At 44.7% G+C, this 70,745-nt stretch overlaps 3 protein-coding genes across 16 annotated transcripts in view; 1 reads left to right on the forward strand and 2 right to left on the reverse strand.

Moving 5' to 3' along the window:
- The first annotated feature begins 13,592 nt into the window (after nucleotides 1-13,592).
- H1-10 (H1.10 linker histone) lies at nucleotides 13,593-14,914 on the forward strand. Its single transcript, XM_081078932.1, has one exon. The coding sequence runs from the start codon at nucleotides 13,904-13,906 to the stop codon at nucleotides 14,534-14,536; it is 633 nt and encodes a 210-aa protein (XP_080935058.1). The 5' UTR covers nucleotides 13,593-13,903; the 3' UTR covers nucleotides 14,537-14,914.
- A 4,250-nt stretch (nucleotides 14,915-19,164) lies between these two features.
- HMCES (5-hydroxymethylcytosine binding, ES cell specific) lies at nucleotides 19,165-49,327 on the reverse strand. 12 transcript variants are annotated; one of them, XM_081078920.1, is made up of 8 exons: nucleotides 49,230-49,319; nucleotides 48,709-48,765; nucleotides 48,009-48,214; nucleotides 40,995-41,138; nucleotides 39,992-40,117; nucleotides 30,707-30,888; nucleotides 24,674-24,866; nucleotides 19,165-23,220 (listed from the first exon to the last, which is right to left on the reverse strand). In XM_081078920.1, exons 3-8 carry the CDS (start codon nucleotides 48,189-48,191, stop codon nucleotides 22,984-22,986), a joined length of 1,065 nt encoding a protein of 354 aa, XP_080935046.1. In that variant the 5' UTR covers nucleotides 48,192-48,214; nucleotides 48,709-48,765; nucleotides 49,230-49,319; the 3' UTR covers nucleotides 19,165-22,983. The 12 variants fall into 12 exon arrangements, with proteins under 12 accessions (XP_080935046.1, XP_080935048.1, XP_080935052.1 ...); XM_081078922.1 differs by lacking the exon at nucleotides 48,709-48,765 and adding an exon at nucleotides 41,657-41,782 and having other exon boundaries at nucleotides 49,230-49,278; XM_081078926.1 differs by having other exon boundaries at nucleotides 49,160-49,254.
- A 1,492-nt stretch (nucleotides 49,328-50,819) lies between these two features.
- Nucleotides 50,820-70,745, reverse strand: part of COPG1 (COPI coat complex subunit gamma 1) — a 23,230-nt gene continuing 3,304 nt past the window's right edge. The window contains exons 6-24 of one of the 3 annotated variants that reach the window (XM_081078917.1): nucleotides 70,492-70,567; nucleotides 70,136-70,228; nucleotides 69,618-69,704; nucleotides 68,157-68,314; nucleotides 67,915-68,048; nucleotides 65,886-65,953; nucleotides 65,434-65,622; nucleotides 63,937-64,032; nucleotides 63,070-63,313; nucleotides 61,824-61,899; nucleotides 60,501-60,604; nucleotides 59,906-60,031; nucleotides 59,538-59,606; nucleotides 56,496-56,638; nucleotides 56,001-56,172; nucleotides 55,231-55,328; nucleotides 53,333-53,471; nucleotides 53,035-53,133; nucleotides 50,820-51,306 (exon numbers count right to left, since the gene is read on the reverse strand). In XM_081078917.1, coding sequence (XP_080935043.1) covers nucleotides 51,176-51,306; nucleotides 53,035-53,133; nucleotides 53,333-53,471; nucleotides 55,231-55,328; nucleotides 56,001-56,172; nucleotides 56,496-56,638; nucleotides 59,538-59,606; nucleotides 59,906-60,031; nucleotides 60,501-60,604; nucleotides 61,824-61,899; nucleotides 63,070-63,313; nucleotides 63,937-64,032; nucleotides 65,434-65,622; nucleotides 65,886-65,953; nucleotides 67,915-68,048; nucleotides 68,157-68,314; nucleotides 69,618-69,704; nucleotides 70,136-70,228; nucleotides 70,492-70,567 — 2,302 coding nt within the window. In that variant the 3' untranslated portion in view covers nucleotides 50,820-51,175. Of the gene's footprint in view, nucleotides 51,307-52,536; nucleotides 52,714-53,034; nucleotides 53,134-53,332; nucleotides 53,472-55,230; nucleotides 55,329-56,000; nucleotides 56,173-56,495; nucleotides 56,639-59,537; nucleotides 59,607-59,905; nucleotides 60,032-60,500; nucleotides 60,605-61,823; nucleotides 61,900-63,069; nucleotides 63,314-63,936; nucleotides 64,033-65,433; nucleotides 65,623-65,885; nucleotides 65,954-67,914; nucleotides 68,049-68,156; nucleotides 68,315-69,617; nucleotides 69,705-70,135; nucleotides 70,229-70,491; nucleotides 70,568-70,745 lie in introns of those variants that run through there. The other 2 variants (XM_081078918.1, XM_081078919.1) reach the window with 2 other exon arrangements.

A 70,745-nucleotide genomic window follows, 5' to 3' on the forward strand; every position in this document is an offset into this window, starting at 1 on the left:
TCACAATAGCTAGAGTGGAAACAATCCAAGATTCAACAGATGAATGGATAAACAAAATGTGGTCTATATATACAATGGAATGCTCCTATTCAGCTACAAAAAGGAATGAAATTCTGAATCATGCTATGATAGGGATGAAACTTGAAGACATTATTTTCAGTAAAATAAGTCTGACATAGAAGGATAAATATATGATTCCACTTACCATGAAAGCACCTAGAATAGGAAAAATCATAAGAGATTAATAACAGAACAGAAGTTGGCTGCAAGGGGAATGGATTGTTAGTATTTAGTTGTTAAAGAGTTTCTGTTTGGGATGATGGAAAAAGTTCCGGAAATAAATAGTGATGGTTGCACAACATTGTGAATATACTTACTGCCACTGAATTGTACACTTAAAAATTGTTAAAATGGTAAAATTTATGTTACGTCCATTTTATTTTTTAAAAAAGGAAACTGCTGATCTAAAAAGGTCAAAGGCAATTAGTTCCTAAAGTCCATGAACCTGAAAATAGGGCTTAGCTGCACAATAAAACCCCAGCTTCCTCTGCAACTGCTCTCAAACTTCCTCCATACTCTGTATTTTTTCCCAGAATGGACACCTTTTCAGCGTCAGCTCAAAATCACACAGCATACAAGACTAAGGGATATACAATAATACCTCGGTTTTCGAATGTCTTCTTTGACGAACATTTTGGTTTATGAACATTGTAAAACCTGAAGTAAATGCTTCGGTTTTCGAACATGCCTCGGAAGTCAAACATGTCATGTGGCTTCCGCTGAGTGCAAGATCTTGAGGCCTGGCTGTCGGCTGTTTTCAAATATTTCAGAACTCAAACGGTCTTCCGGAACGGATTACGTTCGAAAACCGAGATACCACTGTAGATCCTTCTGTTAGCAGCGCAGAGGTCCTTGCCCCTGTCAGGATAGAAATCAAGAGAGTGGACAAAACAGGTTTGCAAAGATAAATGCTCATTAAAGTGAAAGCTTGATGCACCAAGGAAGAGCACACTCCAAAACAGAACGGTGTGTTGCTCAGAGCCCTACAGGCCCCATGGATTTTATAGGCTCTTGGGGTTTGGGCCACCACTTCCTCTTTTTATTCCCTTCCCCAAAGTATGTTGAGTTGGGTCCTGCACTGAGCCTCCTCAGCGTACCTACTTCATGTATCACATGTCTCATTGGCATCTTAAATCCTGCCTAGGGCAGTGTTTATAATAATAAGGAGAGAGTTAACTATAGGACAGCTCTCCCCTCCTGCCCGACCCTCCCACCCCCAAACACACACACAGCTCTTTTAACTAGTGTGCCTGCAGGACTTTAGAAACTTTCCCTGGTCCCGTTTATCTCTCCTGCCCATTGGTTCTGTCTGCCCATTGTTGCTTATTGGCCAGGGGATGTGGCTCCAGGTTTTTCTCCCCAGCTGCAGGCTTCCATCTACCTGACCACCAACTACACTCTCAACCCGGGTAGAGAGAGATTCTGAGTTCTGACTGCTTTGCCTTCCACTGCAGCTCCCCTGTGTGAATAGACAGTGTGAGGTATTTTCAATGTTTGGGGAGAGAAGTAAGAAGGGATTGACTTCTTTGGCTATTGCTTTAAGATAGCCTGTGGGCAAGACTACCAGCTTTGTTTCTGGAAGGAGCTGGGAGCAGAGGGGTAAAGAGAATGACACTCAGGCACCCTTCCCTCCCTGTGAAATGGTCTAGGAAAGTGTGGTGCTCCCACCTTCCCTTTTCTCCCAGCCTCACTACCATTGGAATGGCTCGCACTATCATGGGCATTCTGGAAACTGAGATGCTGGGAAGCTTGCCCCTTGGACCACTGGGAGCCCCTGGAGCTCATTTCCTCCACACAGCAGAGCCTAAGCTACCAAAACTACATTTCCACATGTCCTAAGGCAGTCGTTCTCCACTCTGGAGATGCCTTGGATGCCTAGAGAGCTAGAATTTTAAAACATCCTCATGCCAGGGCCCTGTCTTCAGTGTTTTGGATTTAATTGGCCTAGGAGAAGGCAGTGGTATTTTTAAAGCTTCCCCAGTGATTTGAGTGTGTAGCCCGGGTTGAGAATCAAGCTTATGAATAGTGGTGAATATGCAGAAGCTTTGGGTTCATGGCTCCTTACAGAACTAGGAAAGGAGCTGGGGTCACTGTATTCCAGCATCTATGGCCCTGTCAGATGACAGGTTGGCAAGAGACAACTATAAGTGAGCACAGAGCTTTATTTCTATTCCTGCTTTGTGTATTTCTGTGTAGAAAAAGAGAAATCCCTTCTCCTTTCTTAATCAAGGTGGGAAGCCTGCAGAACTTCTCTTCACATGCCCCTTACTGTGTGCATACGAATATGGTGACTGGAGGAAATTGTGGCTGTCACATCCCTTTGGGAAGCCACATCTGGATCTGGAGGAGGCAAGGGCTCTCTCGAACAATGTGGTCTCTTAGCTGACCACTGGTGCACTTGAGTAGGGTGCTGGATGATGAACAAAGGCAGGTTGCTACTTAGCACGTATGCCAATCAAAAAGGGGTCCAAGAACTAGTTGCAGCTTTTTGGCACTGGGTTTGGGAGTGTCAGAGCTAGCTGTGATCCAGACGTGTGGAAGTTGCCAGGAGCATCACTGCAAGACAGACTGCTACACTACTGCTTTCTCCCCTGACCTCTAGGTTCGGAAGTGCAAGAAGAGCCTTGGAGAAAGTTTGCTTCCAAGTCTGAGGCAGAAAGTTAAAGGGAGAAGAGAGCACCCTGGTGGTCAGCCTGGCAATGCTGGCAATCTGTGAAGGGGGTCTTGTGAAATGACGGCAGGCTTAGATATGGCCTTAGATATGGCCTAGCCTGAGGTGGGAGGGACCACAGGTGGGTGCTACAATGTTCTTTCAGACTCCCAGCAGAGATCAAAGACAATGGTCAGCTTTGTAGAACTTCTGTGATGGCCTGGCCAGGATTTAAGGGAGTTAGGGGGAGCAGTCCTCAAAGCAGGACTGCTTCTCTGGGACTTCTATCCTTGTCACTGCAGCCCCATGGTGGGGCAAGTTATCAGGAGCATCTGTGCCCAGGGGACAGAGCCCTGAGGTTTGGCTTTGGGCCTCCCACCAGGGAAAGCTCTAATGCACGTCCTGGATCACTAGTCGCAATGCCCACGGATCCCCAATCTCTAGGCTTTGGATCAGGTCTTTACCAACCCTGGCCAATCATCAATCATAAGAATAAGAATCACCTTGTTAAAATAGAGAATCCCACGCCCCTCCCTGGACCTATTGACTCCTTAGAGAAGGGAGTCTGCATGTTAATAAGGGACTCCGGTGGTTTTAGGATTTGTCAAGTCTTGGAGATGCCAGCCCACTAAGCTGGCAGGCGTTCCAGGAGCCGTGAAAGTCGACCGGTGCTGGGCGCGCAGCTCCGGGGCACAGAGCCTCGGACACTGTCATTGAGAGGTGGGCGCCGGAGAGCGTGCGGGTCTCAGTGGAGGCGATGGGCGGGGCCAGGCAGCGGTGCGGTGACGTTTGGGAGGAGGTGCGCGCCCAACGCCTAACGGCCGGCCGTGCGGAGCCCAACAACCTGGGTGGTGGTCTTGCCACTGCCGGAGCAGCCAGCGCCAGCTCTGCGGCCTCGCTGGGCAAAGGCCAGAAAGGGCCGCGCCTCCCGCGTGCCCCAGAGCACCGAATTGAAAACTGTGTGGGCATACCCTTGAAACTACAGGGGCTATTTGGGAGAAAGTCCTCCCACTCTGGTGAGGCTCTGGCAGCTAAAAATGGCGATAGCTGGGAACCTACTACCGTCTCCTCCTGAAATAGAGAATAAGTGGCACCATCCTTTCAGAGGTCCAGAATCTCCCAAGTCAGCACTAAACATCTTCCAGATGTATACCAGAGATCTTTTTCATTATGTCCCCAAAGGCCTCCAAAACGATTGACTCTGGCCTTGGTTGTTACTTACCCGAACTATGCAACATGCTCATGGGTCGTTTTTAACTCTAGGGTTGAAGATCTTGTCCATCCGGAGAACCATTCCAGCTCCCCAGATGCAAAGCTGTTCATAAGACCACACTTGGCGTGCATATACTATCAACATCCACACCAAGCCACCCTTCACATGGGCACTAGGCAGAAGACATGGGCCCAGCATAGACTGCCTGTGTCTCTGCAGGAATGCTTACAGTGGGGATGGGAAGATAGACCAATACAAGTCATCTCCACCTTTGTAAACCCTCAGTCCTCAACTAGGGTGAGCTGCTCACCCACAGTCCTAAGATGTCAGATGGGAGGACGAGGGAAGATGCTGTCTTGTTCCTCACTGCCAGGCTCTCCAGACACCCAGTTCAATACTTTGGGCAGAAAAGAACAGGCCAAATCTTTGTACTCCATGAGGGCTCTTCATATTTCATTTATTCAAACATGTTTATTGAGCATCTACTGTGTGCCAGGTACAGAGGATTTAGTGGTACATAAAACAGAGGAGCTGAGCTTCATGTAGGATGGAGAGACTGGGATAAATGCAAAAACCCCAAGTAGCTATAATGCTATGAAGAAAAACATGGAAAAATGATGGTGAAAGATGGGAGGGGGGTAACCCTACTTCAGATGGGGTGTTTAGGGAGGGCTTCCCTGAACAGGTGATAGTAACTTGATTGGCAACAAGGGATGGGACCTGTGAACATCTGAGAAGAGAGGGAACAGCCATGCAAAGGAAGCACAGTGGGGTTGGGCTCAGCTGTCCACCACCTGGACAGAAAGGCAGGCCATGAAGGGGCATGGGGAAGGAATGGGAGCAAAGTTGGCAAGGCCCAAACCTTGTTAGGCCTTCAGAATTGTGCGAAGATGTTTGGATTTTATTCTAAGTGTGATGGGAAGCTTCCTGAGTGTTTTAAGCGGTAGCAGACCGGATCCGATGAGTGCTTTGAAACCTTGGCCTCTGTGAAGATCTGGCAACAAGAAGACCCACTTTGAAGCTTTCTCAATCTTCTGGGGACAGATGGTACAAAATGGGCAGGTCCAGAAGGCAGTTTAGATGTCAGAAGAGTGCTCAGACATGCCTCACATTCTTCTTTAGGCTAAATAGCTCTCTGAGATATTCCCAGTGAAGTGTGGTTCTGGGGCCTGGCCTGGATGGACAGCCTTCCGATGCTTGTCTTCTACACCCAGAGAAGGGAGTCCCTCAGCTGAATGCCTGTTCCCATCCTGTGGCTTCTCTTTGGCCTTGCTTTCCCCTCCACAGGGTCCAGCTAAATGGACAGATGAGGAAGTCAGGTGGGGCAAGAGCACTGGACTGGGAACTAGACTTGGAGTATAATCCAAATGTACTGGCTGGGGCCTGCCTCTTCTCTGGACCTCAACTGCTTCATGTGAAACATGGAGGGTGGGCAGATGGGACAGAAAGACAGGCCTGAAGACCCTTACCATTTAATTCCTCAATGGTCCCAAAGCGTTCCTCAAGGGCCACCTTGTTCAAAATTATCACCTGGTTAGAGAGGAATAAAGGAACACATTTTGAGTCAGGCTCAAGATTAGGTGTTGGTTTGGTTGTTTTTTTTCCCCCCTACCACAAATACAATTCTGAGTCCTGACTCAGGCCAAGAGTTAGATTAATTTCTAGATTCTCATCATTTGATGTTACACAAGACAGACAAAGTCTTGGGAGTAGGGGGACAGATATTAAGCAAGTAAATAAAAGATAATTCAGTTAGAGAAAACTTATGAGAAATTAGGATAACAGGATTGAAGGAGCTTGTGGAGATCAAGAGTTGGAGAAATGGAGGAAGATTCAGGTAGGCAGGACAGCTGGTGCCATGGCACAGGGAACATGGTGTCAGTTAAGGATGAACCTGACAGTGAAAGAAGGCTGTGGGGTGGGTAGGAGTACAGGGAGATAAAGTCGAAGAGGTCAGCAGGGCCCGGATGCTGCAGGGCCTGGTGGGGGAGCTGTTGAAGGGTATTGAACAGGAGAGCAACAAGCTCTGGTTCACTTTTTTTTTTTCTTTTAAGGAGGGCACAGTTCACATGGCCCATGCGGGTATTGAACCGGCAACCTTGGTGTTATTAGCACCACGCTCCAACCAACTGAGCTAACCAGCCGCCCTCTGGTTCACTTTTTAAAAGGCTACCTTGGCTGCCTCTAAGTGGAGAAAGGCTGGATTGAGCTGAGGGCAGGGCAGAGGAAGCAGGGATACCAGACAGATGATGATGGCAGATTGGGCCAGGTGGCCAGAGGCCTCCTGAAGTGGCAAGTCCATTTGCTACTCCCTACCCCATGGAGCCACAGCATCCCCATTCCTCCAGCCCCACTCAGATGACGGCAGGGAACACAGTCTGGTTTGAGGTTGTGCAATTCATTTCAGGAGGAAACTCTAAGGGCAGCTGATCACCTATTCTTGACTAGTAGAGAATTTCATGATTCCCCAAGATTAGACAAGCGAATAACTGAAATAAAATTGTAAGCTTTGCAAAGGTCACAGCAGGCTTTCTTCTAGGGTTTTCAAAAGTGTCACTCCTTGTGGGGCCTCTGCTCTACCAGGTGGCCTAGTGAGCCTAGCACAGACAATTTGAGTTGGGACCTGTGTAAGTAGTTAGTGCTATGACAGGAAGCACAAATGCACCAAGCCTTAGCTGGGTTTGAATCCCATCTCATTCATTCAACAAATATTTATTGTCTACTGTGTGCCAGACACTGAGTAGCAGTGAGTTAGGGTCCCTGCTCTAGTGGGGTGACAGGCATGAAATAGGATAACTTCAGAAAGTGATAAATGGTATAAAAGTACTAGTACTTAAGCAAGGAGGCTGACTTCTTGTGGGAATGAAGAATCTTTCTTAAGCCTGTTTCCTCCTCAGGACAGTGGAGAAAGAAATACCCCCACCATGAGAATGTGCAATTCCTGGCAAGTGGGCCATGCTGCGTGGTGTCCCCGACTCTGCTGAGCATTGGGCTTCAGGCTACGCACACACTCTTTGTGGCTTTCAGTTCTTCCCCAGGAAGACAGTCTCCACAAACTCAGGCTGCTTGTAAGAGAGATAAAGCCAAGATTCCCTTGCCTGCACCTCAGCCAAGAGGGATTGTGCTGCAACAGTGGCCAGAGCAGGCTGCCCGGGGATGACTGCACAGGAAGACACTGGAAGATTGTTTCTCTGTCAAGTTTTGTCCTGGTAGCCTGGAACCCCCGGTCAGAATGGTCTCTTGATCCTGTCCTGGCTCCCCGGGCCTCAAACCTTGGGGGTTCTGGAGAAGAGATGTCAAGCTCTACCACAGATCTGAGGCTAGAAGACATTCCTGGTTCAACAGTGGCAGCCATGCCTGAGGGGAGGCTCCTTCCCAGAAGCGAGGCTGCTACCAACAGGCTGTGTGGGTCCATGAGATTTCCTGGGCCAGTGTTCTCTCTGAGCCTTTAAACTGGCATTCGGGCAGGGGAAGGTTCGGGATTGCACCTAGGAGACCTTGGCCCCCAAATTAAAGGAAATCCCTTCAAAGCAGACACAGTGGGGGCTTCCCTCTCCTCCAGAGGCCTTTTACTCCATAAATGCTTCCTAAATGACTGAGCTACTCTGAACTTCTCTTTCCACTGTTCCCACCCAAGGGTGAACCTGAGCAGGAGCCTGGGCAGTTGTTTAAGGGTGGGCCCTGGAGAAGCCATTTTCTAGTTTCCTCCTCTCATTTCCTCATTCACCCCTCACCCCTGGTCCAAGCTTTTTGAGCTCCAGCGCCAGGCCCTGTGCAGCCCACAGGCCAGAGAACTGGGCAAAAGCCCCAGGACAACTAGGGCAGGGGAGGCTTCTGGGTCAAGTCTCTGGTGAGACACAGAGTGAAAGGTAGTCAGGCTGGGTTCCTCAGCGTTGCTACAGAAGGCAAGGAGGCTGACTTCTTGTGGGAATGAAGAATGGGAGATGAAGTTAGAAAATCAGGCAGAAGTCAGATTGCCAAAGGGGCATGAAATCACATGCTGTCAAGCCCCCCCAAAAAGGCTGGTGGCTGAGACTGTGCCTGGCCCAGAAGAGATGGCAGTGGGGGCGAGGGGAGGGGATGAAGAGGAAGGCCCTGAGAAGAAAGAGGCCGGATCACTGAGGGTTTGGCAGTGATAGCAGCGCCTGAAATGGGGGCCCAGGGAAGGATGCAGGCAAACCAAGCTGGTTGGTCACAAAATGCGAAAGGGATGAAAAACAAATCCTGAGGTCTCACACCAAGGTGGCATGATCTGTGGCAACAGGCCTCAGATGGGGACGCAGTCATGGGTAGGAGGAAAAGGGGGTGCATGCTCTGAGGGTAACCTGGTCACAGGTCATCAAGAATTAACATTTCACTTTGAAAGAGAAACCCATTGGTAAGGATAAAACCTGTAGATATTTCAGGGCGTCAAGGATAGTAGTTGCACCATTATACAAGCACTGCATGACTCTCAAGAAGACTGGTTAAAACTGAGTTTATTTAACGTAACCAGCTGTGGGACTCTGCAACTATTCACAAGAACAAGCTACACGCAGATGCAGTGACGGAGATGCCCAGAGTAAACAAAGGCAGGATGCAGAAGCGCATGTGTAGCTCTCAGTTGCAAGTGGCACAAAAGCGCCATTCTCAGATGTCTGCATACGGATAGGATCAGCTTGTAAGCCCAACATGAGCTGTGGCCATTATCAAGGCATGGGACTGGACAGAGACTTTGTTTTCACTTCATATCCTCGTACACCACTTGGGTTTCATACCATGAATAACTAAGAAAAAACGAACTGGCTTTCAAAGGAGTAAAAAGAAAACAATGCCTGGGGAAAGGCAGTGTAATTTATAGCAGAACTGGGCCCAAGGCAGTCTGGGGCCCCTACCTCCCTTTTCTTCTGTGCCACCAAACTGCCCAGTCCAGTCACCTGTACAGTTCTTGGAGAACCAAGAAGAGGAGGAGGTGGTTAAATTGTTTCTGGAGATGAATAACTGTTCATGTTCAAGGTGACAGGTTCAAATCTTCAATCATCCACAACTCTTACAGCAATCAGGCCCTATCTCTAGGTTGGGGATTCTTACTTGGCACCCATAGTCCCTGGGATGAAGCCCTCCCTTAAGGCTAAATAATGCAGACTTGTGCAGGTGGTTCTGCAGTAAACGGAGACTGGGACACACGCCTTCTCAGTGTGATTCCAAGTAAAGATAGCACTGATGCTGTGTGAAGTCCTGCAAGGTCTGGTTTCTTCATGAGTACTACTAAGTCCATTCTTTAAAACAAAACAAAAAAAGCCTATTATATGAGAACCCTTTGGAGGGCCCTACTTTGCTGGTGCCCTAAGCTTGGGCAGTTGGAAACCAGCAGGTACGAGAAGGGGAGGTGGATGGAGCACTCAGTTCCCAGCCCCTTTCTCAGTACCCTGAAGAGGTGGGGCCCAGCACTTCTTTAACCCTTAACCCCACTCAGACAAGAGGCGCCATCAGGCTCCCTCCAAGCCTGATCTCCAAGAACTCTGTTTTATGCCAGTCCCATTTCGCATCCTCTCAGCCTGAGCAACAACGCGTCCGACCCTTTGATCTCTCGCCAGTCCGCTCCATTTAGTCAGACCTGCAGGCCCCTTGAAGCTCACCACCCAGGCCACAGGGGGTGAGCGGCCAGGGTCCCTAACAATGTCCCCATTTAGGGTTTCACGATATACAGTTGCATCTTAAAGGCAACCTTCCCCATACTCTTGTCTGGTTATTTCCTTTTGTCTCCCCTTAAACTCTGAAAAGTATTAAATGCCTATTCACATTTTAAATCCCAAACTGGGCCCTGCTACCCTACCTCCCATCCTGGACACTGGCTAGAGCCAACCTCTCAATTTAAAACACATTTTGGGGAGACATACTCTGGCCCTCATCTGTTATTCTCAGCAGCCTGGTCCAAGCCTACTGCGTCTTCCCTGGACAGGGGCTGTCAGGTGGCAGGGCCTCTGAACCCCGTCCCCAGGGCTGGTGACTCCTGCAGCATCTCTCTGCCTCCTGCGCCCTCCCACCCCAGGGTTCCTGCCCACGCTTTCAGAAACCCTTGCAGGTGAAGGTGACTCTGTGAGCTCTTACGCATATAACCCTTTCACAGATGACAACACTGAGGCCCACAGAGATACAGGAGCCTGCCCAGAGCCTAGTTTTGTAATTCCAATCCTGGGCTTTCCACTAGGCCGTGCCGACTTACTCCCCTGACACCTGGGCCGCTGGTTTGTGTCCTGTCCTCCAGCGAGGCTGTATTCCATGGGTCCTCATCTCTCGAGGCCATATATTTCAATTTAGAAGTCCAGAATCAAAGTGTCAAAGCTGAGTTATTCAAACTCTACACATCCAACACAAACGGGAAAACACAAACGGGAACAGAGGCTGGGCAGTGTGGGGGGAGTTGTGGCTGACACGTGGAGTTTTTGGGAGAGCCGAGGTCCAAGCCAAACCAGGGGCTCCTGACACCCAGTCCGCCTTCCTGTTGCTGCTGCTCGGTCAAACCTGTGTCTTCAGGCATAGACAAGAGTGAGCAGGTGCTGCATCAGGCAGGCAGGGTATGCCTAGGATTGGGGTCCAGCAGGGAGCAAGGCAGATCCAGCTTTGCTCTTTAGGGAACTCCCAATATTCAATAGGCAAAATAGGGTTAGATGGTAAGTGCTATGAAGAAAATAAAAGATGATGATAGGAATTCTAGGGAGGTATTTCACACAGCTGCCTGAGGAGGCTGCTCTAAAGAGGTATTTAAGGATTGATATCTGAATGAAAGGAGCCACACAGCAAGTGCAAAGGCCCTGAAGTGAGAGCCCCTGGGTATGAGGATTAGAGGCCAGTGTGGCTGAGTGCAGATTTATCCTAAGTCTGATAAGAATTGGAGGCCTTTTAGCAGAAGCAGGATGAACAGGGTTGGCCTTCTGTCAGCTTCTCCCTCTGCTGCTGTGGACTTCAGAGGCCAGAGAGGAAGGGTGGAGAGCACAGTGGCTTGGGGAGAAGTGGACGAATGTGGGACTCGACCTGACAATGGGTTGGGTGAGAGGGTAGAAGAAAAAAGAAATCAGAGGGGTGTCTTGCTTTCTGGCTATAACAGTTTGTGAAAGTTTGGGGAAGCAGGTTTGCAAGAGAAAATCAGTTGTTTTAGTCAAGACACAGATGTGGAGACAGCAGCAAGCAGCTGGATGCCGGAGTCTGTTGGTCAGGAGACATACAGAAGTCAGTGCTGGGGACAGAAACAGGGTGTCATCAATATATGGTGGTGTTTAGAGCCCCAGGACTGGATGAGCTCACCTAGGGAGAGAGGACCTATTCCCTGAGCGCCCTCCAGACTGGCCAGGCCCTGGGGAAGGGGTGTCTGCTAGGCCCTGCCATTTCCAGGTGTTCATTTTCTCATATTTTGTAATTTTTCATTGGCCACTTCAGGCTTTCCGCCCATGATTTCCTTAAAGGTGGCAAGGGAGTTACCTACCTGGGAATGTGGAGTTTGAGAGGCATTCCTGAAGGCTGGCAGCACCCCAAGCCCTAGCCACTAACTAACCCTTCCTCTGGGCCTGTTTCCTCATCTGTATAATGAGGCCAGTGGGATGAAACCACTTGGTTCCTGCCAGCTCCGAAAGCCTAGAATTAGCCTTCCTGCACCCCGGTCACAAGGTAGCCCCCCTCTTGGCAAAAGCACCCCCTTCAGTGGCAGGCCAAGGAACTCATCCAGGCTAGCATGGACTATGAACCATGTCTTGTGTATCCTCTCCCTCATGGCCTGGGCTATACAGCCTGCCTGCTGTGCCCCCCTCCACTTATTTCTCTCCTCCAATCATGGCCAGGCCTCCCCCAGGGCTCAAGAACATTCCCTCTACTCAGAGACTCAAGCTCGTGCCCCTCTTAGGTAGTCACTGTCCACCTCCCCTCCATCTCAGGCCAGCTGCTCTGTTCTGTTCCCATCCCATCTCCAGGTACTCTGGTCCACCTCAAGAGGGCCCTCACGCACTCCAGCTCCTGGGCAGACACTTGTCCCTGGGCCACGGCAACCCCATCTTGCAGCTACTTTCTCATCCTCCACGAAGCTGGGGCCCCAAACCCCAACCCCTACACAACTTGAATTTTCAGAACTCGGTCTTTGCTTAAGCAGTGCAGTCTCTGCAAGACCCTGCCCACTCCACCTCCAGCTCAGTGGCACTTTCAGAAACCGCAGCAGACAGTCCACTCAGGGGGTTCTCCTTCCTGGGAGAGGGTTTTGTGGACTTCTTTGCAGGGACCTGGTATACAATCTATATTCTCTCTCCTATGGAGTGTATTCACTGTCCTGGGTACAGAAGCCCTTTCTTAGCTCCATGCTCCTGAACCTTCCCTCAAGAAAAACCCCACCTTTCCGAGCCTCAATTTCTCTTCTGGGGCTTATTCATTTCACTAGCTTTTCCGAGGGCAAATGGGGCTGTGCAAACACTGTGAATGGGGTTAGCTCCGACGAGAGGAGAGGACCACCACACCTGATCAAAGGAGTCTACTGGAACATAAGTCCCCAAAACACCCTTCACATTTTACGGACCTCACAGCCTCCACCTCTCCCCACCCTGGACCCTTAATTATCTAGCCTCCCGTCCTACCCACCCATCCTCCATACGCGGGCCTCAGGGGACTGTTTCTTGTTTGCACCCATGTCACTGGCCCCCACGGTCGTGGAGCTAATCACTTACTCCAAAGGGATCAGCTCTCCTCCCTGAGTGTCTTCCCACAGTCTCAGCTTCCTCAAAGCGGAGGCTTCTTTGGCTTGGAGACTGTCCCGCGTCTCCTCTGTACCCCCAACACTGGGTCCAGCAGAGCTCACAGCCACCATCCTCGGCGCGGAGGGCTTCTTCTGGTACCCGGGATCGGCGGGGGGGGGGGGGGAGGGTTGCCAGAAGAGCTCTCTCTCAATTTCCCACCCCAAGCGAGAAGGGGAGGGGTGTGGCCGGGAAAAGCCTCCACATTTGGCTTTGGGGGGGGAACGGTGGCGGGTATTTGAGCACCAGAAAATGGGGTACTTGGAGCATCAACAGTGGGAGGTGAAAGGGGCAAGGAACTCTCCCTAGAGACGTACTGCAGTCTTCCCCTGCTTCCTCCCGTGTTGCACCCGGGCCCCGAGAGGCATAACAAGACCGCCGGGTGCGCGGCTGGAAGGCGGAGGCCCCCCTAGATGGCCTACCTCGCGTCACACTGCCCCAGCCGACCACGTGAGGGCGTGCCCTGTGTTAGTTCGGACAAATTAAAGCTGGTCCTGTGGGCAAGCCTGGGGCTCCCGGGACGCGGCCATGGCTTAGGTGCCCGTGAAGCACTCTTGGCTGCCGGCCGCGAAGCTCGGGGCCTTGGGGCCTCCCCCGGAACCCGCGCTATTCGCCCCCAAAACCTGATGCCCCCCTCCACTAGCGCTCCAGCAGCCTAGGGTTCACTCCTCCGTTCCCTAATGCCGGGCCCTTCTCGGGCGCAGGACGCCTCTTCGCGGCGCCTCGGGCTCGGGGCCTGCCTGGGTCGCAAAGGCGGATCGCAGCAGTGCCGGGGAGGGGCGGTCCAGGAACCCAGCAGCCGGGGAAGGGGCTCCGAAAAGCACAAGTCAGGGCTGGCTCGGACCAGGCTGTTGTTGTTCTCAACGTGGTCCGCCGCGGAGCTATAAAAGAGGAGAGGGGCGCCCTCCTCGCCAGAGCGCAGCGCGCACGCCCAGCGGTTTCTGGCAGCCGTGGCGGCAACCCTCCTAGACAGTTTTCCGGCTCCGACCCGACTACCCCAACGCTTTCCTCCGCTCCCGCCCAGGCCCAGCCCGGGACGCCCGCTCCGGCCGGCCGGGTCCCCACCCCACGCCAGCCCTGCCGCCCGGCCCTAGGCCCGGCCGCGGCCGCTCCCGCCTGGAGCCGCCGCGCGCCCCCAGCCCCCCGGCACCCCCTCGGCCCCTCGCCTTCCTTTTTCCCGCGCGGCCCCCGGGCTTCCGCGCTCCGCCCGCCACCAACCCGCTCGCCACCATGTCTGTGGAGCTCGAGGAGGCCCTGCCGCTGACTACAGCCGAAGGGACGGCGAAAAAGGCAGCTAAAGCTGGTGGTTCGGCGGCGCTGTCTCCGTCCAAGAAGAAGAAAAACAAGAAGAAGAATCAGCCGGGCAAATACAGCCAGCTGGTGGTGGAGACCATCCGCAGGCTGGGCGAGCGCAACGGCTCGTCGTTGGCCAAAATCTATACGGAAGCCAAGAAGGTGGCGTGGTTCGACCAGCAGAACGGGCGCACCTACCTCAAGTACTCCATCAAGGCCTTGGTGCAAAACGACACGCTTCTGCAGGTGAAGGGGACCGGCGCCAATGGCTCCTTTAAGCTCAACCGCAAGAAGCTGGATGGCAGCGGTGAGCGGCGCGGGGTCCCGGCGGCCGCCACTGTTCCCGCGGCCGCGGTGCACAAGGCTAAGAAGGCGGCCCCAGGCGCAGCCGGCACCCGATGCTCAGACCAGAATGCTGCCAAGGGCCAGAAGCCTGAGAAGCGCTCGCACAAGAAGGGCGTCGCCTCGAAGGACAAAGGCGGCAAGGCTAAGGCGGCGGCGGCTGCGGGCAAGAAGGTGAAGAAGGCGGCCAAGCCCAGCGTCCCTAAAGTGCCGAAGGGCCGCAAGTGAGCGCGCGGGCCTGCAGGGTCGGTTTCGTGTTTGATTTTTGTACCCCAAGTGTATGTAGTTTTGTACGGTTACCCCGGTCCGGGCCGCTTGTCCGCAGCAAAGGGCCTGGGGTCGCTCCTTCCCTCCCATCCCCCGCCCGCCGTGGTAGCATTTTTTTTGTTTGCTTTTAGATTTTTGAAACGGCCCTGGCGACGCCTTCATTGGCTCTTCGCCGGTGGCAACGGCTGTCGCTATGGTTACCGGCCTCTAGGCGCCCTTTCCGGCTCCCCATTCTCTCCCCCTTTGGGTGTGCGACAAACAATCGCGCGGGCCTACGCGGCGCTTCCCTTCATCCTGTTAGCCTTTTGGGGGGCACAATAAATTGTTTAAACCTCTGAACCGCTCTTGTTTTCTTGCGTGATCGGAGCGCATTTTGGATGGGATGATGGACTTCCAGGAGTTTTCCACAGGCCTCATCCGTTAGGGAGGTAGGCCTGGAGCTCGGAGTCCCCTGCGGGGGGGGGGGGGGGAGGGGACAGCTGATTGACTCGAAGGGATCCTCAGGAGACAGATCTGGGAGTACAGTTGGAAAGATGCTGGAGATAAGCTAGCCCGGTCCCGACAAGGATCCTCCCTCCCCACCATTGGGTGGGGGAAACGGAGCTCTTTCAGGGTTAACTGATTAGGGCCCCTCAGCTTTTACAAGGGCACACCAGGGCGGGCTGTCTCACAGACTAGTTATTCAGAGTTCTGTGTGACTTTATGTTGATGTGGCAGAGATAGTGGGGATGAGTCCCTGGGTTCCGGCTCACTGACCACAATCTGAGGTGTGGCCTGAAAGGCACTGATCCTCTCTGTTGGCTAATCTGGAGTGTTGGCTAACCCTAGGACTGGAGGGTTACTGGGAAAATTGGGAAGAATGACCCTCAGCCATGGAATAGTTTGTCCAGTTGGGCAGCAGGCTGAGGCCTATTCTGATATGTTCCTATGAAAAGAACCTTGCAAAACAGGTTTTAGACAATCCTAAAACCTGGGGAATGTTCTAAAACAGTGGGTAGTACATATTAAGCTGGGCAGGCTTGGGTTGAGGTTAGGTGAGAAATGCAGAAGATCTTTTGGTCCCTGTGTAGGAGACTACAGGTGGTGGGTGGAGGAAGGGCAATAGGTTGGGAGGAGAAGGAGCACCACTGGGGAAGAGCCCCTGGCCTGCTGGTAACTCTGAGCCAAGCATGGCAGCCACTACCCTTCCTTGGCAGACAAAGTGGGGTCATCACAGGGCAGATTGCAACCACTTACCACCTTTCAGACCCTACATGGGGCAAGTGGCCACTCCACTCTCTTTAAGTCTCTTAATGTTCTGTGTCTGGGCTCCTCCCACTGCTTCCTGCCTCAGGGAACTGCAGGGTCAGGTGCTAGTGTTGAGTCTTACCTGTCTCCTGTGTTGTGCCCAAAGGACACAGCAGTGGGTAAAACAAGCAAAAGTGCCTGCCCTGATTGACCTTCCGGTCACAGACACACTGCTTAAAACATAACATTATTCTCTAGGCAGAAGTTCAGAGAGAAGATGGGGTTCTGACCTGGGTGTGGAGACTTGTAACTCATGGTAGCAGAAAGCACTGTTATTAGGGCAGAGGAGGAAATGTAATGTTAGACTTAGCTGTGGCTCTTTTGATTCTGGGGAACTGGGCATCCAGGAAACAGGTAGGCCTCAGTTTAGAGACTGGGACAGTAGTGGGCCAGGGCTGCCAGCCCATGTCCTGGCCACTTGCTGATTAGTAACAGCTTCATCTACTTTGCAGCTTTGACGGGATGGGGAGAGCAATGTGCCCGGTGCCAAGCTGCAAAGCCATTGTGTCAGCCCAGGTCCTGTCCCATACTGCCTGCAGGGCCAGCCAGCAGGCTGCCAATAGCTAGAGACCATGAAAGGCCTACCCAGGATTCTGTGGCATGGTGCTCCTGATCAGTTAAATGTGATTCCTCAGAATTCACCCTCCTTCCTTAAACCAGAAACCCAGCCCAGATGCCACCTGGGCTCACTCCAGTTGTCCAAGTCGGAATCTGGGGCTGAGGCCTGGGACTTGGCTTTCTGATCAGCTTCCAGATGGCTCTGAGATTCAGAGAGGGTTGGGAAGGGCTACTGCAGGGGACCTTGGCATTTGCACACTGCTCCATCCTGCTCAATAATTCACACTGAGCTTCATCCCATTCTTGGAGCCCTCCCTATCCAAAACCACTCACCCTGATGACTATTTGTCCTTTCAGGATATCCGGTGAGCTCCAGGACTCCCCCAAATACCTTTCCAGGTCATCCTTATTCCACATTGCCTTTCCATATTTCCCACCAAAGTCCTCCCTTTACTGCTCATACCTCCTGGCTCTCCCAGTGGCCTGCTTTGATGCTGCTGCACCCCTATCTCCTGTCACCCCTCTCAGTTCCTTGATGACTTGGGCCCCTAGCTTGCAGTCTATACCACCCTAAGGTCTACCTCCTCCAGGAGCACTGGAGTACCCAGTGCACCAGCCCTTGGGGCAGGCCTCCCACTCTTCTCATAATAAAGAACAATTTAATTTTCCTCTGGGGATACTACCCACCCTACTCTCAGGCCACATGTCTCTGGGAGTCTGACCTCTTCAGTCCCAGGGATGGTTGCGTGACCCAAAGACATAGCCAGCCTTAGCAACTCACCCAGTCAACTCCCACGGACCAATCTAGCTGAACCTGTCCCTCTGCCAGGGCAGGGCTTAGCACTGAAGCACAAGACCTGTTGGGGAGGTCTGAGCACTCAACACAAGGGTACTGAAATCTCTGTGTCCCAGGTATCAGACTAGGTGATGTGACCAGAGGCAGCTCTGTAAGTCATAAGGCATCAACTGCTATTGGGGCCACTTGCACTTGCAAAAGGGGCAGTGACACTTGCAGAGGTATTGGGAGAACCGATTGCAGTCTCATATCAAGGGCCTAGTCCACAGCTGTTCATTCAGCATATACTGGCCGAGCAGAGGCAGGGATGGAGACCTATTAGAACTGCTCCCTGTTCTGGAGGAGCTCAGCCACATGCAGGACAGATAAACCAGCTTCCAGGTAAAGACATTCCAGGCTGAAGCAGCACAAGCATAGGCCCCCAGGTATGGAAAAAGCTCCTGAGTTTGGAGAATGGTGAAAGCAGTGAGTCTACTGAGAGATCATGAGGCAGGAACCGTCAGTGTCTTTAGTTTCCCATATCAGAGTTCAATGGAGAAGCAGAACCAAAAGGGATATAGGCACACACCTGTCTATTTGATTTGCTAAAGGGAACTAGCCTGCACACTTCACACTTGTGGGACTGATTAAGCAGTTTCTGTAAGTCTGGATCTCTGATGCTGGAGCTTGAGGTACCCAGACAGGAGGTACAGATCACGAGCAGGCTGAAATCCAATAGCAAAAGCTGTAACCCCAGGATGGACTAACACGTGTCCATTCTTGTTGCCTCTGGTGATGAGGGTTTCCTTCAGAAAAACTAAAGGAGAATCCATGGAAAAATCGAGTAATTTCAGACCTAGTTGCTACTCTACACCAAGGAGGTACATCAGCAGATCAGCAACCAAAATGGTTGCTTCCTTCCAAATCTGGCAAGTATCTGCCCTGTGACCCACTCTCACAGAAAACATACATGTAAGGGAGTTCTGGGAAATGTAGTTCAGTCTAGACAAGCTGACCCATTACGAAGCCATCATAGTTTCCCATTATAAAATGGGTCTGTGTGTGATGAGGATGAGGGGAGACCAGACCAGGGTCTCAAACACAGAGGTACACAGGAACCCGGCCAGACAGGGCAGTTTGGCCAACTGGAGGACACAGACTCCAGCTAAATTGGGGTAGTGACTACCCAGTCCTGATGATTGTTGCTAGGTATTAGGTTGGTGCAAAAGTAACTGCGGTTTTTGCAATTATTTTTAACCTTTTAAACCGCAATAACTTTTGCACCAACTTAACAGCATAGTGGCTCAGTGTGGGCAGAGCTTCCCATTTTTTCAGAAAGCACCTCATGAAATGTTTCTAAGTACTCCCTCTAGAGGCAGAGGGAGTGTCCTGGGCCATTCAGGTGTGTGGGAGGGTGCATCAGCCTGGCCGTGGTCTCACGAGGCTTGGTCATCTGAGGCAAGGCACCTCTCAAGAAATTTTTATGTGGAAACTACAAACTTTAATTTTTTTGTGAAACCTCCCATTTTTAAGATGTGGGCACAAGAAATATTCTATCTCACTCCTATTAGGATAGCTACTATAAAAAAAAAAAAAACAAGTGTCGGTGAGGATGTGGAACAACTGGAACCCTTGTCCATTATTGTGGGAATGTAGGATGGTGGAGCTGCTGTGGAAAACAGTATGGAAGTTTTTCAAAAAAATTAAACAGAATTACTATGACCCAGAAATTCCACTTCTGGGTATACACCCAAAATAACTGAAATAGAATTATTCACAGTAGCCGAGAGGTAGAAGCACCCCAAGTGTCCAACAGATAGATAAACAAGATGTGGTCAGTGGAATATTGACCACAATGGAATATTATTCAGCCTTAAAAGGGAAGGGAATTATGACACGTGCTACAACATGGGATGAAGCTTGCAGACATTATGCTAAGTGAAATAAGCCAGACACAAAAAGACAAATACTGTATAACTCCACTTATATGAAGTATCTGGAAAAGGCAAATTCATAGAGATAGAAAGAAGGGTGGTTGTCAGGGGCTGGGGAGAGGAAGAAATAAAGAGTTGGTGTTTAATGGGTACAGGGTTTCAGTTTTGCAAGATGAAAAAGTTCTGGAGATTGGTTGCACTACAATGTGAATATACTTAACATTATTGAACTGTAAACTTAAAAATGGTTAAGACAGTCAAGTTTATGTTATGTGTATCTTACCCCAATTAAAAATAAATACTGTATGGGCCAAAGAAAATCATGTGTGAGCTCAGTGTGGCCTGCAGTCTCCCCTTTATCACTCGATCTTCTATGAGGGTCTTTCTGGCTGCTTCACAAGATAAGCCTTGGATGGTGGTGTCCTGAAAAAGACTGAGACAAAGGAAGCCTTAAGTGGTGAAAGCCAGACACCCAACCTTCCGGTCTTGAGGGTCTGCACCAGAGGTAACAACCTCTCCATACAGAGATTAGGATTCCAGAGTGTTGTGCAATGCACCCTACAGCTATGTGCTTCCAGAGGCCCACCTTTTCTCGCCCACCTTCTGTTGCCTTCCTCCCAGCTCCTATCTTTCTTGTGGCTGCCTCCATTAGGGGCTAAGGAGTATGGTAATGGGGCCCTGCCCCAGCCTGGCTGCCCTTTAAAATTTGTCCTGTTCAGCTTGATTGTCCAACCCCTTTCAATGATACCTCCAGTTTTCCCAACTAATCCTCTAACTTCTGGCGCCCACTGAAAATTTTGCTTGCAGAGCCTGCAGCATGCCTCCCCTCCCTGAAGATCTGGGATGCAAAGTTGGGGGGTAGGAGGTCCTCATCTATCTCCACATGAGGTTTACCAGCCCAAATGCAGGTTCTGTGTTGCCACCAACCAGCATCTATTGCTCTGGGTCTTCGATTGGGAGTTCGATTGTGAGCACCCACTCTCATGATTCAAAGATGGCAAACCAAGTCTCAGAGGGAACAAAGGACTTGGTCAGTTTTTCATGTATTGGGAACCCTCCCATACAACCTAAGCCAAAGCTCCTTTCCCCAAGGAATGAGGTTTCACCCTTTCAATCACTTGCTCCTTGCTCTGGTTAAGGGGAAGAGTGTACAGGCCCAGGCGAGGATCTAGGGGTCTGAAGACACCCATTACTCTCTGTGGTTCCCACCAACCTGCCCTCTGAGCTTTCCAGGCAGCAAGCAGGATCTTGTGCAAACTCCAAGCTTAGATACCCCTTCCAAACCAGGAGCCTCTTGGATTCGTCCTCAACTTACCTATGCCAAACTGTGTACCCTTGGACAAGCCCCTCCCTTGCCTCTGTACATAGCAGGTGTGGGCTTTAGGCACACGAACTTAGCACCAGGAGCTGGATGTAGAGGGACTGAAGACAGGAGTAGAGGGTGGACATCTGCCTATTAGGACCTGGAGTGCTGGAGACCTTCCGCCTCCTCTAAGGTTACAGAGCAGGAAACAATCCCCTAAATTAGGCCTGGAATCAAGCTTGGTCACTATGCTGGCTGCGGAGTTAGGAACAGCTGCCATCTGGGAGCCCAGCCCAGAGACCAGACAGCCATATCCCAGGGCTGTCCCACCTGCCCCAGAGGAAAGCTGGGGTCCTGGCCTGACTTGGCTACACCCAGACAGGCGGAGAAGGCTACTCTTTATGTCCCTGAGATTTGTTCTTTACAAAGGACAGGACTGATGCTCCATTGCTCTAGTAAGCAAGATTGAGTATCAGCAAAAAGTGGTAAAAAGGGGGATTCATATGCTTAAGAAATAGGTGAAAATTTGAAGAGCAATTTGGCAATACCAGGTAAAGCTCATGATCCAGATCGAAAAAAAAATGCAGAATGAAATATCCAAGATAGTATCATTTATGTAAAACTGAAATCACAAGATACGTTCTCAGATATAACAATGTGCTTTTAACACGACATTTAGGTGAAAGTATAAAAACCTAAATGAAAAGAACACATTCTTGAGGACATTCTATTCTTTCACATTAAAATGAAAAGATCCTACCAAACTGATTTACAACCCTGACAATGGAGTGATAGTAATGAAAAATGAAGGGTATTTCATTTTTGTCACTATTAAGCCTGAAGTAAATATGATAAAAGTCCTAATAGTCAACCTTCTGGCAAGTTACATGTATTTTTAAAATCTCTTGTAAAATAACCAACACCCCATGCAAATCAGCCCAAACAAAACTGGAAGCAGTGGTGAAAGCGCCCCTGGCCTTCAGTGCAGTGCCTGAATACTAACCACCACCACCAGCCAACGTTGCCTCCTCAGCTGGAAGGGTGAACCCAGGAGGAATTTAGAGACAAGGAAGGCTGGGCGGGTCACCCCAGGGATCAGTGCCAGAGACCATTGCCCCACCCAGGACCTGCTGTGAGGTGCCAGAGCTGCCCTCTGATTGGTGGAAATTCTGACCCCTAATTTGCATAGGTCCCGGACCAGTGCCACACCAGTGGTAGGTTCTGTGGAAGTTGGGGCTGGCACAGCCCTATCCTCTGGTCGTCTCAGCGCCTGCTTCTGTGCAGCCACCTAACATTTTACAGGGCTTTGCCTCCCAGACGCCTCAAAGAGGCAAAAGCAGGCCGGCGCTGGTGCTCCTGGAGAGTCATCTGCTCCTTCCTCAGGGATCCCTGGGAAGGCCCCTCCTGTCAAATCAGTGCCCTACTTGTGCACATGCAACTCTTAATTGCCAGCTGTGGCACCAGGTTAGTGCCTGTGACTCTTTGTCTAGCACAGGGCAGGGCATGCAGTAAGTGTTCACATTCATCTAACAAATATTTGCACACCTACTGTTAACATTGGAAGAAAAAAATGGTGAAAAAGCACTCCCTGCTTTCATGAAACTAATGATCTGGGTGGGGAGAGGGACAAGAGATAACCGCCCCCAACAGATATCTAATTATTAAGCGATTCAATGCCAAGGAGGGGCCTGCAGAGCAAATCACAGGTGTTCTGACCATGCTGGGGCAGACAGATGGTCAGCTCCCACCCTCACCCCAAGCCCAAGTCATCCTCTGTGTCCTGTTCTACCCAGATTCTGGGGCTCTGGATAGGGCTGCAGGGCTGGGACTGGGACTTCTCCTCACCCTGTGCTCCCCGTGTGAGGACAGAGTCTTGGCCTCTGTACCCTGTTCTTCCCCCAGCCGCTTGTATTTGGCAAGCACTCAGTCAGGTTGATTTGAAGCTAAAGGATTCAGACAACTTCCAAGATTGAGAGAAAAGAGACTCAACAAAGAACCCCCCACTAAGTCTTTTTATTATTTCCAAAAAAAGCAGTTTTGTCCACAGACAGCCCAAAACAGCAAGATCCAGAACTCTCCCTATCTGTAGCAGAATTTTCTGAAATGTAGACAGTTTATCAAATATAACTTATTCAGAACAAAAACCCCAAAAACAATGTTTTAAGGACTTAGTTGCAAAAGAGTGAAATAGCATAAAGGCTGAGCAGAAAACAACCTTTGCTAGCAGTATCAGGTCAGGTTGGGGCTGAGAACTGCCAGGAGGTAGGGTCAGGCTTTGAGGGAAGGTTCTACCAGTCCTACCAGGAAAGGGCTACAGACGTAATGTACCCCAATGAGTTGATGGAGGTGGCTTCTCTTCTTCCCAGGCTGCTCACAGCCCCACTGTTACTGATCATAGCCAGGATAGCCATTCCCCCATGAACTCACAACTGTCAACTAACATTGTGCTACCTCCTCCCAAAGCAATCCATAAGCACACAATGCAAGAATCTGTTATCAACAGCAGTATTTAGTACAGGAAACTATGACCTTGGCCTCTGAAAGTCGTGCATTACTGGCTGTGAGGCCGTTTGGCCACTGGTTCCTCCTCCTTCTCTTGCTTCAGCCATCGCTCCAGGGGTCCAGTGCCGCCTCTCTTGGTGGGGAATGGCCTCTTCTGCAGGGACTGGCTGGACCACTGGGGCACATCCGACTCTGCCTTTTGGGGTGTTTGGGAGCCTTCTCTTTTGGGTGATTTTGTGGCCAGCCACTGCAACATCTTCTGGCTGCTGCCACTTGCCTTGAGATCCTAGGAAAAAGACAAATAAGCTCAAACTATCCAGCTCAAGCTCTCGGGAAAAGGCCAACTCCAAGGAAGAAACGGGAAGAGGCATTAGGTACTAACAGATTTCGAAAATGTTCCTAAGGGCCAGAGAGGCCCCACTAGTCAGGAGTGGGAAGAGAAGAACAACTGAGTGTGTTCCAAGGGATGCAAGCGGGTAGGAGTAGCTCTTAAAGAAGGCTTTACAGAGGAGGCGTGTGGAGCCAGTCAGAGAAGAGAACTGGCAGGCATGCAAACATGCAGAGAAGGAGGCATTCTCAGGGAAAAGAATGCAATTCATTGTGACCAGGCAGAGTATTGAGAAATGAAACTGGGGAGATAGGGCTTCAAACAGACCCCATGATGAGGGGATTCAGCCTAGGGCTGAACAGGCTGTTTCCCTACCATGCAGCCCCTAAGCACAGCCTCTCCTTGCCCGGCACTGCTCTTCTGATTTCCTTACCTACACCCTATTCCTGAACTGACGCTTCTGAATTTGAATTACGCCACTTCTCCAGAATGTGGATTTTTCTGGAGTTAAGACCATGGTGGAAATGGGAAAGTGTCTAGTGCAAAATGAATCATTTTTAGTGACATCTAATAAAAAAGTCAGGGTTGCAGGAGTTTACAGAGAACTGAGACGAAAGAAAAAAAAATGACATTGACTGTAGGTGTGGAAAACTTTAAAAACTTAAAGCAAAATGGAGGGTAGCTGTTCTTGCAATCATCATCTTTACCACTTATCGGGCATTCTAAGATACCTGTTCTAGGAACACTCAGAGCCATGTCCTACTTCATGTCCCTCCATGCCACTTAAAAACAGTTGTTACTCCTAAACCTTTATTACCAAATGTCAGCAGGGGCGGCTTTTTGCTCTGGAGCTCCCCTCCTCATTTGCTTGTTCACCTTCCCTTCAGAATACATCTTCTGGATGCTTACCAATTCTAAGAAATTAAAGTTTATGGCAGGAATGTTCTCAAATTGTCTTGAAGGAGAGAACAAACATTGAAACTCCTCAAACGTGTAGTTGGGAAAGCAGAGACACAGAGAAGAGAATAAAAATTCCAGTTGGTTAGACAGAGATTCAGTTACGGTCAAGGGCTCCTTTGTCTTTCTCACAATAGCCCTCTAGATTAGGGGTCCTCAAACTTGGCTTATTACCAGACTCACCGAAAAAGCTTCTTAATGCTACAGAAGCCCAAGCTCAGTCCTGAACACTGATTGACTCAGAAGGTCTAGATAGAGTCCGGCACTTACATGTTGAAAGCGCTCTAAGTACTCAAAGTTATAGCCAGCTTTGATTCACTGTTCTGCTTGACCTTGCTGTGAATAAGGAATATGAATTAAAGCTCTGATTGTAAAGCTCTGGTTCTAAAAGAAAATGCTACCCTGGCAGAAGACAGAAAGCTCAAAAAGGACTGTCAGAGTCACAGGCCCCTACCTTTCTGACCAATAAGTTGACAGGAACCAGACACTCAGGAGTGTTGTTTCGGGAGTTGTTCACCACGGTAGAGACTGGATGGAAGGTGATGTTCTCTGTTGGGTGGATTAACTTCAGAGCATCCTGAGTTGAGACCTTGCCAAAGTCAAGCCATTTAGAGACTGCCTCCTCTCCATCTAATATGGCAGGCATCCTAGCCGGTGAGGTCAAGAAATTGGTTGGGAGAGGCAGAGTGAGGATAGGGAGAGAAGACAGAGACACTTTAATCAGTTGACAGATACCACAAATCATCACAAGAAGCTCATCATCCCTCTGTGCCTCACATGCTGACTGCTGCCATGTACTCCCTGATCAACGTGACAGGGCACAAAATTCAACACTAGGAGACCCAGCTTATAAAGTTTTACGGTAAAGACAGTGAATAGTCCTAGACTGGATCTAGTGCACTCCAGTGTACCCGTTAGCAAACTGGTGACCCTTCTATAACGCTCCAGTCTAGAATTAAAGGGAAAATAGGTCCTGGAAAACTTGTCTATCAAAAATAATCTCCAGCCTTACCACCTATGACAGATTTAAAGTAAGAAAGAATGATTCACATAATTGTGAACAAAAGGAAACTATACCTCAGAAAGCAAAGAGGCTGTCTAAGATGACTCCTGGTACCCAGGAAGATATTAGGAAAGATCCTATGTTTAGCTTCCAGTTTTATGTGCTAGGCCAACGCAAAGCATGGTACACACTTCATTGGTGGGTGGTACAGCTGATTTTAGGAAATAAATGCATAAACACCGATTTTAATAATCACTGTTGCTTCAACAAATCAAACATGTACTTCAAAAAAAAAAATTTTACTGGGAGTAGGTAAACATTGTGCTCACCTCCTCCCACGACCACATAAAATTACAACTAAACTATGAAACAACCACCCTTGAGAACCACCTGAAAACTAGCTAAACAAAACTCCTATAACTAAGGATATAAAGAAGCCACGTCAAGAATGGTAGGAGGGGTGGAAATGAAGAATGGGCAGGCCCCACAACCATGTGTGGTGGTTAAGAATTGGGAGGAATATCTCAGCCCACACTAGGCTCCTCAGCCTGGAGCACCAGTGCTAAGAAGAGGAGTCCCCACAACATCTGGCTGTGAAAATCAGTGGGGACTCAGTCCGGGTGAGATGGAGGGTTGCTGTAGACCCAGGCCTCCTTTAAAAGGGCCCAAACACAGACTCATTCATTCACAAACACTCACCCTAAGCTCCAGCGAAGGGACAGCAGCTTGCAAAGTACTAGGAACTTACAGGGAGAAACTGAATTGTCTGACTTCAGAGTGAGGGCTAGAGGGGCAGCTTTCTCCCACAGGAACCACTGTTCCTTTGTTTGAACTTTTTCCCTACCCTGCTGGCAGGCCCAGGCGGGCACCAAATTTGAGTCTCCTTTAGCCTAACACTGCTCTCATACCTCCCTGGTGATGCGTTCAGATTCCACTCCACCCAATTCATGGGCTGGCCCGAACCTCTTTCAGTGGCTGTTTCTTACAATTGGCCAGTCATGGCCTTTGCTGCAGACTTTCCTTAAATATCTCAAAAGTCCACAAACCCCAAACGAGGAGCTGTTGGCCTTGGCATGCCCTGTACCTCTTGCTAAGTGGCCCCAAGCCTGGCACTAGTGATTGCTGGCCTTGGTTCATAGCATAACCACTTCCAGACACCTGTCACCCCTACCAGGTGGCTCTAGGCCAGAAACAAGCAGCAGCTGACCTTGGGCAGCACTGAAGACCCTCCCAAAAAGCCCCAGAACCAACACACCTGGTGGCTGGCTTTGACCACACCAGAGCACCACCGAATTAACATAATAAATGACACACCCAAAGGGTGGACTCAGCAGGCACCAGAGCCCTGCTAAAGTGAAGCCCGCATAACAGCTCCTCTGCTGTAGTCATGGCCAATCCTCAGCCTGAGGGTCAATCCCACCCACTGATGTGCCAACATCAGTCAAGGCTGAACTATAACAAGAGAGCACACAAACCTACACAAGGGACACCCCTGGAATGACCAGCTCAGGTGGCCACTGTGCTCCACAGCACACCTATTACATAACGCCACTCTACCAAGACAGTGGCGTAGCTGATCTCTACCTAATACACAGAAATAAACACAGGGATGCACCCAAAATGAGGACATAAAGAAACATGTCCCAAATGAAAGAAGAGGACAAAAGTAAAAAACAAACAAACAAACAATAAACCCCCCCAAAACAAAACAAAACAAAACAAAACAAAACAAAATGGAGGCAAGGCATCTACTAGAGTTAAAAATACTGGCTATAAGGATGCTTGGTGAATTCAGAGGAAGAGTAGATGAACTCAGTGAGAACTTCAACAAAGAGATAGCAAGCATTAAAAAAGGGCATAGAAACCATAAAAAAGAACCAGGCAGAAATGAAGAGTACAATAATTGAAATGAAGAATACATCATATGGAATCAACAGTAGATTGGATGAAGCAGAGGATCAAATCACAAATTTGTAAGACAAGGTAGTGGAAAACACCCAATCAGAACAGCAAAAAGAAAAAAGAATGCAAAAAAGTGAGGATGGTTTAAGGCACTTCTGGGACAACATCAAGTGTAACAACATTCGCATCATAGGGGTACCAGAAGGAGAAAAGAGAGAGCAAGGAATGGAAAACCTATTTGAAGAAATAATGACAGAAAACTTCCGTAACCTGGCAAAGAAAATAGACACACAAGTCCAATAAGTGAAGAGTCCCAAACATACGAACCCAAAGAGGCTCACACCAAGAAACATCATAATTAACGTGCCAAAGTTTAAGAACAAAGAAAAAATCTTAAAAGCAGCAAGAGAAAAGCAGTTAGTTACATAGTAGGGAGCTCCCATAAGACTGTCAGCTGATTTCTCAACAGAAATTTTGCAGGCCAGAAGGGATCCGTACAAAATATTCAAAGTGATGAAAATAAAGGACCTACAACCAAGATCACTCTATGTAACAAGGCTATCGTTTAGAATTGAAGGATAGATAAAGAGCTTCTCAGACAAGAAAATGCTGAAGGGTTTCATCACTACCAAACCAGTATCACAAGAAATGTTGGGAGGTGAGGGGCGGTAAGAAAAAGAAGGAGAAGAAGAAGAAAAATATGAAGAAGAAAACATCATGAAGAAGAAAAAATCTCACTGACAAAGGCAAATACATAATAAAAGTAGTATATCAACCAACACTAAAGCTAGCACTAAGATAAAAAGGCAGAAAAAGCCAGAAGGTCATGTGTAATTACCACAGTAAATTAAGGCATACATACAAACACACACAAAAGTAAAAAACAATGAAAAAAATGTAAATATGGAGGGGGTGAGTAAAAACAGTGATTATAGAATGTGTTCAAACTTAAATGACATTCAGCTTAAAATAGACTACTGTAAACATAGCTTTATAAATATGAAGCAAATGGTAACCACAAACCAAAAATCTACAAGAAACATACAAGAAAAAAAGGGAATGGAATCTGAACACACAGTGACAGAAAGTCATCAACATACAACAGAGAGTGAAATAATAAGAAAGGAACAGAGAAGAACTACAAAAACAATCAGAAAACTATAAAATGGCAATAACTGTAATACATACCGATGAATAATTTCTTTAAATGTAAATGGATTAAGTGCTCCAATCAAAAGACGAACTGATAACGAATAAGTGGTACATATATACAATGGATGTTACTCGGCCATAAAAAAGAATGAAATCTTACCATTTGTGACAACATGGATGGACCTAGAGGGTATTGTGTTAAGTGAAATAAGTCAGACAGAGAATGACAAATACCATATGATTTCACTTATATGTAGAGTCTGAAAAACGAACAAGCAAGGTAGAAGCAAACTCATACATACTGAGAACAAACTGATGGTTGCCCGATGGGCGCGGGCTGAGGGACTGGGTGAAAAAGTTGAAGGGATTAAGAACTACAAATTGGCAGTTACAAAATATTTATGGGATTATAAATACAGCTTAGTTAATCTAGTCAATAATATTGTAGTAACTATGTATGGTGCCCCCTTATCAAGGGGATCACTTTTTAAGTTATATAAATGTCTAATCACTATGCTATACACCTGAAACTAATATATTCAATGTCAACTGTAATTGAAAAATTAAAAAAATTTAAAAAATACCACAACAATAAAGTTGACGCAATCCCCCCCAAAATATTTTACAATCTCTGAAATTCATATGCATTTTATGATGAATGGCATCTCTGCATTGTAATATAGTTTAGCAGGAAATAATTTTCAGCACTTCACATTTCTTACCAGCATGAAAAATAATGGTACATTTCAAAATTGATGTTGTCTTAGATGAAATGGGAATTTATTTTAAGGTGAATTAGCAAAAAACAGAACTACTTTATCACATGATGGCCTACTTTCACAGAGAACGCTTAGGACAAGATAAAATAGGTAATCTTCATATGTGTAGCATTGCATTCTTTTCAGCAAAACATCAAAATCACTTCTGAGGGCACTCATATCTAGCAAAAATTGTGAAACTGCTATACAAGAATAGTCAGTCCTGCTAGTACTCATTTAAAAAATGGGAATCTATTCCAATGTGATTGGTATGTATATTAGAGAGCAATTTAAACATAATACATACTTGTGTTTGCTTATGTCCAGTTTTGTCTGTGAGAAAGACAAAGTGAACACAGAAAACTGCACCCTGCTGAAATGAGCCTTGTAGGAATTCACAAAATACACACATCCACAAATCTCAAACATTGACAGCTATCTTAGTTCACTACATACTATCCTCTAAAGTCGTGTTTGCTTTTATTGTGTATTTGTGAACTTCTCTCTCTCTCTAAAAAAACAAACAAAAACTATTCATTTGACATCTCAAACACCTCTAAGCTTCCTAGCTCAGTGCATGCTAAGCAGTGCATGCTAAGCAGTGCATGCTAATGGATACTTTTAAGTATTGAGGAGAAGCTTGAAATAACCAAAGCATCTTGAAAGTAAAAAGAGAACATGTGCTATCTCCTGAGCAACAGACATAAAGGAATCCACATAAATGACAACGTTGTGAAAACAAAAGGAACGTCCATAGCTGGGACAACTTTAAGAAGTATTGTGAAGTCAATACCAATCAGGCCTAAAGGAATAGAAGCAATGGAAAGATTCTTTAACATATGGATTGAATGCCAAACAGAGAAAAAAACGAAAGCTTTATCACACGGAGAAAGCACTATCTGTACATAAAGATCCAAAAACCACAGAAGTGGCTCCTTTTAGTGCTACTAATAGCTGGTTTGGTGGTTTTAAACACTGATTCAATTTCCAAAGCTTTCAGCAATTGGGAGAAGACATGAGCACAGATGAAAATGCTGCTAAAGAACTTCCAGCAGTGATACAAAAGTTAACTGAAGGAGAAGGCTATGCATTGGATCAAAATCTTCAATTTTGATTAAATATGTGTATTATAAATGCATGTTTCTATATTCCAAAGGGAAAAAAGCCTAGGATTTAAGACCACAAAAGATCATAAACTTTGCATAATCTTCCTTCCACCATTTCACAATAACTCACAAGCTGCAACTCTTTTGACACTCATTTCCACAAGCAAACGGGTCTTTTTAAGGTAAAGTGCCACATTTATTATATATAGTATCTATGTATTTCTTAACCACTTAATGTATAAAAGTGGTAGTTTTTAATAGATTCCCATTATTTTTTAATGTGTCACTGACAAAGTTTTTAAGTGTTGCCCTCTTAACCACACTTTTCCCATAAGTTCTGTGGTTTTCATTGTACAATTTTGCATTATGTGGTGATTTTACAAATGCATGTCATATTACAGTCAAACTGGCTGTAACCCTATTTTGCAAAGCAACTGTCTTAGTTTCCTACTCGTTAGATGTGTCTATATAGAAACTTTAAATTCCAAAAGCTACCTATCTACAAGCAGAGAGAACAAACCTTTCCCCTAATCCTTTTGGACCCACGGATAAGAAGTGTGACCTGCCTATGGTGGATGTCATTCAAGCCTTTGCAGGAATCCACTGTGATAATGGTATAGGAATACAGGCAGTCTCCTCCCTCTGGTGGCTCCCAGCAGTCAAAGATCCCGGCCATTGTTAGCAGCCTCCAGTCGTCCCAGATTTTCTCCCAGTCCTCAGGACTCCTGGCAGCACCAATGCTGGCTGACTGGAAGCAAAATACATTGGCAGATTAGATACTCAATCACCTTCTTCTACATGCGGGATGGGCATCTTAACAATCACTACAGACTTACAAGCACTGCAGTCATTTAAAAGGTAATGTAGCTGAAGCCTTATTAACTCCTGTTGATCCACTGTCATCGAAGGAAGAGGCTTGGTGGCAAGTACCCACCAAAGCTATAGTTATATGGCTTCTTAAATGCTTTCAGAATACAATTTAACACCTTCACTAGGCATTCAGGCCTTCTATGATCTGGTCCATCATTCCAGCTTTCATTTACAGTATTAATCTGAATCAAATCCAGCTGTTTCTAAATGAAGCTCTCATGCAATTTTGTTTCCACTGTGTCTTGCTGAAGCAACCTTCCCTGCCCAAAACATTCTTCCCACCCTTTCTTATCATGCCAAATCCTACTTGTCATTTAAGATTCAGTTCAAGGCCTAGAATACAGAAAGCTAAACGGGTATCACCTCCACCTTAACAAGAAGAAAAAAAAGCTAGATAATCTACAAAATCATAACTTTTCTTAAACATATTAGAGAACTGAGGTCCCAGGGCAACCAATTAGCCTGGACTTAATAGAAAGACAGGGGCCTCCAAGGGGAGATGAGACACATGCACTGGTTTACCAGTGGCAACAGGAGGAAGGCAAGGCCTTCAAACAGCAGATAAGAATTCAGATAAAATTATCACCAAATTGCTCAATGCAGAGTGTGGGCTAGCCTAAGAGTACAGAATCCCTGGGACCTATAGACATCAGCGGTGTTTGCATTAGCTTGCAGACTCTTCTCCACAGAGCTCCCTAGGTGCTCACCATGAAAGATTGGGAGCAGGGCAGAACAGTGGAGAAAGCTTTCCTTGCATGCCTAGAGGAGCGGGGCTCTTCTTTTTCAGGAAAGGCAGGAAGCCTCACCTGATCACTTCTCCTCTAAGGAATAAAAGCCTTAAAGGGCCAGGGGATAAGAGCCTTAAGGGTAATAAACCCTATCAACCCTAAGATACAGGTAAAGACTCACTGAGGCTGGGTAAGAGTAAAAGAAAAGAAAACCCTATATTCCCCTGGGGAAGGAGCAAGATCAATGAGAAAGGATGAGCCTGGGAGCTAGGTGCATAATTCTGCCTAACATGGAGACTGAGCAAAGACAACAGAGAATGCTCTCTAACCCCCTTCAGATTAGTGGCAGCAAGTGATAAGAAACAGTAGTCTAATTCTGGAGCAGGAGCAAGAGCATGGAGAGAGCCTCTCTCTAAGGCACAGGCTCAAAGGGAAATACTACAGCTGAAGGGAGTAGGACTACTGAGAAAAACCATCTAGGGAACCAACACTTACCATAAACACAAAGTGATACCAGAGAATTTAAAAGCAGTGGTGAACAAAGGTAATCATAACAACAAAAACCCAAACCCAGTTCAGTTCCTGACAAGATAGACTTAATCTCACATGTTAATGGCCTAATAGAAAAGTAATTGTATCCATTTCCAGGCATAAATATTATTTATCTCAATCTCTATCCTACATATTATGGCAATGAATCAAAAATTATAAAACACATAAAAAAGCCAAAACAAACAATCAACTTCCAAGAGCTATAGAAATAAACAGAAACAGACTCAAAAGATCACATTTTCCAAATGCTGAAAATTCCAGAGAATTTAAAATAAGTATAATTGATATGTTAAAGGTTCTTGTAGAAAAGGCAGGCAATATGGATGAACAGATAAGGAATTTTTGTGAAATTAGAAAGAATCAATGAACTTAAAAACAGGTCAAAAAAGGGGCGGAGGATTGTTCAGTTGGTCAGAGCGCGAGCTCCGAACAACAGGCGGTTTGATTCCCACATGGCCAGTGAGCTGTGCACTTCACAACTAGATTGAAGACAATGAGCTGCAGCTGAGCTTCTGGAGGGGCGGCTGATGGCTTGGTTAGTTAGAACGGGAGTTTTTTTGTTTGTTTGTTTGTTTGTTTGTTTTTAATCAAACTGGCAACCTTGTGGTTGAGAGCCCACTGGCCCATGTGGGAATCGAACCGGCAGCCTTTGGAGTTAGGAGCATGGAGCTCCAACCACCTGAGCCACCGGGCCGGCCCAGAGTGGGAGTTCTTAACAACAGGGTTGCTGGTTCAATTCCCGCATGGGATGGTGGGCTGTGCCCCCTGCAACTAAGATTGAAAAGGACGACTGGACTTGGAGCTGAGCTGCGCCCTCCACAACTAGATTGAAGGACAGTGACTTGGAGCTGATGGGCCCTGGAGAAACACACTGTTCCCAATTTAAAAAAAATCCCACATTAAAAAACAAAAACAAAAACAAAAAACCAGGTCAATAAAAATTACCAAAATGAAACACAGAGAAAAATTAATGAAGCATATAGAAGAGAACATCCAAGGACTATGGACAATATCAATTTGTCCAACACATATGTAATTAGAATCCCAGAAATAGAAAGAAAATATGGCAAAAGAAGTATTTAAATAATAAGAATTTTCCAAAAATTATGAAAGACTCCAAGTAGCTCAAAGAACATGCCAAACACACACACACACACACACACACACACACACACACACACACCCTACACACATAATCAAACTTCTAAAAACCAAAGAAAATCTTAGAAGCACTGGGGAATGAGGAGTGGTAGAAGTAGGAAGTGGTAGAAGTATTATAAACAGAAAACACACACACACACGAATTACAGTATACTTCTCAAAAGAAACTATGAGAGCAAGAGAAAATTAAGTACCTTTTTTTTTTTTTTAAGTACTGAAAGAAAAACCAAAAAAAAACTACCAAACCAAAATTCTATAGACAGTGAAAATACCTATCAAAAATGCAGATAGTGGCTGCCAGGTGCTGGGGGCAGGGAATGACTAATAATGGGTATGGGTTTTTTTCTGGGGGTGTGTGTGATTATAATATTCTGAAGTTAGATAGTGATGATGGTTGCTAAACATTCTGAATAACCTAAAAACGCACATATACTTTAAAAGGGTAAATTTTATGGTATGTGAATTATATCTCAATAAATAAAATTATTATTATTTTAAAAAATGAAGTAGATTTTTTGTTTTTAAATCCCTATGGCTGGCTATCTGTCTGTCTATCTATTTTAAGGGGGCGCAGTTCCCAGTGACCCACATGGGGATGGAACCCTGCAACCTTGGTGTTATCAGCACCACGCTCTAACCAACAGAGCTAACGGGCCACGCCAAGAACTAGATTTTTGACAAACAAAAATGGAATCCATTATGATAAAAACAAACTGGCACTTTAAGAAAACTGACCAGGGAGCTGGGGGGGGCGGTGTCTATGGATGGACCTGGGCTTCCTGTTACTCTCTAATCCCGACTTCCTGTTAAATTTTATGGTTCCAACTTCCTGCGGGGGTGGGGTGGTATATATAAGGGCCATCTTGGGAGGGCTCCTCTCTCAGCACTGGGGCAGCCAGCCGGAGGTGGTGTTCTCACAATGCTGTGGTGGTTTTGTTTTTTTCCTTTTCCCACATAAACCCTCTTTCTGGCACACTATCTAAAGGGCTGTTTTGTCCAATCAACAAGTACCAGCAGACCTGCACTACACAATATATTAAAAGGAAGTTCTTTAGGCAGAAGGAATATGATGCCAGATAGAAATAAACCTGAATCTACACAATGAAGTGAAGATCCATGAAAATGGCTAAATGAAGGTAAACGTAAAATTTCTTAGTTTTTATCCTTCTAAAATACAATTGACTGTCCAAAGCAAACGGCAGCAATATATTGTGAGTTTAATGCATATTAAAAAGTAAAAAATGTATGACAATATACCTAAGGATGGGAGGACCTGGGAATACAGTGTTGTCAGGTCCTTATACTACACAAGCAGTATATTATTTGAAAGTAGACTGTTATTAATTTAAAATGTGTATTATAGAGCAGCTAGTAAATACTTTTTTAAAAAGTGAAAATAATAAGCCAATGGTAGAGATAAAATGAAATCATAAAAACATTCAATCCAAAAGCAGTCAGAAAATACAGGAGAAAAGGAAAAAAGAGCTGATAAACAGAAAACTAGCAAAATAATGAATTTTTAAACCTACGGTATAAATAATTACATTAAATGTTAAGTGTTTTGAACAGAAATTAAAAGAGTGATTGTCAAACTGGATTAAAAAAAAAGACAACAATTTGCAGTCTACAAAATTCCCTCCTCTGGGAATTTGTCTATGATGCCCCAGTCCGTCCTCTGTGCCCCCATAACCTTACAAACATGCCTTCCATGGGCATTCATCACTAGTCTGTGATTGTTGATTTATTTGTGTATTAGCTGTAAAGCTTCAAGAATACAAATCATTTCTCTGAAAAAAACTGAAAGAATTTCCAGGAGCCTAGCATGATACATGTTACATGCTTAATAAATGTCCTTTGAATAGAGATAAATTTTTATAGGTAAGAGACTAATTGTATAGAATTGAGGAATATGCTATAAGTGCCTAATAGCCCACACAAGTGCCTAATAATCTCTCAAGAAGACTGCCACAGGAAAATTCTCTTTTTAGATATACAATTCTAGTTTAAAGATGGAGAAGAGTAAAGGAATGGAAATGTTATGTAGTGGTCCCCTCAAGAAACAGCCCCAGGAGTTCTGACTTACTGTTAATTTTAAATGGAAAAAATCACAGAAGAGAATCTAGGAAGGTGACAGCCTAAAAGCACAGCCTTGACCCCATCCCTAGAATGACAAAATAGCCAAGACAAACATGCTGGCTCCTCTAAGGCAAGAGCAAGGGCCACTGGTGTGAAGAAGGTCTGGGGCAAGGATCTTGCATTTAGTAGCTGCCTGAAGAGGGTAGAAAGAAGCCTGGGGATTCTCTCAGAGAAGCCATACCTGTCTATTTGCTATGCAGGGTCCTTAGAGGGGCTCATCTCTGCAGTTGGGAGAGAAGCGGCTGTAGAGAGGCTTTCTTCCCTATCCTTGAAAGATGGGTAACATTTGGCTAATGCATCAACTGGACACAAAACCAGAAATAGCTCTACCATCTTATAGCCTGGTAACTTGCCACTATTGGAAAACCATAAATATAGTAAGGTATATTGAGGCATGCACTACTTCAAGCTGGCAAAGAAAAATTCTAGCCTATGTAGAGGGATTTGGTAAATGGAAGAGAAGAGACTGAGTTGAAGTAAAAAAAAGCTAACGGGAGAAAGAAAATAACAAAAAAAGTAATGAAAGAATTCAATGAACAGATGTGGGATAACTAGATAGATACTAAGAAAAAGAAAGTTAAACCCCTACTTTCTTCCTTAAAACAAAATCCAGATGGATCAATGATTTGGCAATCCTAGTACATTTCTCTTGTCCATTTATTGACAATCATTCAATACTTTCCCCCATTCTCAAATATCTGAAATTCCCTCGCCATCCTCACTCTCAGCTGATGACTTTGCTTCCTATTTCACTGGCAAAAGAGAAGCATTCAGAAGAGAGCTTCCCTTGCTTCCTATCACTGCACCTCCCACCGACCGTGTATGTTGCCTTTCCCCCACTTTCTAATGGTCTATGCTTCTTGCTAGGTCAGCTTCTCCACTGGTGCACTAGGTCACATAGGCAAGCACATCCCTCCAGTGACTTACACTTTCTCCCTGGTCTCTATTGGATTATTTCCAACAGCTTACAAAAATGCTATTATTTCCAATTGTTTGTTTGTCAGTATATAGAAATATTGTTGATTTGTGTATCCTGATCTGAGAATAAAGTTTTCTAAAGTTCTTGCATTGTCCAGGCAGAGGTGAAAGTATTATTTATACTAGACTTAGGAAAGAAGTATAAGATGTGTATACTGAAAACTATAAAATACTGTTGAAAAGAAATTAAAGACCTAAATAAATAGAAAGACATTCTGTGTTCATGGATTGAAAGATTTAATATAAAGATGGCAAAATGGGCACGAGCCCAAATTAATCTACAGATTCAATGCACTTTCTATCAAAATTCCAATTGTCCTTTTTGCAGGAAAAAAATAAACTGATCCTAAAATTTACATGGAACTTCAAGGAAACCTGAATGACCAAAACAATCTTGAAAAAGAAGCACAATGTTGGAGGACTCAGAATTCCCCATTTAAAAACTCACTACAAAGCTACAGTGTGATATTGCATAACAATGGACATACATCAATGGATAGAATCTAGAGTCCAAAGATAAACCTATACATCTACGGTCAACTGATTTTCGACAGAGTACCAAGGCTATGCAGTGGAGACAGAACAGTCTTCTCAACAAATGGTACTGGGATGACTGGATAACCACATGCAAAAGAATAAAGTTGGACTTCAATCTCAAACCATATACAAAGATTAATTCAAAATAGATCCAAGATCTAAAGGTAAAGCTAAAACTAAAAAACCTTTAGGAGAAAACAGAGGGGTAAATCTTCATGACCTTGAGTTTGACTGGATTCTTAAATACAATAACCACAGGCACAAAGAAAGAAAAAACAGATACACTGGACTTCATCAAAATTTAAAACTTTTATGCTTTAAAGGACACTGTCAAGACAGTAAAAGACAACTCAAATAATGAGAGAAAATATTTGCAAATCATAAAGCTGGAAAGGGTCTAGTAGCCAGATTATATAAAAAAGGCTTACAACTCAACAACAAAAAGACAAACAACTCCAAAGATACATAAATGGCTAACAGGAACATGAAAGGATCGACTAATGTCATTAGTCATTAGGAAAATGCAAATCAAAACCAAAATTCATCTCCACTAAGATCTACTTCATCTCCACTAGGATGGTTATAATTAAAACAAAAAATAATAAGTGTTAACAAGGATGTGGAAACACCAGAACCCTCATACACTGTGGGTAGGAATGTAACCTGAAATAATTGAAGGACTCAAACAGATACTTGTATGACAATGTCCATAGCAGCATTATTCATAATAGCCAAAAAGTAGAAACACCCACATGTCCATCAACTGATGAATGGAGAAACAAAATGTGGTGTTATTCATATGATAAAATTTCTTTTTATTGCAAATATTATTTGGCAATAAAAAGGAATGAAGTACTGATATTGCTATATGTATAAACTTTGAAAACATCATGTTAAGAGGCTAGATGCATAAAAGGACACATATTGTATGATTCCATTTATATGAAATGTCCAGAAGAGGCAAATACGTAGACAGAGAAAGTAGATTAATGGTTACCAGGGGCTAGAGGAAGGGAGAAATAGAGAGGGACTGCTCAATGGGCACAGGGTTTCTCTGGGGGTTGATGAAAATGTTCTGGAATTAGTAGTGATGCTTGCAAAATATTGTGAGTATACTAAGAACCCTGAATTATACACTTTAAAATGGTTATAATGGTGCATTTTATGTGAATTTTTACCTCAAGAAAAGATATTAATCTGAATACAAACAAGAGTGGTAACCTGGAATTAAACAGGAAAAAGTGATACTGTAGACCATTCTTTGAAATGGTACTTCTTCCTCTCTGAAAATTTAATCTCCACCTAAGCCAGTATCCTCCTCTTATGATAGAAATGCTCCTGAGTATAGGAAAACCCTTAAGGGGGAAAAAAGTAATCAATAACTATTTGAAAGCTAAATATCCTGACAAAGCATCACAGTGATTGCCTCCAGGCAAACCAATAATCTTTTACCCCAAACAACATGAAGAGACAGAATATTACTGACCAAGCACATTTAGGATTAACCATTAGAGACAAAAAGATTTCATACTGTAAACCAATGTTAAAACACTGAGTTAGAGAGTCACAGGATTTAAACATTCTAATTCTAGGTCTTTCCCTAATACTTAATGATCACCTTCGTACACTGCTTTCTTATTATAAAATAGTACAAATTTCTATTTCTTGACCATACCACTCAGAAGCAAGGGCTTTAATAATTGTTATATGATGAATGAAAGAAAGATCATTAGGTGAAGTTAAAATAAGAGTCTTGGAGAACAGGACAATTTTTACATTTTCTCTCTTGTGTCTCAGTCTCTTCATCTGTAAAATGAGAATAACAGTATTTTCTTCACAGGTTATTAGAAGTACTATATAAATTAATACAATTAAGTTTCTAGAAAGTATCTGGCTCACAGTGAGTACTTAATATTTAACTATTATAATTATTATTTTTTATAGATTTAATAACCTTTTCCTCTACCAAATCATTTGTGTTACTAGATTGGCTAGAGAGGGAATTTTCTGAGGGTAAGGCAAACACTCTTAACTATGAGAAGTCCCCAAAATGAGATGACATCATCTGAAGAACAAACAATTCTCAATTTTAACAAAGCAAACTGTGGTGAGAATGCAAATGCTTTAGCAGTGTCAGAGTAATAAATCTAATTAAAAAGAAAACATGATGTTGGCATGTCTGATTTATTTTCAAACTCCTTAAAATATTATGTGAACAGACTAAGTTTATCGTGTGTCTTAAAATGGCAGTTCTATGAGGGAAATGTTAAAACACAGAGTTACCATATGACACTCCTAGGCATAAACCCAAGAGAACTGAAACCCATATCTATGCCAGAACGTGTACATGAATGTCCATAGCAACATTATTCATAACAGCCAAAAAGGAGAAATAACCCAAGTGTCCACCAAATAGTGAATGAATAAGCAAAATGTGGTACATACACAATGGATTATTCAGCCATAAAATGGAATGAAGTACTGATACATGCTACAACATAGATGAACCTTGAAAACATTGTGATGAGTAAAAGAAGCCAGATACAAAAGATCACATATTATATGATCCCATATATATGAAATATCCAAAATAAGTAAATCTATAGAGATAGAAAGTAGATCAGTGGTTGCCAGGGCTGGGAGGAGTAGGGACTAGAAAGTGACTATTAATGGATACGGGATTTCTTTTTGGGGTGATGAAAATGTTCTGGAATTAGACAGTGGCACAACTTTAAATATACTAAAAATTCACTGACTTGCATACTTTGAAAGATGAATTATATCTCAATAAAGCTAAAAAAAATAAAACTGAGGAAAGAAAAAATTTCCTTCCTGGATTCGTTTCTCTGTACCTTTCTAAATATTTATTGTGAGTGCTGCTGATGATACCTTTTCTGTTTTGATTTGGGGGAAGTAGATGAAGTATGGCTGCCTCTGGCTTGTTCCCTGACATCGCTGCCACTCGTAGAATCCATCTGCTAAAACAACACAGCGTCTTCCCTTTCCCAGAGGTATCTGAGGGAAAATGTGAGCAAGATATGGTCTTAGTGATAGAATCATGTTTCATGGACTTGAGTTAAAATCTCAGGTCTACCAATGTGTGACCTTAGAGCAGTTATTTAATTCTATGTACCTCACTTTTCATCTGTATAGTCACCTTTCACACAGATGTTGAAAAGATTAAATAATGCACATAACAGCAATAGCTCTCTAACTAATAGGCACTTGTGGTAGCCAGTCTCCAAAGTTGGCTCCCTAGTGAGCCATGCATCCCAGTATTCATACCCCATGTAGTCCCCTCCACACTGTTTTTGGGTGGGCCAATCGAATGCTGCAGAGTTATGCTGTATGACTTCCAAGGATAGGTCACAAAGCCTTGCAGCTTCTGCCCTGCTATCTTGGATCATGAGCTTTGGGTAAGCCAGATGCCATGTAAGAAGACTGATTACCCTGACAATCCACAGCTAAGCATGTGGAAAGTCTTTTAGTTATTCTATTCCTCCCAGCTGGGGTGTAAGACATGTTAGTGAAGAAGCCATCTTAGACATCCAGCCCCACCTGTCATCTGATATAACTACATAAGAACCTCCAAGTGAAAACTGTCCAGTTGAGCCCAGTCAACCCACAGAATATAGGAAATAGTATAGTTTTGTTTTAAACCACTAAGTTTTGGCATGATTTGTTACACAGTAATAAATAAAACAGCACTCAACATTAACAACTGGGAACACATTTTGGGACCTTAAGGAAGTTTCCAAAGAGAGGTTTATTTCATTTCTCAGGTACTATTAGCTCTATTAGAAAAAAACAGTACAGACACTATTAGGCACTATTAGCTCTGTTAAAAAAAAAAGTACAGGATATGTGCCTTTTCCCCAGGTAAGCTACTTACCTTAAAGGACCGTTTCTCCATTATGGTGTCACTACGACAGTTGGTAGTGTTGAACTGCAGCTTGGAAGGATCACTTTCTTTGAACCAAGATGGGACCAAGCCCCATCGCATGGGAGCAATGATACGCTCAGATGAGTCTGCACCCTGCCATGGAGAAAAGTTAAGATCCAATGAGGGGATAATAATGAAATTTAGAAAACCAAATTTAGCATATGCATTACATTACTATTAATATTGAAATACAAATAATAGAGAAAAGATTATTAAAAAGGAAAGATTCCATGTGAAAACAATTTTAGTGATTTATAACTTGTATTCTTTAGTAATCATATTTATCAGAATGTAAGACATTCTGCTTGGGTAGGTTAAGGGATTCAAAGGTTTCATTCCTGTAAACTTTTAATTAGTGCCCACTGTGGGAGAGACATAGTGCTAGGACCTGCACTTCATGTGGTATCAAGCTCTCAAGAAGCACATGTTACAGACAACCATAATACAATAAGGTATGTGCAGTGATTAAGGGACATGGTGCTATGGGGGCATGTAGAGGAATGCTCAGCCTCAAAAGGCTTGCATTATAATATGTGAGGCCACACAAACATAAAAATATTACATAATAATATAAAATACTATAGGCTATGGGCCATGTAAGTGGTACATACAATGAGCGTCAAAGCAGTTCTGTGGAGAGTGATCTGTGAAGGATGGAATGGAGAAGTATCAGGTCCTCAGAAGAGGCAGCAGGGGAGGGGGTAGAGTGGGTTCATTCTTGAATTGGATCCCACAAGCTATATAGAATTCAGACAGAGAAGAGATAGGAGGAAAGATCAGGTATGAAATTAGATGAGCAAAGAGGCCATGTCAAGAATGAGTAGGAAGTGGTTTTGTGTACAAAAGCAATTGTGAGGAAGCTATTTTTAGGAGGACTTGCTCATAAAGTTGGTTTTTGGTTAGCATCTGGGAACTTGAATTTTGAGTATTCCCAACTTTACATTACTGATAAGCATGGTTTATTGTGACTAGCTTGTGCAAAAGATGAGATTTATGCTGAACACCTGCTTTCCTTGTGGGAGTCTAAAATTTTGGTACTTGCTAAGTAGAGAGTTCTTACATGACCAGCCCCCAAACCTTGGTACTGGGGTTTCTAATGGGCTTCCCTGAGCAAACACTGCACATGTTACTACATTTTCCATTGATGGAGAAGGGACATGCTTAGTGTACCTCTTCACAGGAAGGAGAGAACAAAGAAGCCTGTGCATGGATTTTTCTAGATTTCTACTTGTGTCTTTTTCCCTTACTGATTCTATTGTGTATACTTTAACTGTAATAAACCTTAGTCACTATATGCCTTAGATGTTGAGTCCTTCTAATGAATCTTCAAATGTGGGGGTAGCCTTGGGGGTCCCCCAACACATGGTTAAACTTTTTTTTGGGTAATTAGCCCTTGAGAATTTGATGAAATCTCCAGGTTAAAATGCACATATACACTATTTTGCATGGCATAGTATACTATAGGTTGGAATAAACCAGTATTAGAGTACATTTTGGGTGCTACTACAATGTTTCAGAGGTTTGGTGACAGTAGAGACTAAAAGACATCCAAAAGATAGAAGAAGAAAAAAAAGAAATTGTGGTGGTGTAAATGGAAAAAGAAAACAGGGATGATTTAAGTTTTCAGGCCTAGAAGGATGAAATAATGATGGTACTATTGAACAAACGAGAAAAAAAATGAGGAGGGGTTTGGTTTGGGGAAAGATCACATGTTGAATTTCTGATAATAGTGGCAAGTCTGTGGCATTTTGAAAGAAATGGTTGCAAAATGTCTACTATTCCTCCCATTGAGAGCTGGGGATCTATGTTCCATTTCCCTTGAATATGGATGGGTTGTGACATGCAGAATATGGCACAAGTGACACTATGATTTCTAAGGCTAGGTCAGAAAAGGGTTTTCAGCTTCCTCCTTGTTTGCTGAGACACTGCTTTTGGAGCTCTGAGCTGCCACGTAAGAAATCTAAGACTGCCATGCTGTGAAAAAGCGCAGGTTGCATAGGGAGGTCACACGTAGGTATTGTGGTCAACAAACCAGGATAAGAGCCAACATCAATTGCCAGGTAAGTAACTGAAAATGCCTCTAGATCAGATGTTGGCAAACTTTTCTATAAAAGGCCAGATACTAAAAACTTTGCAAGCTATAAAGTCTCTGTTACAACTCTGTGGTTATAGGAACAAATAGGCAATAGGTAAATAAATGGATATTGCTGTATTCCATAAAATTTCATTTAACGAAATGGTCAGGGGGGCCCTAGTTTTCTGACTCCTGCTCTAGATGATTCTAGCCCCAGATGCCAAGTCTTTTCAACTGAGGCCCCAGACTTCAGGGAAAAGATAAATCATATCTACAATACTTTGTCCTAATTCTTCCTCACAGGTGAATTTAATAAAGGTTGTTTTAAGTCAATAGAATAAAATCCAAGTAGAGCTGTTTACTATGTCAAAAAAGCATGTGAAATTAAAGCTTAGGAGAGTGGTAGCATGGTAAAGGGATGGATCACCAAACTTTTTTTGTAACAGGTCAGATAGTAAATATTTTTGGCTTTGTAAGTCCATATAGTCTCTGTTGTAATGACTCAAAACTGAACTCTGCCACTATTGGTAGTGTGAAAGCAGCCAAAGAACAATGAATGAGTATGGCTGTGTTCTAATAAAACTTTATTTACAAAAACAGGCAGTGGGCCAGATTTGGTCTGAGGACTACAGTTTGCCAAACTCTGGTACAAAGGAAAAAATAAGGCCTTTGTAAGAAGATCCTGGTTCAAAAATTCCTTCTCCGCTACTTATGAAGTCTGACTAGTCTCAACTTCCTGGACCCTCAACGTTCTTTTCTGTCAAAATAGAGTGAACAATACCTACCTTGCAGAATCATTAAAATATGTGGAATGGAATAGTTACACAAATTGTAGTTTAATATTTTATAAGGTTAGAATTAAAAATAGTAAAATTTTCTATATAAAAGTGATTGTTAAAGCCATTAGGATAAAGTTTCTTAGGGAGTAAATCAAGCATAGGGTTTAACCTGGGGGTACACAAAGAGAAAAGGAGAAACGAGGAAGAAGTTGAGTCTAATAAAAAGTATCTAGGGAGAAAAAAAAAATAGAATAGGAAAAGTCAAGAAAGGATGGAATGCCAAGAAACAAATCATCCGTAGTAGTGTTTCAGAAGGGCTTCCCTTTTGCTTAAAGCTAATCCCTCCACAGTACTCTTGAAAGATCCTGTCTTGTTTCTTTCAAAATCTTGCTTATATTAGTTAATCCCCTTTCTATAAACACACACACACACACACACACACAAAGTCCATTCTCACTATTCACGGCAGTTAGGTCCTACAAAGTTGCTGTGAACATTGAATACTGAACTGCTGCTCTTAGGGGAAATGCTGGGTTAGTTTCCTATGAGCCTATGATGACAATATCTTCGTCAATTGATTTATACATCACCATGTTTAATGTGTATTTCTGTTTAAAGACACTTTATTTCATATATATTGCTGATTCACTAATACTGAATTCACAACCAACAGCACAGTAACTCATGCCTGAATGAAGCTTACCTAATACATGTATTTCTCTGTAAAGCATATTACAGTCTTCTTACATTTAGGATTATTAGCCAGAACTTAAGGACTATGCTTGGGGACAATTTTAAACAGAGAAAACAACAAAAAAGCACGGTAATGCAAAAAATATAGCATTAAATAGACTGCAAAAAGAATATCTGTTTATTGTATAAGAGCTGAAACAAGAAGGTAGAACTTCATTGTTTTGTTTGTTTTTAAGAGCTTCGTCTTATTCAATCTCAGCTGGGAATGTGTACATCAGGTGACTCAAATTTTCACCACGGTTAATTGACCATGAATGACTGTGAAAGCAACATGGGTATTATTTCGGGGGTTAGAAATACATTTTAGTAAGTAGGCAAATTTGCAAACATGGAATCTACGAATGAGGACTATCTGTGTGTGTGTGTGTGTGCATGTGTATATATATGTATTTTTACCCAGCCTTGGTATATTGTATGCCAAGAGGAAAAAAAATAAAACCAATTAATAAGCATTCAGGATATCTAAGAGAAAGACAACCCGGGAAGAAATGGTAGGGTAGAGGACGTAAACCCAAGTGTTAACCTCATCAGGGATAGGAGGAAGAACAAAGAAGTTTGAAAACACAGAGCTTTTGTAAATCCTCTCTTCCAGAATCAAATGTGCCATCCAAGCAGAAGGGTCCCTGCCCAAAGCATAAATAAGAAAGATAACATTACATAATGGCCAACTAAATCATCTCTCATCAAAAATTTGCAAGACAATTCTCTTAAACCTGAGGTTCTTTTTTTAAAAATCTACAGTTCATTTATTTTCTAGTTTTTAAAATTTAATTTAATTAATTTATTTATTTTAAGTAGGGCACAGCTCACATTGGCCCATGCAGGGATCGAACCAGCAACCTTGGTGTTATCAGCGCTACGCTCTAACCAACTGAGGTAACTGGCCACCCCTAAATCTGAGGTTCTTAACATGGGGCAATTTTGAAACCCAAACCACACCACCATCACCTGGGATGGGTGGGGAGGAGGGTGTGCTACTGGAATCTAGTGGGTATATTTGGCACTATCAGAGACGTTTTTGGTTATGACCTGGGCGATGCTATTGGCATCCAGTGGATAGAGGCCAGTGATCCTGCTAATCATGTTACAATGCACAGGACAGCTTTCCACAACAAAGAATTATCTCACACAAAATGTCAAATGCTCAGGTTGAGAAATCCTACTCTTACAAATTCCAGTGATCACCTTTAACTTGAATGTGTTCATTGGACAACTATAAATCAAACCCAAACGTGAGGATGTCCTCTACTGGGTATGATAAAAAGTGGCTTGTGAAGCCAAAATACTGAAAATACTGTTCAATATTAGTCATCATTTCCTCTATCTTTTTGGACTTGCGACCTGAACAGCTGGGTAGGCTATATACATGAAAGGAAATAATCTGCAAATTAGTGGTTTCAAATGCAAATGTTGCAATCTATACATACATGTTAGCCGTTGATGATATATATGGATTAACGAGCTGCTGAAATGGTTCTAATTTTGCTTTACAATTTACAGGTTTGAGAAACATGAAGCCTCAAATATTTATCAAAATTAGGAAACGCTAGCAATCTTAACAAAATTTATTAGCAATGTGGAGTCAAAACACTACATCAATCAGCGAATTCATACCACTGACAGAAAAGGAGGGCTATGCTTGCTAGGCACTCTACCTTCCCTATTTCTAGTTCCAGGAAGTGTCGACTAGGGTGGGAACAGTGGTCTGGACCTCAGACTGATTGGGTAACCGAGGACAAGTCATAATCTTTCTACAATTCTGTCTTTACAACTAGTAAACAAATTTTCTTCCAGCTAACATTCATTCTATAATTCTAAAGCACTACAGAGAACTGAGGCTAAAAAAGAATAAGTCTCATACACTTAATCCTCTCTTTTCACTTCAAATTATACCATCTTTAAAACACATTTTATTGTTTCCTTTCCCAATCAAGCTTCCCCATTATATTCATTTTATTTTTATTATCCTCTTCATTAAAAAAAAGTATTCTTGTTTCAATAGGGAAGTATATATCCATTAAAAATGGTTCAAGAATACTACTCTATGTAAATGGCTCCATTCAATAAAAAAGATCGATGTTATTTGGTATGCTTATTTCAAAATAATGTGACCCCTGTAATGTAGAAATGAATCTTTTCTGACTATCATATTATCAAGGGTTCTGAAGATCATGTAGCAGGGGTATAATCAGATTTATAAAGTGATATAAGCATTATGGATCAAATAGAATAAAAATCCAGCATGGAAACAATCATGATTTAAAAAAAATGTATCAAGAGCATTTAAAATTTAAATAAATTTATAAAAACATGGAGAAACTATTAACTTCTGGAATGAAGCATTTTTATCACACCACATGTTTTTAATGAAAATAAAGCAAAGAACCAAAACATGATTATAAATTATTGATCATTCTAGAAATACAACGGGTAAATACTATAAACACAACGAATGCAATTAGACTTCAGATAACAAATACATCTGTTATAGCTTCAGTAAAAGACAAACATGAAGACTGAAAACACAAGCAGGAAGAAGAGAAACTTCAATGTTCAAAAAACATCAGAGGTTTTAGATTAGCTAATCTTAATCCTGCCTTATGCCTAGAGATTCTGATTCAGCTGGACTGGTAAGGGATACGGAAATCTTTTTTTTTTTTTTTTCAAAGACACTCAAATGACCCTGATGATCAGTGAGGTTTGAAAGAGGCTGTCTTTAAAAATGTATTCAAATACAAGGCTCATGTAACTTTGACATGCATTAAGCGTAGTATGCCTTGTATAGAGAATACTTAAATAAGGAGCCTGAAGAATACTGAATTATCTTTGAAGACTGGAAGATACCAATACAACTTTCAGTGAGGCCCAGAGTGGTTCTCAGTTGGGGGTCAAATAAAGGCTGGTTTTTTATGTCATCTCAGAGGCTGAGCATACACCAAACCTAATACAATTGATCCTTGAACAACACAGGTTTGAACTGCACAGGTCCACTTATGAGGATTTTTGTCAATAAATATTGTAAACGTATTACTTGCCTGTAAATGTATTATTTGCCTTACGATTTTTCTTAATAATATTTCCTTTTCTCTAGCTTACTGCATTGTAAGAATATGGTTTACAATACATAGAACATACAAAATATGTGTTAACTTACTGTTTATGTTAGCGGTTTAAGGCTTCTAGTCAACACTATTAGTAAAGTTTTTGGAGACTCAGAAGTTATATGTAGATTTTTGGGTTTTTGATTGCACAGGGGTTGGCGCCTCTAAACCCTGCATTGTTCATGGGTTAACTACAGAAGTAGATGACCATCACAATACTGGGCCAGAAGCTAATACAGTACACATAAATGATTACCTTCTCAAAGTGTAGTCGAGATAGAAGCACTGGGCTGTTTGATTGAGGGCTTTTGTTGTACGAGGGGCAATACTTGTCGGCGTCTCTCCACTCTGGGAGCCTTTGTTGGCCCTGCTGATCCTGATAGGCACAAGCTCTTGTGAGAACATCTCTAGGTAAGTGACAGGATGTTCGTCCACACATTCTTCAACGCTGCCTCTCACAACCTTTAGATCACAAAACGTTAGGTTTGTATTTCTCAAATGTTAGGTTTTATTCCTTTATTCACAGCATTGTCTCAAGATTCCCACAGGATTCTACTTCCCACCACCAACTGTGGTTCTATGTAACCATGTTTCCCCGAAATTAAGACCTAGCCGGACAATCAGTTCTAATGTGTCTTTTGGAGCAAAAATTAATATAAGACCCGGTATTGTATTAATTACATTATATAAGACCCGGTCTTATATTTTATATACATTTTATTATAAAGTAAAATAAGACCGGATCTTACATTAATTTTTGCTCCAAAAGATGCATTAGAACTGATTGTCCGGCTAGGTCTTATTTTCAGGGAAACACGGAACCATCTGTCAAGTTTTCCCCAGGAAAGTCTTTCCCCAAGAAAACAGGCCTGTGACTGTTTTGTTCACTACCTAAGCCCACTGTCTAGTTCCCTGCAAGGCACTAAATAAAGTATTATGAGGTGCTCCATAAATACCTGACTGAATGCAAGAAAACAGATTTCTCTGAGGTCAATTTCTTCAGCTTAATGTTTCTGTCAAGAAAGGAAAAAAGGGATATCTGTGGTCACTTCTGGAGCCACTAACTCCTTCCTGTGGGTGACTCTTTCGGTCCTCACAGCCTTGTCCCCACTCCTTTTCCCTCTCTCCTTCCTGGGATTACTTAGGACCTCACACGAGCGAGCAACTGCTAACCTCGATGATGGCGACCAGGGCAGCGAGGGCGATTGCCCTTGGTAATATCAAAACTCATCCTCTTTCCTGTCGAACGTGGCTCCTTTCTGCCCCAGTACCAGGGGCCTCCAGACCGCCCACCGCCCCGGGCTCCTGGCCCTAGTCTCGGCGTCCGGGCGGCCCCAAGACCTCCCGCGGGCGCCGCCGCGCCGGCGCTGGGGTCCGGCCGCCCTCCCCAACACGCCTCGCCCACACCTCGGGTCCGGCCATCCGGCCCGTCCCACTTCACCCGCGCCGGCCGCCCGCGTCGCCTCACTCCTCTCACCCAGCAGCCCGCCACGCTTCCGTCCCGCGGGGCCGCCAGCTGACCTCTCCTCCAGCCCCGCCCTCACACTCCGCAGGCCGGCGCTCCGGCGCCAGGCCCCGCCCCCAAGTGGGGGTTGGTCCCCGCGACGTCCCAAGAGCTCGGCAGTCCGGGCTTCTTCCCCTCCCCCATCATGACGACAGTAGGTGGCCCCCTGAATCTGAATCTTCTAAAAGTGCCCTTAGAGACTAGGATTGCCTTTGGGTTCTCCGAGCCCCACTTTCCTCCATATTCGTCTGTTGCCCTGCGGCGTTAACTTCCCTACCAGGGCGAAACGCAGCAATGGGGGTAAGAAAGGATCCGCAAGAAAAAGGCTTTTATCCCTGCGGCCCTGGCAGAGTTTCTATATACGTCCCAGGGAGCCTCAAGTATCCTTTTTATAGCGGGAACCATAACTCTAGGGCACACCAGGTGATTGTACGGGTGAAATCAGGAAACATTTTCTTTACTTCGCAATCCTACTAACTGGTTCATAGTTTGGGGCCAAAGTTGGACTATTAGGAAAACTTCCAGTGGAGAATCACACAAGTCAGTCACTCAAACTTCACTGGGCACCAGAACGAGTTCTTTCAGGGTCCTCCCTTTCCCAGCCAAGTCTGAATCTTTTCTAAGGGTGAGGCCAAGATTTTTTTTTTTTTTAAGATTTTATTGGGGAAGGGGAACGGGACTTTATTGGGGAACAGTGAGTACTTCTGTGACTTTTCCAAGTCAAGTTGTTGTCCTTTCCATCTTAGTTGTGGAGCGCAGCTCAGCTCCAAGTCCAGTTGCAGTTGTTAGTTACAGGGGGCACAACCCACCATCCCTTGTGGGAGTCCAACTGGCAACCTTGTGGTTGAGAGCTGATGCTCCAACCAACTGAGCCATCTGGCCACCGGGGGGAGCTGAGCAGCAGCTCATGGACTTCATTCTAGTTGCTGAGGGCACAGCTAGCTGGCCCACGTTGCCCCGGAGCTTGTGCTCTAACCAACTGAGCCACCCATCCGCCCTAGATTTTTAAAAATGGGCTTTGCAGGTGTATTTCAGCCATAAAATTGGTAAATTACCTGGCATGAATTTAAAAATGTTGCTGAGGTGGTTTCTGAGCCTGTCACCTTGGGACATAAACCAGGGATTTCTGTAGCTGCCAATAATAGCTCTCTAAGGGCTGTTCTTCCCCTTTGTGCATTCCCTGAATTGGACTGAAGTGGGAGCAGGCAAACCCCAGCACACACTCCACTTCAGACCTGATGCTAGGGAACACCTAGGTCATCAACCCCAAACCTTCTGGAGCTCCAATCCATCATCTACAAAAGGAAGGTGGTTGTGAAAATGCAAGAATAAGTACATGAACTCAAAACCTGTTAGCTGCTGTAATTCCCTCAGCAAACCTGCACTGCTTCTGTTCCTGAGTGTGGGGCTGGTCAGAGAGTAGTAGGAGGGTGTCCTGCCTCATGGTAAGTACAGCAGCCAAAGAGCTATGGATGCAAAGGGGATAGAGTAGGTGTTCTTGGTGGTGGGGAGGCCTAGAAGGGGAAGGTGGAGTCCCTAAATATGAGTCTGCAGAAGTAGCAGTCATTTAATAAATACATGCTGATTTATTTATAGCAATAAGCTGATTTCTTTGGGGATAAATTCAAGAGATGCAAGCATTCTATAATTTGCGATGTCCTTCCCTGGGAGGCAGGGCAGCAAGTTCTAGGATAAGCTAAAATCATCCCCTATTTAAAAAAAAAAAAAAAAAAAAAAAAAAAGTTATAAAAAAAATGTCTTTGGGAAAGGGTTCAATTGAAAAAAAATTGCAATGACTCCTAATTGTTTTTGAATACAGAAGCTTGGGAAGGAGTTTCCACTGAGTACATGAGGAAGGTACGACTTCTACATAGCAGTGGGGGGAAAGAGTAGAAGTAAAGCTGATGTAGGCTGGCCTCTTAGCCCACAGATGCCAAAATGATGTCTACTGGCAGCTCCTCTGAACTTCTGGCTGTCACCTGCATTGTAACTGTGTCCAAAAGAAGCAGCCGGGAGCGCACCAGGATGTCATGACCACCCCGGAACACACCTGGAAGGGAACAGAGAAGTACAGGTGTATAAGTCAGAAGTAGGCTACAGAGGCTATCCTGAAGGTGGCATTTGCAGCAACTGATCAGGCAGGTCTGTGGTAGTGAAATGAGAGTGGGTCTGGGACCAGAAAAGCTGGGCTGAAATCCTTGAGTGAGGCCTTGCACAAGCCACTTTACCTCTCTGAGCTGTAGTGTCCTCAGCTACAAAGTGGAGGAGATAATAATACTGGCCATATTTTAAGCTTCTACCAAGATCAAATGAATTAATGGACATATGAGGCTGTACCTTATGGTGTCACAGAGGCTCTCACACATGTTGGCTGAATCTAAGAGCACAGATGAAGGGACAGTCCCACCATAACAAAACCACAGAGCAGGTGTCTACAAAACCCAAGGGACTGGGTTGCTTCAGTGCGGCCGGAAACATGGCCTTCAGGGCTGTCAGCTGTGACAGGGCACTGAAGGAGAGCTACTCCCAACCATGTTTATAAACACTCAGCAAAAAAAAAAAATCTCCCATTTCCTTTTGTTCATTGTCTTAAGTGTGATAATTGTATTGTCGCCCCTTTTTAAACAGAGTTATCATCTATTAGAGGAACACACAGATACAGAAAGGTTTCCATACAAAATACTGTATTTGTAATTTGCTTTAAAATACTGTGGTTGTTGAAGCAGCACATGGGGGTTTATTATACTGTTCAATTTTTGTGTATGTTTAAAAATTTCCATGATGAATGCTTAAAATCCCATTCCTATTAGAAAATTAGACAAAGATTATGAAAATAATTCACAGAGCAGCAAATACAAATGGTACTTCACATTTGAGAAGATGTTTTACGTTATTCAACATACCAGAAATGTAAAATAAAACTATACTAAGATACCATTTTCACCCAGAATGGCAAAGGTCATAAAGTTTGATAATACAATGCATTGTCCAGAGTGTAGGAAGAAAGTCATATGATTCCTAAGGAAGGCAACTGGAAAAATTTATCAAAATGAGAAATGCACTTTGACCTCAGTGCATACAAGGAAAATAAAACAGGTATGTGTATATATATATATATATATGTATGTGATTATTCACTGTAGCACTGTTTATAATAGCAAAAGACTGGAACAATCTAAATGTTCATCAATACAGGATGGTTCTATAAAATATGGTACATGCACACAATGGAATACGAGGCAGATACAAAAAAGAATGAGGATTCAGTTTGGGAAGATAAAAAAGTTCTGGAGATGGATGGTGGCAATAATTGCACAAGAATGTGAGTATACATTTAATGCCAGTGAACTGTACAACTAAAAATGGTTAAAATGGTAAATTTTATGTATACTTTACCACAATATTTTTTAAAAATGAGGAAATTCTACATATTGATAGGAAAGATCTCCAAGATGCACTGTCAAGTGAAAAGCAAAACCATTTTTACATAAACATTTGAATTAAAAAGGGGGAAATATTGGCTTTTATATACATAAAAATTGCTAGAGGGATACTGGTATTGTCTATAATAGTAACATTGGTTGCCTATTGGAAGGGAACTAGATGACTGGCAGCAAGGGTCGTGAAGGAGACATTTCACTGCAGGTCTTTTTTCACTTCGTGAATTTTCAAAACCAATTTTGAGTCCCTTGTTCCCAGCGGGAGCCCTCAGCCCAGGATACAGCAGCATCCAGGCTGCAAGCTACCCCGGCACTTCCCACCTGAAAATGCTGCTTACCAGCCAGGAGCAACATATGGGTGTTCTTGTTATCTGGCACTTTGTCTGACCTCTCACAAGGGTGCATTCCCAAGAATTTCACAATATTTCCCACAGCCTCTGTAGGGAGAAATCACAGTATCAATAAGCCACATGTCTTGTCTCCCCTTTGTGCCACCACAACTCCCCATCCCCTAACCCTGCTGTGAAGGGCTTTTAATGAAGTGGTATCTGTGCTACAGACAGGGCCCTATATCCTTGAGGGGCAGGGATGGGGAGGGAAGATGAGGAGCACTTCAACAGCAGCCAAGGATTTTACCTTCAAGTGTCTTGATGGTAGACAAGGTAAATGTTTCCTCCTTTTCAAACTCTTCTCCTACTTCATCCCAGGCTGCTTCAAAGTTCAGCTTCATGACTTTTTGGATGTGATCAGCTATAGTGACTTCCAGATCTTCCAGCTAGGGAAACAGAGATGGAAGTTAGGCACCCACTTTCAGGGGAGAGAATCCTTGCTCTGCACACCTCTGGGCCTCTGCTCTGAACTCACTGCTCACCCCTTCCTGCAACACATTCAACGGGAACTTGCTAGGCACTGAGCAATGTGCTAGGCTCTGGGGACACGCAGCCACTTGACTGGGTACCTGTCCTCAAGGTACTCACAACCAAGTAGTCCCTTCAATGGAAAATACCCTGACTCAAGTATTCACCTTAGCGTGTCAGCTGGAAAATCACATCCCTTCTGAAACCTGCCTAAGTCAGTGTCTCAAGGACCCAGAGACTGTACGGGAACATCATAGAGGTCTGACTGCTATGGCTGTGTCCCTCCTATGACTCAGGAGGTCCTCCCCCTTACTTCAGCTATGTCCTCTGGGCCTGACATATATTTGATCCACACTTCCATCTTAGCTGTATCCTCACTTAACATGATACAATTAACCCCCACCTTGGACTGCATGTACATAAAGTTTCCCTTTATGTACATTTCCTCCTCAAAGAAGCCCCTACTCTTGTGGATGTGTACGGTGTGCATAGTAGGACTCAGCTCCTACAGTAAAAGCAATGCCTCAAACTCAGCCCTCCGTAGGAAATCGCTTGGTCCTAGGCCAGTTCCTGCCTATAGGGTCATTGCTACCTTAGGGAAGGCCCCTCAACAATGGCTCTAGGATGACACAACACCGATGTCAGTTATATTCCTCAGTGATTGGCCCCTAGTCATAAGGAGCTCTAACAATCTCTATGTCTAAATTGAGTATCATGCTCTACATTCAGGTGGCACTGAACCACTGCCGCCTGGTCAAATCCCAGAACGATTCCATCTAAGCTCAGAAAGGTGGAATTGGAAGAGCTATTTTAGTGCACGAAAGGACTGCCTAGCACAGGGGTGTCCAAACTTTTTTCAACATTTTTTACCAAGGGCCATATGCGGTAAAATACACAAACAGCTGGGCCACTCACTCGAGGTAATGTACGTATTGCCTCACCTGATTTATTTAAGTAAACTAAATATATTTTTGGAATTTGCTGAGGGCCAATTAAAAATGGATTGCGGGCTGCAGTTGGCCCGCTGGCTGCAGTTTGGACACCCCTGGGCAGATGCAAGCTGATCCAATTTCTCTAGAAAGCAATTTGACAGTCTTGAAAAGAATTGAAAAGTCTTAAAATCATGCTTACCCTTTGATTTATTCTACCTCTAGGAATCTATCCTGAGCAAATAACCTGAGACGCAGATAAAAAGTTTTATCCAAAGGGATGTTTAATGCAACATTTATAAATAGTGAAAATGTGGAATCCCAAATGCCCAACATTAAAGGAATCAAGTGAGTTATGATCTTGCTATATAACAGATTATTTTAAAGCCATTAAAAACTGTTTGTGAAATATTTGTAATGACACAGGAAAATACACTATGGTTTTAAGTGAAAACAGCAAGATCTATAATGTACAGAATGACGTCAATTACACAGCTCTCCCCCCACCCCAAAATAACTCGCAAGGACTATGGCTACTGTTTTCCTGTGTGTTTATATTTTTGTATTTCCCAAGTTTTCTTTTTACATATAAGCATGTATTTTTTTCAAGTTAAAAAAAGATTTCTTTCAAAGAGAGCTATAAAGCCAAAAACAGCAAGAAAATACTTCAAGTTTGGTTGTCAGCTCCAGGAGGGAGTTGCTCTCAGTTTTAGGCTCAAAACTAAGCCTCCTGACACTAACTTCTTACCACATATTCATCCTCATAGCCTTCATCATCGGTCTCTCCAGTGGTGGGGTCACAGTCCTTGACTGTGAACTTCATCATGCAGCTGAATGTGCAGGCCACTGTGGGAAAGAAAGGCTGGGCGGTCAGGGTACAAGTTCCTCCATAGGGCAGGTAGCCACAGCTGGCTGTCCAGGCCTCTGCCACATTATCCAGGCAACATGCTATCCAACTCTACAAATCTACACAGAAGGCACCACCTTGTAGAAAGGCAGGAGAGTAAAGTCATAGGTTCAAGAAATACCCTCATGGGGGAGGGAAGAGGAAAGCAGAAATGACACAGGACAGCTACGTCCATATAACAGTCACAAGCCCACTGTCCAAGGCCTAGAAAAAGAAGCTGGTGTTTTCTTGGGAGTAGTGGATTTGGAATGTTTCAGTGTTTGTGCCTGTCTTTGTGCCTATCTTTGTACTTTTGCATGGCATGATGAATGGGTACTGGTTTGAGGACCTCGGTTCTGCCTCTTATCAGCCATAAATGACAACTTAGATGTCATTTATTCTGAGTCTCAGTTTTCTCATCTATGAATAGGGATGGCAGTACTTATCCCCATAGGTCTTCCATGAGGAGGAAATGAGATCATGTATGCAAAGTACCCAGCACTTAGCCATTCTTCTTCTTCTCAGGACTGAAATCAAGGAATTAAAGCTCTAACAGGTGACACAAGCTGCCCTCCTCATTATGATCTTGTGGGCTCCCATGAAGCCAGGTTGGTATCTGGAAAGGGGCTCACCAGCTGTGGGGTCTTCCTTGGGCAGTGCCACCAGCGTGTAGCAGGTCCCAGGCTGGTTGTAGGGTAGGCTCCGGGCAGGCACATAACAGAGGACCTCATAGGCCTCAGTGGGCTCCATCTGCACCGTGACATTTTCCAAGGTCTGGTCGTTGAGTGTGTTCGTACAGTCAAACTGGAGCAGGGACGAGAGGGGTTGCTTAGACACTGCTCTAGGTCCAAGCCCTGTTGCAATAGAAGAGCCAGGAGGTTCTACCTCTCACCCCGTGGGCCAGTCACCCTGTCCAGGCTCCTTGTCTCCATGCTGACACTCAGAAGCCAGAAAAGTCCTGGGTCAAGTGTGTGTGAGACATACCAGCTGATGACAGACCCCATCATCAAATTGGGTTCCCAACTAACTCAGTGTGGGGGGTGACATGACCCTATAAGACCCATCAGACATAGGACCACTCCCTGGTCCTAGAAGGCCTCAGCAGGGCCTCAGCCCTCCCTGCTCACCTGGAACACCATGTGGTCAGTGAAGGTGTGTTTGGTGCAGTGGATGACATACTCTGTTTCTGACTCAGTGAGGGCCACAGGCTCAGGCGAGGACTTGAAGAGGGGCCCCAGTCCATGAAATTCTGGCACTGCGGCCAACTGCTCTGAAAACCACAGGCCACACATTTACTCAGCTTCTCAATTCCCAGACCAACTTGTGATAGTTTCCAGTAAATGCTCATGCTCAATTATCAAGGACTTTCATCCTACCAAGTGGGTGGACATGTATGTACAACTGGTTACTCACTATTTCCTAAATATATTGATGTGTTTTCTATCTCCTATCTCCCTAATTTTGCTCAAGCTGTACCCCCCACCATGCATACTCAATTCCCCTCTGTCCTAGAAAAGACCTCAGAAGCAACAAACTGACTGGGAGACCCCAGTGTCCTAGGGGTAATCCATGTGGAGACCTCCCTCAACTTTAGAAGCTCAGCAAGGATTCTTAAGATGAAGAGTAGGAAAGACTACGCGGATGAGTTGGATGCTGTTATAGCGAGAATCAGGTAAAAGAACGATCTGGTCCTACACATTTGTCAGTTAAGACAAATGGCCAATGAAGAAAAGTTTCACTGTACAGCTGAAACTAATATAATTCTTTTATCAACTATAATTGAAAAATAAATTAAAACAAAAAGAGATGTTTCAGATTCAGAGTGTTGCAGAAAACTCAACTTAGAGTGGTCTGTGGGCATCTGGTAAGGCCTAGCCCGACACTCCACAGCCAGTTTCCAGCAGTAGGCTGGGTCTTCTGGTCCAACGCATGGACCCCCACCCATGGGCCTGTCCAGGTGAATGAGGCATCTGGAAGCTGTCTGCACATGGCATCCACCTATGATGGCTAAAGCTGCTGTTCTCCTTCCTATTCTACGACAGAGACAGGATTCCTCAAACTATGGGTCATGGATCATCTGTGTCAGAATTACCTAGTGTGAGGGCTCATTAAAAACTCCAATTCCTGGATCCATCACAAATCTGTTCTATTATAATCTCTGTTTGGGACCCAGGAATCTGAATTTCTAACAATTTTTCTCAAATGACTCTGATGTCTACTAATCTTTGAACACCACTGCTCTAATATTTTCAATTTGTCTCCCCGATTAAATTTTGCCCTGTACTTAGTAGGCACTTAATGCATGTTTGAAGAACAGAAACAGAAAGTAGGCCTTATTTATTATTTTGCTTCCCCCCACCACAAAGAGCCTATGTGATTGCTTCAGCCCTCTGTAGCCTATCTAACAAATATGCAGGCAATGGGTCCCAGCCCACTACTGGATCCTGGCTGTGTGGTGTAGGGCTAGGCCCTACCAGCTGCCCAGAAAGAGCCATCTTAGCTATTAGGAAGAACTGGTATGTAGGCCACCATGATCATGATCATCAGCCACCGGAGTGCTCTTCTATGGGAATTCATTTCATTGGGCCTCAAGTTTCTAGACCTGACACTATCTGGGGGATTCTGTTAGTAGCTATCAGTTAATGTCTCCGAGTTTCAGAGTCTTCATCAATAGAATAGATGCAATAATCTTGCTCACTGCTCACAGGGTTGTTACGAAGATAAATGAGGCAATAAATGTCAAGATCTAGCAAAGTTCCTAAAATTTAACATGTGATCAATAAACGTTAGGCTTTGGAAGATTGTTTTAAAATGGAATCAATACACTCTAAGAGGCTTACGAGGAGTCTTCCTTGGAGGAAGACCTTAGAGGGAGTGGCAGAATGATCACCCCAAGGATATTAATGTGCTAATTGCCAGAACCTGTAAATATGTTACCACACACAGTAAAAATGACTTTGCAGATATAATTAAGTTGGATCTTGACATGGGGAGATTATCTTAGATTAGTTGAGTGGGCCCAATGTAATCACAAGGGTCCTTATAAAACGGAGGCGGGGGGTCAGAGTGATTTGAAGAGGCTATGCTGCTGACTTTGAAGATGGAGAAAGGGATCACTATGCAGAAACGATTTCCCCCTAGAGCCTCCAGAGGGAGCTCAGCACTGCCAACACAGTGAAACTCATTTTGGATTTCTGACCCAAGATAATAAATTTGTCTTGTGTTAAGACACTAAATTTGTGGTAATTCAGTGTCTTAGCAGCATGAGGGAAAAATAATTAGAATTAATACAGAATGAAAAGTTTCAGGTTATGAGTGATCCCAGTGAGCTCAGGATCCTAGTTTTCTTGAATCTGAAAGATAATATGTTGACAGGAGACAGGATTCTGGAATGGAATGGAAAAGGGGGATTTCATTCAATTCAACAATAACTGGGCCTACTCTGAGGAAGGAAGGCACTGTGCTAAGTGCGGTGATAGAGAAAATAAAAGACAGAACATATGAAGAATCACAGAATTATTTAAGAGAAGACAGAAGAGATGCAGTAGAAGTGATCGGACAGAAGAGCTCAGAAGAGCTTAGTAGATCAGGAAGGGCTTCACAAAGGAATAGAGGTATGTAATAGCCCGTGAAGGTAGGAATTCAATGGATAAGACAATCTGGCAATTAAATACACAGCCTTGCCCTTAAAAATGCAAGACCAAAGGAATAGATGAGTACTTAATCTAATGTTACAATACAATGTGGATGGAACACATCTGGAATTCAAGAAAAAGTTCCAATGTCTTTGGACCTCAACTATGCTGAATCAGACATCCTGAACTGGCCTGTCCTCCAGGGGTTTAAGATTTCAGAACCAAGGCTGACAGGCAGCTCTGAGCCAGTTTAATCTGAATCTTAATTCCAGTCCAGCCCCTCCACTTCCTTGCTGTACAATCTTGGGCAAATCACTACCTTCTCTGAATTTCTAATTCCTCAGATTCCAAATGGACTTAATATCATCCACGTGAGGGTCAAATGTGCTGTCTAAAGTACTCTCAGGGCCTAGCACTCAGGACAGACTTGATAAACAACAGTCTTAATCTGAATTCCCTTGAGGAGAGCAACTATTCCAAAGCTGAGGAGGCTGAGCCCTGCTCTTGAGAGCTCCACCAAGCACTGCTACTCACCCTGGAAGATCTCCTGCCGGGTTGTTGCCATTTTCTCAGGCTGCTTGGCTGCTGTAATGGGAGTGCTTTCTGCAGAAGCAAAGACACATGATGACCAACAACTCCAGTAGTGGAGCAGTGTCGTATTGAGCATGGTGGTGTTACCTAGAGATTGTAATTTCCTGAGAGTGTGAAATACAGAACATGATAAAGAGAGCAAGTGTTTGTGTGTATGTGTCTCCATTTCCTAGAGCCAGAGACAAGAAGGGTTGATCCCTCCGCCAAGCACAACACCATCCAGGTTAGGTTTAGTGGTTTTGTGGCCATTGCAGACCCTCAATGGAGGCCTGAACCCGAGGGCCTCTGAAAGGAGTATAGGTGTTACTTACCTGTTCTTTGCTCTGCCATGGGTGTGGTGGCCAGGGGCACAGACTTGAGGTCAAAAGGTTTTTCCGATGGTTCTAGGGTGTACTGCTGTAGAGCCCTCTCTAAACCAGGGATGGACACAGTCAGACCTAGAGGCCAGTGGCAGAGAGAGGTCACTCTGTTTGGCATGTATGACAGAATGAGCACCAGGAATCTCTCATGGAAAACTGAGGTCCTCGCGTCTAGGTTGTATGACCCTGAGAAAGCCACTTAACTCTCTGAGAACTACACTTCCTCATCCAAACCCTCCTTCATGGGAGGGTTTGTAAACATACACACAGGAGTGACTGATAAAGGGTAAAGCACTATACAATACAGGTTTATATTAATGACTAGTGTTTCCATTCACTGGGCTGTTTCCACGCACACTGGTGTGAACCACATGACCTGAGATCTCCTAAGGTCACAGGGATGCCATGAACTTGCCATGGAAGTGCAACCAAGAGTGTCTTTCCTCAGATTACCCCTAACCAGGGAGGATGTGTCTACTCTGGAGTGACAAAAAGGGTCACAGCTCTGGTAGAGGGCTGGGTCAAAGACAGACAGGGAAAGACTCACCATTTAGGATATAGCCTGCATTGAGGGCCTTCTGCTTCTGCTCCAGAACATTGAGATAGAAGGTGGCTCGGTCCCTGACTTCATTGTCATCGTCCATCACACACCTGCAGCCAGAACACAAGGTAGTCCTGACGGGGGGCCCACAGAGTGGCAGGAGGGATTCTGTAGGGCTTCATCAGAGGGTGGTAAGAGAAAGAAGGTCTCTTAAAGCTCTGAGAGCTCAGTCCCCAGATGTGGTATCCAGCCATCAAACCCACAGAAGAGTCCATAAGACTCTAACTAAGAGGTGAACATAATCATATTTCCTGGATCCTCTTCCTAAAGGCCACCCAGTGAGGGAGGCAATCTTCTGTATCCAACGGCAGATGTCAAAACAGAATTTAATATGACACAGCAATTTCACTCCTAGTTATATTCTCAAGAGAACTGGAAACCTATGTATACACAAAATTTGTATAGGAATGTTCATAGGAGCATTATTCACATGAGCCAAAAAGTAAGAAACAATCCAAATATCCATGAACTCATGAATGGATAAATAAAATGTGGTATAGTCATACAATGACATATTATTTGGCAATAAAAAGGAATGAAGCACTGGTACATGTTGCAACATGGAAGAACCTTGAAAACATTTTGAAGAAGCCAGACACATGAAAGGCCATAAAATTGCATGATGACATTTATATGAAATATGCAGAATAGGCAAATTTGTAGAGATAGAAAGTAGATTAGTGGTTGTCTAGGGCTGGTGTGTGTGTGTGTGTGTGTGTGTGTGTGTGTGTGTGGCGGGGAGGGAATAGGGGGAGTGGAGAATGACTACTAATGGACACAAGGTTTCTTTTTGGAGTAATAAAACTCTTTTTTTTTAAATTTATTGGGGTGACAATTGTTAGTAAAATTACATAGATTTCAGGTGTACAATTCTGTGTTACATCATCTATAAATCCCATTGTGTGTTCACCACCAAATAAAAATCTTTTAAACTTTAGATTGTGGTGATGGCTGTTACAACTTTGTGAATACACCGAAAACCATCATATTATACATTTTAAATGAGTGAATTGTATAGTTCATGAATTATATTTCCATAAAGCTGTTTAAAAAAAATAAACTCGAACAAAGTCATATCTGGGTGAAGAGATTTTTTATATGACATTATTTTTCATGTTCTTCTATGCCTTCTATTTTTTCCCTACAATCCATACTTGTATAACTCACCTCCCCACCACCACCCCATTTTAGTTAAAAAGGAGACAAAAGAAAGCTGCCTGGGCCTAAGGGAACTATGTCATCCATCAGGGCCCTCAGACCTACACTCACCTCTTCAGCAACACCAAAATACTGGGTAACATCGCTTCATTCTGGGCTCCAAACTTGGCCAGAGCACTCACAGCACCTGTGTTTATGAAGCACACATGAAATACCTGATACACCAGAGCCAATGCCACGAGTGGCTCTAGGTGGACCTTGGTACCACCCAGCTTCAATTTCCTCATCTATTTCATGGAGAATGCAGACCCAATGTAGAGTTCCAGGAGGTATTTTCAGCATGAACTATGATGAGGCCCCTAGGAGCTGGCCACAATGTCAGGCTTCTCAGCTTCTGTATCCAAATAGCCTTAATTCACAGTTAAGCATTAGATTAATATCAATGAGAAAATCAATACTTAATGATTATCAACTGCTAAAAGAGGAAAATCTGTCCAGTGGGCATAGGGAGAAAAATAACAGTAAATTAAAAATAAATAATGATGGGGCTGGCCCGGTGGCTCAGGCAGTTAGAGCTCCATGCTCCTAACTCCGAAGGCTGCCGGTTTGATTCCCACATGGGCAAGTGGGCTCTCAACCACAAGATTGCCAGTTCAATTCATTGAGTCCCGCAAGGGATGGTGGGCCCCTGCAACTAAGACTGAACACGGCACCTTGAGCTGAGCTGCCGCTGAGCTCCCGAATGGTTCAGTTGGTTAGAGCGCATCCTCTAAACCACAAGGTTGCCGGTTTGACTCCCACAAGGGATGGTGGGCTGCGCCCCCTGCAACTAGCAATGGCAACTGGACCTGGAGCTGGGCTGCGCCCTCCACAACTAAGACTGCAAGACAACAACTTGAAGCTGAACGGCACCCTCCGCAAATAAGATTGAAAGGACAACAACTTGACTTGGAAAAAAGTCCTGGAAGTACACACTGTTCCCCAATAAAGTCCTGTACCCCTTAAAAATAAGTAAATAAATAAATAATGATGGTTACACATTGAATTGAACACTCATTTAACAGAGTGAATTTTATGATATGTGAGTTATATCTCAACAAAGCTATTATTAAAGAAAGAAATAAACACTAATATAAGGTGAAACTTAAAAAAACAAACAAAACAAACGAGAGGCTAAGAACCATTCAACCAGATGACCTCTAAGCATCTCAGGTCTTCTATAATATTATTAAAAACTGAGCCTATGAGGCAAAAACACCACGTATCCTGTTCCCCACTGGTGGCTTAGGCCCCTTTGCCAAGGCTGTCTACTCATGAACAAGCTAGGAGCGCAACTTCAGCCTTGGCTCAGACCCACCTGCCCGGACCTCCTCATGCTCTAAGACTACTCGGTTATAGATGAAGCGGATGTACTTGGAGGGGTTGTTGGTCTTGGGCCCCTCCTGGCCCAGGAGATGCAGGATGCGGGTGGCCAGCACAGTGAATTCGCAGTCCTCGATGAATTCGCACAGGTGCGACAGCCCTGTCTCCTTGCTCTCTGAGTTCTCCTCAATGATGCTGATGATGCAATCCACGATGGCCCGCTTGTACTCAAAGCCGCCCTGCAGCAGGAGATTGAGCTGAACAAGGACACTGCTCTCTACAGAAATGAGCTGTGAGGCTCAGAGACTTACCAGGACCAGGGACAGTGGTCCCAACACAGAACCTGGAGCCAAGGGACCTGACTCTCTGTACTCAATCTCCTTTTTGGGTAAAAGGCTTAGATGGAATGCTCACTGGGGTCTCTCCAGTTCCAACAGTATTTGGTTTAAAAGAAACATTTTGAATCTTATTATCTTCCAACTTTGAGATAAAAGGCAAAATGGGTGATGCAGACGCTATGGAAAACAGTATGGTGGTTCCTCAAACAATGTTTCAAAATAGTACAGAACACTGTTTCCCATCTTGTGCACAAGCATCGCCTCAGGGCACCTGTTGTGTCTTTAAAGCCAGAGTAGCGAGTCATTATAGTTATTACTATAATTACTAGTAATTGTTGCATGTTTATCTCTTAGTCTATGACAAGTTTAAGGGACTGGAGGCACCAGGAAATCTACCTGGTTAACAGGTTGCTCATGGTACACCCAAAAATGGTCTTTTGGCTCCAAACTGAGCATAGAGCCAGCAGCCAAGGCACTTCCTGCACCAGGGGCCCTGGAATGCCCTGCATGCCTCCTATTCTTACCTCTTCCCGTAGCATGGTAAACAGGAAGTTCATGAGGACAGCATGTTTGCGAGGATACTTCTGACACAGGGCACTGATGGCTTGGACAACCACAACCTGAGACAAACAGATATGGGTGAACAGCAGCCTCCTATCACCAGGGTCAATTTACTTAGCTCACTAAGTGCCAATGGAGTCCTTCCTTATGCAAGGCTTGGTTCTGGACATGACACAGAGCAGAGAGACAGAGGAACTCCATCCCCACAGGGAGTACACAGTCCCCAAGCCCATCCAGCGCAGGGTGTTAGGCAGAGCAGTCCCAACAGTCCCAGATCCAGACTCTAGGTCCCCCAAACTCTGCTTTGCTACTCAGACCTCAAGGTAAGTCTATGAGCCCCCTTTCCATCCACCTATCCTGCTTTTCTTCCTATCCCCCATCACACTCCACTGTGATTCCCCTCCATTAACTTTTCTGGCTCCTCTTTGAGTATTCTGTCCTTGGTTCTCTATTCGTCTCACACAGTCTCTTTGGCAATCTTATCTCATCCCGTGGTGTTTTTTCTTTGTTGTGTTTTTTCTTAGAGTTTTATTTATTTATTTATTTGTTTGTTTATTTATTTATTTCAGGTGTATAAAACAATATAATAGTTAGACATTTAAATCCCTCACAAAGTGATACCCGCCCAAGCTATATCCTTCTGACATCATATATAACTGTTTCTATACCACTATCTTTCCTATGCTGTACTCCATGTCCTGTAACTATATATGCATATATATATACATGTACAGAGGGTGCCAAAACAAGTATACATATTTTAAGAAAGGAAAACTGTATTAAAATTGTAATACTCAATATATACCGAAAACAAAAGATGAATATACGTCATACTTAACTTCTGCAATTACAAGAAGTGTTCAAAGTGGTTACCATGAGCATCCAGATATTTCTGATTACGGCGAACTACTGCATGAGCAATGTTGACCAAAGTGTCCACTTGTATACATTTTTTTGGCATCCCTGATATTTAATTATAGTTGACATTCAATATTCAACTTTGCCACTGACTCCCAGATGTTTGTCTCTTGTCTGAGCTCCACGTGGTGCTCACAAACTCAACATGTCTGCAGTCACCATCATTGCCTTTCCCCTTCCTTCTTCCAAGACCTGACCCTCTCCTTCCTTCCTCAAACTGATCAACGGCATCACCACCACCCAAACTTTGAAAAACAGCATCATATTTGACAACATTCACTCCCTCAGCCCTTATATCATGCCCTGCCAACTGACTGTACAAAGGAACAATACAGACAAACACCAGAGACAGGGCTGTGAACATCTCCCAGGGTGCCTGTTGAAAGGTCAGCCTTCAACACTGCCAGCCTTCTCCACTGAAGCCTCAAGCCTGAACAATCTGTCAGGTCAGTCCTAGCCCAGAGGCTAGGGAACATGGAGAGGGGGCACAGAGCGTCTTCCTGACTCTGGGGACTGGGGTGTTCCCAAGGTGCCCCGGGTACCTTGAACTCATCTGAGATCTCTGACATAAAAGAGGAGATCTGCTTCATGAGGCGGTCAATGCTGCTCTCGCTGCCAGTCTTGAGGAGGGTGGTGATGGCCAGTGTGGCAATGCTGCGATTTGAATCTGTGACCAGGTTCTCCAGGTCCAGATTACAGGCTGTCACTGCTGACGGATGCTTCATGGCAACCTGTTTTGGGAGGAAAGAGATAAAGAGGACAGAGACAAAAGATACAAAATAGAACTTCTGTCATTCCGCTAGATGGGTCTGGCTCAGTCAGAGAGGTCCCTTAGATAAGTGTATCTCACTATCTGGTATAAAGTAACAATGACCAGGGTTACACCCATCCAAGTCAAGTCAGGAGCTAGGAAACACCTCCAACTGGATCAAGCCACCTCCTCCGACCCTCTTAGAAAGCCAAGCTCCCATTCTGCTTACCATTGGACCCTTACCTTATTGAGGGTGCGGACAGCAGCGTAGCGGAGAGCAGCCTTGGGTGAGCTGCAGAAAAGCTGGAGCACTGTGGGGAGACAGATCCTATGTGCCAGGCTGCCCTCACTGTTCAGCTGCTGGAAAAACCCAGGTAGGCCTCCAGGGGAGGGACAGGAACAGGGCATTTGTTGTGTACAAGAGCTCTGAGGTTGTCCATACCCAAACCCTCTGCTCAGCTCATTTCTCTGCTGGCATCCCCACCTCAACCAAGGAAGAGAACTCTCTTCTCCCTTGGTACCTGATCCATGAGCACAGAGTTCTTAATATGCATATGACAGCCCAGTGGGTATCGTGAATGATGACAGCTGCTATTTACTGAGCACCAGCTGTGTGCCAGGCACTGTGCTGAGAAGCTGCTGTACCTTTTCTCACTGATTCCTCACAACCTTATGAAGCAGCTACTGTTATTATCCCCATTTAACAGATAAGGAGACTAGGGCACAAAGGGATAAAGCAACTAAATTAACTCCACATTAGCAGTCAATAAATGGCAGAATCAGGACTGAAATCCAGGACTGCCTGAATCTGAAGCCTGACCTCTGGACCTGTGTGAAATAGAAATCCACTCCACTCTCCTGAGGTACACACAAAAACTAACAGAACTTCCTCAGTCCTGGTTAAAATAACAGCCTTAGTTCCCATACAACATGGGCACATGTCAGGCAGCATATTTGGCTCTGTGCTTTGGTTGTCAGGAAGCTCAGGGCTCAATTCTGTTCTGGCCGTAGTAGTAAACATGACTGCTGTTTTCTGAAGTATCCATGTTCCTTTATATAATTTGGCTTTTATTCTTTTATACTTTTTTAGGTTTTACTTTTGTTTTTCTTAAAATAACTCTTATTTTGAAGGCTCTATCTTATTTATATATTTCATTATTTTGGAAATATGGGGAATACAATAAGAATGAACGAACACCCAAATCAGTGAATGAATTCATTTAGTTCTTGTATTTTTGTCTCCAAGAAGGGAGACTTATCTCTTAAACATGAACCCCTTCTCTCTGCCTGACCAGGTTGCTCCACTATTATGGAGATTAGAAAAACAGGAGGTCCATTCATTCTAAAATACTTGCAACTTGAACTCTCCTGCCATATCTTACCATTCACTGGGTTTGTCCTGGAACACTCTCCCCCTCTCCTACTCTTTGAATCTAGGTTTAGCATCCCTAAGAACCTCTCCTTTTCTAGCCTCTCAATGTGCCCACTCCTGGTACCAAACACTTACCACATCATCGCATGCTTGCTACTCTGATATATAGTGAGATCTCAATACCCAGCACAGGGACCTGCACAAACAAGGCACTGAATGCTGAATGACTAGATGTGAAACAACTTGAGGCAGTGGATTCTCCTTAATAGTAGCAAAGAACCTTGGTGCCAGACACTATTCTAAGCTATTTGTGTAGATCACACAAGTTTGCAGCCTACTGTAACCCTATGTAACAGGAATGATTACTCTCCACATTCCAGAGAAGGTGAAGTATGGAGAGGATGGATGAGCTGCCCAAGCTCACTCAGCTGCTAAGTGGTGGAGCCAGGACTCCAACCTGGGCTATCAGGCTCCTCTGTCCAGGCTCTGAATGACCCCTCTGAATTGCATTCTCTTTTACCTGAGATAGCTCAGCCCCAAGGGAGCATGTACTGTTTTCGTAATTCCTGGGTTCCTCCACCAGGCCCTCTTGCCATGGCTAGCCAGCCAGCCAGGCTGCAGAGCAGATGTGAATCTCACCTCTGTCACTAACCAGAGTCCCAGCTTCTTTAATGGTAAGAAGGAACTAGAAGTACTGCATCCCCAAAATATAACACATATGAGAGGGCCCAATACAGTGCCTGACACAGAGCAGGTGATTATTAGGTACTGATTCCTTTTCTTAACATTAGACTGTGGCCTATTTGAGGACATTTCCTTTCTCCTCCTGACCCCTAGCTAGGGGTTGATTTCCCAGAAGTCACAAATGTGTGAGTCTAGGGTAAAGGAATGTCTGGTAACCTGACACAGCCGGGGCCAGCTCTTTGGCACTGCAGCCTGGTAGATTGACGATGGCTGAGGCGGCCTCGTACACTACCATCTCATGCTTGTTGCGCAAGCAGCTCTCGATGAAGTCAAACATTGGGCTGTCACGACTACGAAAGAACACAGGCAGCAAGAAGTTGGAAATGGCTTAGCATGGTAGGTTGAATGATAGGTCCCATGGTAGGTCCCATCTAGCCAGGGAAGACAAAAGCCGTTACCTTCCGTCCTCCTCCTCCAGCTGCTTGCTGGCCACCCGGATCATCATGCAGTAGGCAAAGGGAGACTTGAGGCCATGTCGGGTGAACTTGCTGATCATCTTATTAACAGCCAGGCGGTCATTCTTACGTACGTGGTACAGGAGTCCCAGTGCATGGTACTAGAGGACAGGAGATAGAAGCAGAGTTCATGCATGTAAAGCCCAGGTCTACCAGCTGTGTGGCCAAGGGCAGGCCACTGTGTCTCTCTGGGCTTCAGCCTTCTCATTTCTAAAATAGTAGCTGCCTCATAGAGTGGCTGTGACAATTCCCCCAGATGGTCTGTATAAACAGCTCCTGGCACAGTGCTCAACAAATCTCATGAGTATATCTATGTTCTTGTTCCCACCCCCGATTCTGGCAAGGGCCCTGACAGGCATCATAAGTACAGATGTGAAGGGAGACAACAGACACCACAGAGACGAAAAAAATGGGAGGAGATCTGGTGTCTTTCGACAGGAAAAAGGAGTGAATGAGCCCTGAGCATAGACATGTATTGTATGTAAGGTGTTATGCAAGACACATCAGACATGAGATCTTACAATGATCAACCCTACGACACCCCTGAAGGTGCATATTCTTAGCCCACTGACTTGCCCCGGGACTCATGGAAGGTACTAGCAAAGCAAAGTCTGGAGGGCCTGAAATCCAGGGACTCCCTTCTGGAGATGTAAGGTGCACAGAGTTATTTCCTGTCCTTTCTGCTCTTCTGTTTCCTTACCACAGTAGTATTTAAGCACTAAGAATGTTGTGGGTGCCTTCTATATGGGAAGTTTCTCTGGCCCTGGAAGTGTTTTGAGGGGCCATAGCTGGCCCTGGAGATGAGAATAAGTGCAGAGGGTGAGGAGAAAGAGATAAACACACAGGGACCGCCTATAGGTATACTCCAGATGGGTCAGATGTTATGGATGCTGTCTCATTTTATCCTCACAGCTCTGTGAGGCAGAAACTTTTATTCCCATTTTATAGACAAGCAAACTGAGATAAAAGGCATTCCTGGCCTAGCTCACAAAAGAAGAGTTAGGCAGACAAAAGTCCCACCAAGATATTTCCGTGCATCACTAACAGAGCCAGCTTGGCAAAGGCCCTCTGCCTGTCAGGGTCAGGTTTTCTACATCACATGTCTCAAAATAATATTCAGCTGTTTATCAAAAAACTTGACTATTTTGGCATCAAGTGGTAAGCAGTCTCTAACCCAAGCCCCCCACTCCACTTGGGTCGTCCCAAGTGGTGGCCTAGATTCTTTCCCCAAACCTCCCAAATCTCGCCACAATCCAATGACAAAAGATGTAAAACCTGCTCTGTCTAGGGGCCACCAGGATCTCTGCAGTGAGAGCCCATTCTAACTGGCCAATGGCATGCCATCTGCCTAAGTATTTTTTTTCCCTAAGTATGTTAACCATTACTGCTCCACTCACACCTCACCTGGACCATGATGTTATCACTGGATGCTGCCTCCTGGGCCTCATTCACCCAGCGCTTGACCATGTCAAAGCTGCACTTCAGCAGGTGCTGTGGGCAACGGGGTACATTAAGTAGCATGCAGGCAGGAGGCTCTCCCATCACATCTCCTGGGCCCAGCTCGCAGTTCAGCTGGGCCCTGGTTCTTTCCTCAGACCTCTCCATTGTCTTGCTCCTTTGAGATGGTGCACAAGCACAGGGTGGCTCCCACCTTCACTCTCCCTGCCCTAGCAGATTTCCTGCCATGCCCAAACTCCAATAATCTGTCACCACAAAGGATGGGTCAAAGGCCATCCAACTGGCCCCTCCTCAATCAACTCAGTTCCTTAGTGCTCTTCACTGAGAAGGAGGTTGGGACTCTAAGATCTGAGGATACAGAAATACTTTTTATTGCCTACTGGAAAGTGACTCTGATATTTTCTTCAGTTCTTGATCTCCACTCCCACCCCCAGCCATACAGGGCCCCGGCCGCAGCTACACACCAAGGAAGACACCAAGGCAGAGCTGGAGACACTTGGCACCTTGTCCACGATAGCCTGTTTCATGTAGCGCTCAATAGCCTGCAGCATGGTGCTCTGGGGGGACAAGGAATGGGGCAAGAGGGGACACAATCAATTCTCAGCAACCTTTAGGAATGCAGATGATGTGGTGTGGGCGAGTGAGGCAAGGAGGAAAGAAGCAAACATGTTTCCTGTGCACCTCACCTCTCACCCCCATCACCTGGCTCAGTGCTTTGCCTCGGAGGTGGGGGACAACCTAAAGCATTCCAAGGATGAAACTGAACCTTTACTGAAAAGCAGGGAAAGAGCAGGATGGCTGGGTGGGGGAGCAGACTCACATCAGTGATCTGGCAGAGGGCTCGCACGGCTGGGCCCCGGTAGTTGTCTTCTTTCCCGGTCATATCCTTTGTCAGGCTGCAGGGGGAGAAGGTGCTGTCCCTACACAGGAGCCTGGCCTGCCTTCCCCAAGCCCAAGTCCCTGTCCAGTCCTCTCTAGCTCCCAGCACCGCACTTGCCTGGATTACCATACAAGTCTCCTAACTATTGTTCTCTATTTTTGCCCCTTCCAAGCCAAACTTCACAGAGCAGCCAG

The sequence above is a fragment of the Rhinolophus hipposideros genome (genome assembly GCF_964194185.1).
Source record: "Rhinolophus hipposideros genome assembly, chromosome: 17".
In the NCBI taxonomy this organism is placed as follows: Eukaryota; Metazoa; Chordata; class Mammalia; order Chiroptera; family Rhinolophidae; genus Rhinolophus; species Rhinolophus hipposideros.

Coding starts and splice junctions, on each gene's coding strand:
- HMCES (XM_081078924.1), bottom strand. CDS start 48,191: ATGTGTGGACGAACATCCTGTCACTTACCTAGAGATGTTCTCACAAGA. Junction 40,118..40,994: donor TGGAGAAACGGTCCTTTAAG/GTAAGTAGCTTA, acceptor ATTTTCCCTCAG/ATACCTCTGGGAAAGGGAAG. Junction 30,889..39,991: donor CCCAAATCAAAACAGAAAAG/GTATCATCAGCA, acceptor TTTTGCTTCCAG/TCAGCCAGCATTGGTGCTGC.
- H1-10 (XM_081078932.1), top strand. CDS start 13,904: ATGTCTGTGGAGCTCGAGGAGGCCCTGCCGCTGACTACAGCCGAAGGG.